Consider the following 72,089-nt stretch of genomic DNA (forward strand, 5'->3'; position numbering starts at 1 on the left):
ATGGCCCGCTTGTCCAACTATGAGTTTACAATCAAATACCGGGCAGGACGCTCCAATACCAACGCGGACGCCCTGTCCAGGATGCCAAACCTACCGGACGAGGGTGAGGATTCAGAAGATTTGGAAGAGGTCGAACTCCCTGCATTCCACCGTCATGGGACTATCCAGTATTCCAACCGTGTAAGGGGTAAGCAAGCCGCTACGTTCAACCCCTTACCTCACTACAACTGGGCGGAAACGCAAGACAGTGACCCTGCCGTCCGGCTGGTGAAGGAGATGCTGACTCAGCCAGAAGCTCGCCTTGACCCAGACGCTCCGGAGGAGGCCAAGCAACTGTGGGCAGAGAAGAGTCGACTGTTCCTTTACAAGGGGAAGTTGTGCCGCAGAATGGTTAACTCCCGGACGCATGAACTGATCTGGCAAGTAGTGGTGCCAAGAAGGGACGCAGCTATGGTGATGGAGGCATACCACGACGGGGCTGGGCACTTCGGATGGAAGAAGCTGGAGTTCCTGCTGCGCGGGCGGTTCCATTGGGTAGGCATGAGAGGAACCATCGAGAGGTGGTGCAGAGACTGTGGCCCATGCAACCTAAGAAGGAAGGACCGTGTCAGCCAGAAGACCCCCCTTCAGTCCATCGTCACCCGGCAGCCGTTGGAACTGGTAGCCTTGGATCATGTAAAACTGACCCCAAGCCGAAGTGGCTACGTCTACGCATTAACCATCGTGGATCACTACTCCCGGTTCTTGGTTGTCGTCCCCGTCAAGGACTTAACGGCTCAAACAGCAGCTAGAGCCTTCCAGCAGCACTTCTGCCGTCCACACGGCTACCCAGAGCAGGTGCTGACGGACCAGGGACCTGCCTTTGAAGCGGAGGTCTTCCAAGAGTTCTGTACTCTGTATGGCTGCCGGAAGATCAGGACGACACCCTATCATCCGCAAACTAATGGACTTTGTGAGAAAATGAACCAGGTGGTGATAGATCTTCTAAAAACATTGCCCCTGGAAGAACGCAGTCTGTGGCCTGAGAAGCTGCCCGACCTGGTGGACCTATACAACTACATCCCTGTAGGTTCCACCAACTGTACCCCGGCTTACCTAATGAGGGCAAGACCCGGTAAGCTACCTGTTGACCTGGAGATGGGAGTCCTGACACCCGAGGACACTTCACCAGAAGCAGACTGGGACACAGAGAGGCAGCAGCAGTACCGGAAAGTACAGGAGAGCGTGGAGCGAAGTCTCTGTCTAGCTAGGGAAAGACAAGAGAAAACTTACAACCAGTATGCTCCCGCTGTTCCCTTGGTACCCGGAGAGCAGGTCTTGAAGAGGAAAAGACGGCTCCACAAGTTGGACGACCAGTGGGAGAAGGACCCGTACATCGTACTGCCCTCAAGCCACGACAACCCGAAGGTCTGTACCATCAGTAAAGACGGAGGGGAAACCACAACCATTGTATCCCGGGATCACCTGAAGAAGTGTCCCGAACAGCTACGGACTCCTGAAGAGGAACAAGAAGACCCTCGACCCGTAGAGGAAAGGGAAGATGTGGTTAGTACTGTGCTCGGAGACTTCCCTCGGTCCTGGACTCAAGTCAATGGTGCAGTTGTGGTACCCGTCCTCACGTTCCTCCAACCAGCATCCCAAGTACTCACGGAGCAACCGGTAGAGCTGGAAGAACAGCCGGTCCAGGAGGCAGAAGACTCCACACAAGCAGATCAGGAGGATCAACCCTCTGCTTATAGTGAGCCTGCCATACCCCTAGTGAGCCAAAGAGCCTGTAGACAGCTGCCCAGTTTACCCTTGACAGCTCCTACACCCTGTAGTTCAGGGCCAGACAGTCAGCTCCGTAGGTCCACTAGGGCCACTAAAGGCCAGCTACCCGCACCTTGGAGAATTTGAAGTGTTTAAATTGTTTTATTTGTGGTCACCTGTCTGTTACTTGTAAATAATTATGTGTTTCTAGTTATTTTTAGGAGTCCTTGGTGGATTTACCGGGAATCCTTGTACAATTGGTTGGAGCGTAACTTAGGAATGGACTAAAGACTGTTAAGGACTAGGGGCAGGACAGACCCCTACCTGGTTACGTCTCCCTGTTTTGGTGAAATGGACACCTTGCTTTTCTTCAAAAACTGCACCCGGTTGCGGACACGCCGTGACCATTCTAATATGTTTTTTTTTCTATTGTACCGTTTCTGTTTGTATTGGTTATGTTTTTCTAAAATATGTTTAGTCCCGGAGTACTAAATTTCACTAGGGGGGAATGTGGCACCCCAGGGGTCTGGTTTCCACAGTAACAGCAGTGTTATGTCTGAGAGCAGGTGGGAGGTCTCTTGGTCAGGAATCCTATGCATGCCACACCTCCTGCCCGGTCCTGGGAGGGGAAGAACTTCCCCTATATAAACCTGGGGCTGAGGCAGGGTTAGAGAAGAAGAGTAGAGAGAAGAAGAGAAGCAGTGATAGGAAAGAAAGATCAGGAGCTCTGTGGGACTCGTGCTAAGAGGAGATCAGGGCTGGAAGCTGTAGAGCTCGCCCTGATTGAAGATTTCTTACCGGACCCGGAGTCCGAGGCTGTGAGGACTAACTCCTACCCAGCAGCAGAAACCGACCGGCAGGGGATTTCAGGTCCTCTGGCCCAGAAACCCGAAGACTCGGTCACACGTTTGGGACCAGCACCGCCGTCGTGGAGCGAAAGCTACTAGAAGGCCCCGAGTCACCGGCCATACGGGTGAGCACCACACGGTACACTCAGGGACGTGGGCTACCTTTACCCGCCTCTAGCAAGGTAGCCAGAAGAGTACAATTAGTTGGGGAGGCCTACAACTCCGCCTGGCCAAGGGGGATCCCATCTGCTCAAGGACTGACCAGGCCCCGACCGCTAGCCAGTACTCCGGGAGGGTCTATCTTTGTCACCAGTAAAGACCCTGAACTACACCGTATCGTCTCTGAGTGATTCCTGCTACCCCCATCATCCACGTCGGCTGCCCTGAGGCCATACCCCTCCCGTTGGGGGTTATACCATCCACGCTGCACCATCCTCCCACCGGCCTCAGCGGTTTGCCCTGCAGCGGCAGCTCCATAGCTGCATTCAACGGGTGGCGTAGTCGTTCTACATCTACTGCTAATATACCGCCACTTAGTCTGACTCCCTGGGCACGGACCGGGTCACCGCCACGAGACTACTACCCCTATCAGATCCGGCTCCGGGTAGTCCCTGCGTGCGCAACGCTACATCACATAGGCCCAGGGCGCGTCATTTACATCATACATTTCCCCGGAGATTCGAAAGAAAAAAGGTGTATTTTTTTTGTGGGTAAAAGGGACATTAAATCTTGGTAGTCTGGAGATGGATAAGCAAGGGGTGCATTTGTTGCCAACCCGCAGTTCCAGGTTTGTCCTGACAGCAGAGGTGGTGCTAGAGAGCAAAACCAAGAAAAATTTCTGTGTTTGTTGACAGAGGAACCGGAGTCAGCATGGTTGATGCTGAGTTTGTGAAAACTCATGGTCTTACTTGCTGTACTTTAGCTAAACCTATTTCCATCTTCGCCATTGACTCGGCGCCACATGCACAGAAAACATTTACTCAGATTGTACATAATGCAAAAATGAGGGTGTGGGTCGGTTCATTGTGAAATAATCCCTTGCTAGTCCTGGACAGTCTTCCCACCCAAATCGTTTTGGGTCTCCCCTGACTGGTGAAACAAACGCTGGTGGATTGGCAAGCCATGGAAATCATTGAATGGGGAGATTACTGCCATGAGAACTGTTTAGATATTTCCCTTGCTACTGTCTCTACTGAAATATTACCTGCTTTTCTGTCTGGTTTTGAGAACGTTTTTTTCTGAGAGGGGGGTGTCAGGAATTACCTCCTCATCGTGCATATGACTGTCCTATTAACCTGATCCCTGGAGCTAAACTACCGATGTCCAGACTGTATAATCTTTCTGGCCCTGAGAGACAAGCCATGAAGGATTTCATTGCAGAAAGTCTGGAGAAGGGACACATTAGGCCCTCATCTTCACCTGTGGCGGCAGGGTTCTTCTTTGTGAAGAAAAAAAGATGGCGGTCTACATCCCTGTTTAGATTTCCGGGAATTAAATCAAATTACCATCCAAGATCCATACCCTCTTCCTCTGATTCCTCATTTGTTCAGCCAGGTTGTAGGAGCTAAGGTATTCTCCAAGTTGGATTTAAGGCAAGCCTACAATCTGGTTAGAATCAGAGAAGGGGATGAATGGAAAACAGTGTTCAATACCCCTGAAGGGCATTTCGAGAGTCTGGTTATGCCTTTCGGTTTGACCAACGCACTTGTGGTATTCCAGCATTTCCTAAATTATATTTTCCATCATTTGGTGGGGAGATTTGCGGTGGTCTATCTGGATGATATTTTGGTTTACTCACCTGATTTTTGACACACATCGGGGGTATGTTAAACAGGTGCTCCAGATACTAAAGGGATAACAAACTCTATGCCAAACTGAAAAAATGTGTTTTCGCTGTTCAGGAAGTGCAGTTTTTGGGGTACTTGTCATTTTCGGATGGATCCGGAGAAGATCCATGCAGTCCTTGATTGGGACAGTCCCGAGAACCTGAAGGCTCTACAACGTTTTTTTGGGCTTTACTAATTATTACCCGAAATTCATCCAAAATTACTCAGTCATCGTGAAACCCCTTACGGACATGACTAAGAAGGGGTCTTTTTCCAAATGGCCGGAGGCCTCCCTCCAGGCTTTTTCTTCCTTAAAGAATTATTTTGCCACTGCACCTATACTCAGTCAACCCAATGTTTCCCAGACCTTTATTGTGGAAGTTGATGTATCGGATGTGGGGGTTGGGACTGTGTCTCAGGGTCTGTCCCCTGGTAAATGGTGTCCATGCGCCTTCTTTTCTAAAAAATGGTCTTTGGCTGAGAAAAATTATGACGTGGGTAATAGGGAACTCTTGGCGATCAAATTGGTGTTCGAGGAATGGCGACACTGGTTGGAGGGGGCTGTCCATCCTATTACTGTTATTACTGACCATAAGAAGCTGTTATATCTCCAGTCAGCTAAACGTCTCAACCCTAGGCAAGCCAGGTAGTCCCTGTTTTTTTTTACTAGGTTCAATTTTGGTGTGACTTTTCATCCAGGGGTCAAAAATGTCAAGGCTGATGCTTTGTCCTGGAGCTTCCCTGGTGGCAGTGACCATGAGAACCCCGAACCGATATTAGATAAGGGGGTAGTCATTTCGGCATTATATCCAGGGACGCCCCTGACTCATGTCCTCCAGGAAGGTTATTTGTACCATCCAATCTGCGCCGTAAGGTTATTAAAGAACATCATAACTCGGAGCTTGCTGGTCATCCAGGTGGAAAGGCAACCGCGGACCTCCTCTTTCGTCGTTTTTGGTGGCCGAGGTTGCATCGGGATGTGCTTAAACACATATCTGCTTGTAGTTCCTCCTGAGGAGGAACGGTTTGCTTCGTCGCTCTCCTCGGTATGTCAGGGTGTTCTAAGTAATGTAAAGATCATGGGAGACAGGTATAAAACATATGGCTGACAGAAAACGCTTGCCAGGTCTGGACCTGAATGTGAATGACTTTGTGAGGTTGTCTACCAGGAATAAAAGATTGAAAGTTCCTTCTTGGAAGCTGGGACCTAGGTTTATTAGTCCCTATAAAATAGCCGCTGTCATTAACCCAACAGCGTTTTGTCTTGAACTTCCTCAGGCCCTTAAGGGCTGACGTGTTCCAAAGATCCTTACTCAAGAAGTATGTGGAACGTCTTGAGCCCTCGCCTCTACCACCGCCCCCAGTAATGGTTGATGGTAATCTGGAGTTCCAGATTTCGAGGACTGTAAATTCTTGTTTCCAACATCGTTCTCTACAGTGCACTGGAAGCGTTATGGTCCAGAGGAGAGAATGTGGGTTTCAGCATCAGAGGTGAACGCTCCCAGGTTGGTTCGTTCATTCCACACCTCTTATCCTGAGAAACCCAGTCCTGAGTGTCTGGAGGCCACTTGCAGAGGGGGGGGGGGGGGGGGGCGGGACATTACAGACACCTTCTTAGAAGCTGTCTCTCTAGGACCCAGTGGCTACCTTCCTCTTGCTAATTAACACCCTGGCCTAGATGTATAAATACCTGCTGTTTGCTAGAAGGAGGTGCCGGCGATACTCACATTACCCCTTGTGAAGGCTTGTAGCTAGTGCAGTACTTCTTCCTCTATGGTGCTAAGAGGACGTGTGTTCATCTCCCTGAAGTCGACTAAAGCTAAGCTAAGCTAAGCTAAGCTAAGCTATCTTCCCTTGTTTGTTCCCCATTGTTGTCTTTAGTTGTCAGTGGGGATCGACTAGTGCTCATCCCCTCCCTTCCCTAGCCAGGGCCAAACGCCAGGGATAGACAGGGCAAGGTTCCTGTGCGGCGATTGGTGAGGAACCAATAGAGGGACGTTAGGGGAAACCTGGTGACATAGGTCAGCCTAGGAGGTCTCCACTACCCTATTTCCCTAGAGTCTGGGCCCCCTTTTCCCCCTTCTCTTCGTGTTGCACTTAGTCTTCCATACACCTTGTGTGACAATATGCCATAACAGGGTGTATGAAAATGGATTTATGAAATCGGAAAACCTCATTAAATAAACTGCTCTTGTTTTGTAATATTTGATAACAGATTGCTATCCAGAATATTACACCATTCATATGCAGCTGTTTCATGGTCTATAACAGAGGTCTCAAACTCAGCCAGGTAAATGGGCCGTACATTTAAAAAATTTGAATATGATGGGCCGCGTTCTTTGCGGGATAAGATGATGTTTTCAGTGATACCATTATTTTTCTATATGACTTTTTGATCATCTTTTTATGGCGTGTTTTTTATTCTTCTTAATGGTGTTTATCACATATGGGTTATGGTACAGGTCTTCTCTTTTACTTCCATTTTTACATAAAACAACATTTTTAGTGGCCAATTATTATTCCATTCTTTATTTTACTTTTTTCCTTATGTTTGACCCCCAATCTGCCCCATACAGTAATATAGTTTTACAATTAGCCCCATATATTAATTCTGGTCCCCATCCTGTAATAATGTCCCCAATCATCTAATAATATCCCCAAGCCTGTAATAATATCCCATTTTGTAATACTCTCCCTCACCCTGTAATAATGTCCCCAATCCTATAATAATCTCCCACAGCCTATAATGTTAATCGTGTAGTAATGTCCCCATCCTGGTCCCATTTTATAGTAATCTTCCCATCTTATGATAATGTCCCCATCCTTGTCCCCTTCTTGTAACAATGTCCCACATTTTATCGCTCTTTACATACACATAAAACAAAAATTACTCTCATCAGTTGAAAAGAAGTGCGAACGTCGTCGGTCCCTGGCTCGCTGGACGCGATTGTCTCAGGGGCCCTCGGGCCGCACAGCGGTGCCTCAGGGTCTGCATGCGGCCCTCTGGCCGAATGGAGACCTCTGGTCTATAAGCACAGTGGCAATGTTAGGCTACATGCAAACTGCCATGTCCAAAGGATTACCTGCAGTAGAACGCAGTACTAGCTAGGTACATTCGATTCTATAATGGAAGGTCTAAGTGTCCAGCTATTCCCCTTTACACATCTAGCTTTTATCCCTGTCATCCTGGACTTTCCTTGTCACTATCTCCCATCTTGGCTTTTTATCGTGCTCCTGATGCCCCTGACTGTGGGGCAGATATCAGCAAATTGCATTTTTATAGCATCCTAAAAAGATATGCAACAAAAATGTAAGTTTTTCAAAATTTAAGGTATGATTTTTACCAAAGTCCACCACACCACTGTTTCGTCCGGGACTTTATGAGTTACCAGCTCTCTTCTTACAAAAACCACAACACATTCACAAATGTAGATGAGGCGCAAGCGACATACAAAACATGACCATATAAAGTAAGAGACAGATTTACTAACAGAATATTTCTGTGGTTAAAAGAAAAAAAAAATACAAAACATGTGGAAGCGCCAAAGCTCTAAAAATAAAAGTATAGAAAGAATAAAAAACTGAGCGGAGAGGGCAATACTAGAAAAGGGTGAGAAGAGGTTTGCGCTCTGCAGATGCCTCAATGGCATCACATCCAGGGGCAGATATGCCCTTAGTGCAACCTGAGCAGCCGTACAGGGGCCCAAAAGATAAAGGGGCCACATCCACCTCCACAGGAGAAAGCAGCTTCTGTCAGACAATAAGGGGGGCTGCCAAACTCTTCCACTTCTACTTATTGCCCCAATGATCCGGCTGTGGATCACCTGTCCCGATTCCAGTGCCAAGTGCTGCCTCGCTTCTCTTATTCAGCTGAACCCGTCTTCTGTCCTGTGCATCAAGCTGCCGCCATAACCGGATATAAACTTATGACATTATCCACCCAGGACATTTAGACCTGGCTTGAGTGGAAAGACTATTCAGGTAGTAGACATCCTGCCACTACTTAGTTCCTCAGCTGTACATCTCTGCTATTCCATGCTTCCAACACTGCAGCTTCATGCCCTCTGCAGAACTTTGCTATTCTGTGGTTCAGACAAGACTTGGTAACAATTCTGCCACACTGGCTATTGCTGATCTCTACTGCACGGGTCTGGCATCCCCTTTGCACCTGCAACACCTTTTTAAGCTGCTCTTTTGGATTGGAGACTTAAAGAGGTGGTCCGGTCTAAAACTACAAGTCTACAGTCACTATGACTTCAGACTTGTGAATCCTCACAACACACGCACTGTGCGCTTTGAAGATTCTCCAGTGACAACTCCGGGAACGGCGGTCATGTGACTACAAGTAGGCAATATGCTTACTCCAGGTCACAATCCGACTAGACTGTTTCCGGCCTTGCTCAATACACTTGTACAGAGCGAGGGCGCACCCATCCAGTCGGAATGTGGCACCAACGCCAAAAAAAATCCTCACAGCACACAGTGCACTCGATGTGAGAATTCACTGATATCCTACTCCTCTACACTCCATAACGCAACAACAAATTTCAAAAAGAAGTGGAAGAGTTCGAAAAGTCAAGCTTCCAGCACTACTTGTTGCTTTTCTGTCCAATCACAGTGACTGCAGACTTATGGTTTTGGACTGGACAAACCAACTTGCTGAGACAACACTGGCATTGGCATTGTCCAGTTTCAAAGATTATATTCAGAAGCTCAGGGGACCAGTGTTGCCTCTCGCTGCTGCACTGAAGATTGTGTAGTTACAGTGGTGATATCACGCCAAGAGCACTGCAGCCAATCATTGAGATCAGTAGTTCTTCTGATATAGACAGCACAAGCTGCTGGGCTCAGTGATTGACTGCAGTGCTGCTGATGAGATATCACCGCTGCAGCCTGTACATAATCACCAGAGCAGTGTTCTAAAGCAGTGCTGGACTCCAGGAGAGTACCAGCTCAGTTTACTTTTTTGCCTTACTTTTCACCACTTTTTATTCCAGTTTATAAGGAAATGAACAAAAACACCATTTAATTTTTTACACATTTTATTGTAAGGGTTAATGATTTTTTGTAATCTTATAGATCAGACTATTACAGGTCTGGTGATACCAGATCTATTTTTTTCATTTGATTTTTGGATTGCAAAATGAGGAGATTGAGACTTTTAGATTTTTTACATTTCGTAAACTGTATATTTTGTCTTTCACTTATTTTTTAGTCCCCCTTGAACCTTCAATTGTACTATACACAGTCATGGCCGAAGATGTTAGCACCCTTGACGTTGTTTCAGAAAATGAAGTATTTCTCCCAGAAAATTATTGCAATTACACATGTTTTGTTATACACATATTTATTCCCTTTGTGAACAAAAAACAAAAAGAAAAAAAAAGGCAAAATGACAATTTCACACAAAACCCCCAAAATGGCCTGGACAAAATTGTTTGCACCTTTCCAAAATTGTGAGTAAACAACTTTGTTTAAAGTATGTGATGCTTATTCAAAGTCACCTGTGGCAAGTAATAGGTGTGGGAAATATGAAAATCACACCTGAAACCAGATAAAAAGGGGAGAAGTTGACTCTTTGCATTGTGTGCACCACACTAAGCATAGAGAACAGAAAGAGGATAAGAGAACAGTCTGAGGACCAAAATTGTTGAACAATATCAAGAATCTCAAGGTTATAAGTCCATCTCCAGAGATTTTGATGTTCCTTTGTCCATGGTGAGCAACATAAATCAAGAAGTTTACAATCCATGGCACTGTAGCTAATCCCCCTGGATGTGGACAGGAGAGAAAAATTGATGAAAGGTAGCAACACGGGATAGTCCGGATGGTGTATAAGCAGCCCCAATCAAGTTTCAAAGAAATTCAAGCTGTTCTGCAGGGTCAGGGTACATCAGTGTCAGCGCGATCTATCCGTCAACATTTGAATGAAAGGAAACACTATGGCAGGACACCCAGGAGGACCTCACTACTGACAGACATAAAAAAGCCAGATTGCAGTTTGCCAAAATGTATGTGAGTAAGCCAAAATCCTTCTGGGAAAGTGTTCTGTGGACAGATGAAACCAAGATACAGCTTTTTGGTAAAGCACATCATTCTACTGTTTACCGAAAATGGAATGAGGCCTACAAAGAACACAGTACCTACAGTCAAATATGGTGGAGGTTCAAAGATGGTTTGGGGTTGTTTTCCGCCTCTGGCACTGGGTACCTTGACTGTGTGCAAGGCATCATGAAATCTGAAGATTACCAAAGGATTTTGCGTCACAATGTAGTGCCCAATGTCAGAAAGCTGGGTTAGCAACCTAGGTCATGGGTCTTCCAGCAGGACAATGACCACAAACATATCAAAAAGCACCCAGAAATGGATGGAAACATTGAGGTAAAATAGGAAGTCATCATGGTTGTAGTGCAGGTACAGGAGCGGTGTCTGTGCCATCTGCAGCGCCAGCAGGATGTCATATACTCAGGCCCCTGCTGCCATCAGAGATGACGCCGATCCCGGTTATTTAACCCCTTAGATGTAGGTGCAGATTTTAGGAGGCAGAAAAAAAAAAAAAAAAAAAAGTAAAAAAAAAACACACCACCACCAATGTCATGTCCTTAGGGAGTTAAGCAGGATTTCTGGACCATCAGAAGCCGAACTAAAGAATTACTTCATATAAGGGCGGACCTTCTGCGTCATTACATGAAGAATTTCGTTAAGGTGCCATTTCTGGCTGCATATAGGATCCCCCACAGTGTAAGTCCCCCCCCATGCCTCTCGGTGCACAGATGATAAACCATAGACAAGGCATTGTCTGCCCGCTGTGGCACGTCGTGTCGTTATACGTCTGGGTGCATGATGACTAACCCCTGACTCACCAGCGCCTTACCTGCCCAGGTGAAACTATGACGTAATCCCAGGGTTGGGTCACATAAAATTCAGTTAGGCGGCTCCAAGGTTCTCATAGGCTCAACTTGATTTAAATGACATGAGTGCTATCCAATCGTATTCCACGCTGGGAACTTGTAACCAATAACAAGCCGACAAAGAAAAAGAGCGTACGGTTTAGCCAATCAAATGCTGAATGGGCGGGAAGAGCAAGAAAGGTGGAGGAATGACTGATGGATGTGTTGTCCAATGAGGTAGCAAGGAGGTGCAATTGGTGGGTGGGGATAGGATAGGGGCGGCTCCCCATTGGCTGGGAGGTGGTTGTCGCTGTCAGCTAGCCCAGTGCTCGGGTTAGTTGTTGGAGCGCAGAGGTCTGGGTGAGTCTGGAGTAGAGAGCGAGGATAGCGGCGCTTCTTCCAGCGGCTTTCACCGCAGGGTAATGGCCGGAGCCGTTTGTCTATGTGTTCTGTGGCCTGTTCCTTTGTGTGTCGGCAGCGGAGGGGGAGGTGACTCTCCGGGCACAGTACCTGTGTGTCTGACCTGGGGAGGGAGCAGCGGGAAAGCCACCTGGACTGGATGCACTGTCACTTGGGAGGGAGGCTCCAGCTAGTGTAGAACCAAAACTCCCAGCGAGCCCTGGAAGCTTGTGAGATGCTTGGCATGCTGGCTGGGAGTTGTGGTGCCACTACAGCTGCAGTTACAGGTTGCTCTGAGCATGGTCACTTCATGTGTGTGTAATATATAATGTGTGTGTGTATATAAAATGTATATCTGTATGTATTATAATATATATATGGATTGTGTATTGCTATTCTTTTATTCTGATTTATCTATATATATATTATTGGGTGTGGTTAGATCCCCCACATCCATCCTATAGATTCTGCATCTTTGTGCCTAAATCATGGTGTAAATCTACATTATCTGGTGTCATGGGGTGCGGTGACTTTGGGGGGCGCACGCCACATGGCCAGAGTAATCACTGTAACCCATTCTCCACCTATGCGTAGTGTACACAGATGCAGCAGAGCGGAGTTTGTCCTGTGAGCTCACACTACATCCCTGGCCTCCTGGCTCTGCTACCTCTCGCTCGCTTTCCCTTTTGCACTTTACCTCTGCCCTTTGCTCTCCCTTATAAACTGCACAACCTTGGAGGCAAATATCTAGGAGTGCTGAATTAGTCCTAGAACCATGCGCTGACAATCCCTATGTGCGGTAGGATAAATGGCAGTCCTATGTAAAACCCCAGCGCAGCTTTGCAGCATCTGACAAACTGGTCTCTGCTCCCGGTAGTCTCCTTCCTTGATGACCTCATTGTGGGCTGTCATGGCTTCCTTTGTGACGCTCCATACCTGTGTATACCCTGGTCTTTCTGTTGTGTCTAGGAGATGACAGGCAGCAGTTGTATTATTTCCAGCGCTCTCTTGGCTGTCACAATATTGATTTCCCGGGTTATGTCAATATCGGGTGTAGACTGTGTCCCCCCTCCGCTGCCAGGAACGCAGCGCATCCCCTTTTTGTGCTGTGAACTTTGCACAATGTGTTTGGGTAGGGCATCCGCCCACATACCCGCTGCCACTAATGGGAATATTCTGTAAAGTAACCAGCTTTTATTTGCTGATCCAGCAGGACAATGGCTGCTTTTGTGGGGGGAAATTCTGCCTTTGTCATCAGTGGGAGCAGGATTTAGGTTGCTGGATGGCCCCGGGCGGTGTTTTTTTTTGTGTGTGATGGGTATATGTGTAAGCATACAAGGGCAGGCATCACTTAGTCCTAACACTGCAGAGGTGGGGGGGGTCTGTGAAGTGACTACTGGGAATTTTATTAGGGTCCTGAATGGGATTGCATGTAATAAACGTTATGGATCCCCTCTCCACTATATTCAGAATATTTAATTACTCTGAAGATCCCCCGGGAAGATGTAGACACACATTTCCTTCCAAACTAGGATATATGGCCTCCATTCTGTGTACTATATGGCGGCATCAAGACTTACAGAGGGCAAGTATTATTGTATATGCCCAGCCTCTTTAAATATGTATGACATTTTATTATTGTCTTGTTGTTTATACAATAGGTTATCCAACGGTAACCTCCCATTTTTAGCAGGCGTTTCCCTTTAAGTGATACCTGGGTGTTAACTTCAATATAACAGCCAACAACCACCAGGGTAAGGCGTAGGGAGTGATTATGGGATATTGCCGTAGGTAGCCTGTAGTCTGCTGACGGATGGGAGTGGGGCATTAATAACATGATGTGGGTGTTGTTACTACGACAATGATTAGACAGCCATATGCCCTTCTGGGGTACGTGTACTTCATAAAGGGTGGTTGTGATCAGTACCCCCATGTAAGAACCACTGAAGCTGTTCCCACTCTGTAGGACCGGATCTGGCCATATTATACTATGTATGTGGCTGTACACTGCTCCCTCTGGGTCATAGGACGTCTGACGATCAAATGATTGCCAAGCCGCCTTAAATTTAAAATGTGTCATGGTGACCGTCCCTTTAAGAAATCTGTATGTTTTGGGGGATCCTACTCCTTTAGGAATCTGCCTGATCTCCTGTAGGTACAGATGCTCCTCCGGTATCGGGGGTGCTGCAGAAACATATTGCAGAACAGAAACGCGTGTTGTTGCCTACAAATTGGGAACAAATGTGGAGCTTGGTTAATGAGGTCATTAGATTTTTTTTTTTTTTTAATTTTCCAACCCCTTATAGTCTCAAATGTGGAACTGATTGTCACCACAATGATGAGACCATAGAAACCAGTTTGGATTTCCTGTCGCCGTGCCTGGTTGGTTTTAGGCCATGCCATCGGTGTAGGGGTTAACACGGCTGAGCTTTCCATATCTCATCCATGTGAGAAATTTCAGGGTGACTCCCTGGTTTAGTCATGGGAAGGTTTCTCACTACAAAGAGTAATCAGACAAGGGCAGGGCCTGGGGTGAGGCCGAGACGCTGCCAGGTTATAGCAGCGCTATAGGAAGCTGCAGGCAGCTGGGCGTTGCTGGCTTGTCCTGGTGACTAGCACCTAATCTCACTCGCTTACCTGCAAGGAGAAGCCAACTCAACACTTTGACAAGAGTTTCTGTTGACACATCGGCCTTACCTGCGGGGGTCCGCCTCGCCTCTCCATGGGTGGAAGCAACTCGTTTTTAGCTTTCTCCTGAAATCTGGGAAAACCCTAAATTGTTGTAAAAAATATAATATTTAAAGGGGTTGTCCAGTTTTAAGGAACAAAAATGATATAACTTGCTAATAGCCTTCAGGTTTCCAAACTTCTATTATTTCCAGTGTTCTTTTGGCTGTGACAATAAGAATTCTCCCGTGCTGGGTGAAATTAGGCTGTAGATCAGGGATGTCAAACTTAAGCAAACAGAGGGCCAAAATGAAAAACTTGGAAAAAGTCGCAGGCCAACCAGTATGCAGAATAATGGGTCCCCCTCATAGTCCTCCGTACAGAATAATGGGTCCCCCTCATAGTCCTCCGTGCAGAATAATGGGTCCCCCTCATAGTCCTCCGTGCAGAATAATGGGTCCCCCTCATAGTCCTCCGTGCAGAATAATGGGTCCCCCTCATAGTCCTCCGTGCAGAATAATGGGTCCCCCTCATAGTCCTCCGTGCAGAATAATGGGTCCCCCTCATAGTCCTCCGTGCAGAATAATGGGTCCCCCTCATAGTCCTCCGTACAGAATAATGGACCCCCCCCCATAGTCCTCCGTACAGAATAATGGACCCCCCCCATAGTCCTCCGTACAGAATAATGGACCCCCCCATAGTCCTCCGTACAGAATAATGGACCCCCCCCCATAGTCCTCCGTACAGAATAATGGACCCCCCCCATAGTCCTCCGTACAGAATAATGGACCCCCCCCCATAGTCCTCCGTACAGAATAATGGACCCCCCCCCCCGTAGTCCTCCGTACAGAATAATGGACCCCCCCCCCGTAGTCCTCCGTACAGAATAATGGACCCCCCCCCGTAGTCCTCCGTACAGAATAATGGACCCCCCCCCATAGTCCTCCGTACAGAATAATGGACCCCCCCAATAGTCCTCCGTACAGAATACTGCCCCCCCCCCCATAGTCCTCTGTACAGAATAATGGACCCCCCCCCCTCCCATAGTCCTCTGTACAGAATAATGCCTCCACCATAGGGGTGGCAGTTCTGGTGCCGCGTGCCAAATATAACCACCCTGCAGGCCAGATTTGGCCCACGGGCCGGAGTTTCACACGTATGATGTAGAGTGTATGCTCCCCCTCTGCTGTCAGGAACATGGCGTATCCCCTTTGTGGTACTGTAAACTTTAGATACCTGCTCAGTTTCCGGCAGTTCCACTTCCAGCTCCTTGTGCCTGACACAGGATAGTTTTCTACATCGCATGACCATCTGGGCTGGCTGACTAGCTCACTATAATGGCTAGGCTAGTCCCCTTTATGGTCTCTGTATAGAAAAGGCAGCTGGCTTAGCTATAGAAATGAGCCAGCTAGCCCCCTTCACAGACAGCACAGATAATGTGATGACACCGGAAACGCCCACAACCAGATCAGGGCACTATGGATAAGTGAAGTATGTTTGAAACTTGTAAAATTTACAATTTTTTGCACATACTATATGCCCATGAGGCTGTCGAGTTCGTGTCAGGAGACCCAACGGCCAGTGGTGTACTGGGACCATGAAATACGGATGTGTAAAACCAGTGCTCTAACGCCCGGTGAGCTTGTGTATACATAGCAGCCAATCAGAGGAGGGCGAGGATTTACCGATAAGACAGGGGGTGTGTCTCAGACTACCTATAGACTGTTTGTAAACTGTAGTCACAGATCACAGCTCAGCCCTAATGGAGATGAGTTAAAAAAAAGAGGAAAGATCTGAGGAAAATAGCAGGTAATGTTCACCTTCCGGTAATGACTTATAAGACACATCTTCAACCTGATGACTGGAAAGTTGTTTGTTCATTCTCATGAAGTTGTAATTACCATGACTCACAAGTCATCTCAAAGGGGAGTTGCGTGATAGGTGCAAGAAGTGCAACATTTAGTAGGAAACGGCGCTTACTCGGTGGGGGGGGGGGGGGGGGGGTATATCTAATTTAAGAAGAGGTTGTTGAAGTAGTGGACTGCCCCTTTATTGATGCCGTATTCAGGGCAATGCCCGACTGTCCATGGGTCTCCTGACCTGAACTTGCTGCCTCATGTGTATGAGGTTGTGATTTAGGTTTGGGATACTCTGTCCATATACGGATCGTAAATACACCTGTGTTAACCCAACCTCAAAGTTGTAGGCCCCGATTCATTCCGACTGGCGTTGTTTTGTACAACAGTCTTAATTATGGGCGTGCAGGAGCAAGACATGCCTAATTCATTAAAGGGGTTGTCCACTACTAGGCCATCCCCTTCTCGTACTCCATGCTTTGCCCCGATAAAATAAAAAAGCCCACACTCTCCTCCCATGCCGGCGCCGTTCTATCGGTTCTGGGACTCTTGTGCGGTTGTTGTGACACGTGAGCCAGGCGCCCAAGCGTGGGGTATGAGAAGGGGTTGTCCAAGTAGTGGACAACTTCTTTAAGAGATGCACACCACTTAATGAATTTGGCACATCTTATAAGTGGTGTGCACCTTGTCAGAAATGTTACTCCGGTTGGGGACTGGCATTACATTTCTGGTGTAATGTGTGTCACCATTTTTAAAAAAAAATGTGGGCGATTTTTGTCACTTTCCAGCTCCACCCACTCTGGCGGAGTTGGACGAAAGGGGCGAGAAACTGTCAACAGTCGTAATTTTTTATTTTTTTGCGAATTTTCAAGCTGTAGGTCAGAAATCTGGTGTAAACGCTTTCATGAATGGGGGCCACAGGTTTTTTTTTTTTATTGAAGCTCAGACTTTAAATCTTTTTCTTTAGAGCTGAGGTGTGATACCAGGCACGGCCAATTAACAAGTGGGGCCACTTATTCCAGAAGTGAATAACTGGATTAGCCCATGAAACAAGATTGTCCTCTGGACACAGGTCTGTGCCCGTAACCACTGCTCCATTAGTGCAGTATAGAGGAGCGTGCGGTGCGGCACACCCAGCCTAGTGGTCATACACGTACCACCTTGAATGTTTTCATGGGATATCCCTTTTAATAGGTGTTAAAAAAAAATTGTCACCAAACTTTAAAAAGAAAAAAAAGAAAGTGTCTGAATTCTCTTCGTCCTGGTTGTGTCGGACGCTGGAAAAGTTGGGTGACAACCAATATGGCCGCCAAGACTTGGATGGCAGACCTCTAGCCTTCTGACTTCCGTATATCCACGTAATTGCACTTACTGATGAACTCTCGGAAAGTTGGCTGACCCCCTTATGTAATGGCGGCCATACTGGTTTCTTCCCGGCGTTCCTATTTCAGATGTCGGAGCAGAAACTGTTGCTGTAGTGTCGGAGTGCCGCGTGCTGTAAACCATATTGCCCCCCTATTGTTTTGCTGTTATTAGCCGTCCCGTCCGTTTACTCACAACCTCCAGTTTTGGCAGCCGTGGCCTCCCCCGGCGCTCGAGTACATTTGCGCTGGCTATTTTTGGCACGGTCGTCCTGCCAGTTGGAATCTTTTTGTTTTGCTTTTCAAACAAATGGAAATTCTTTTCCTGGCAGCTTCTGCTGCTCTGAAATCTGATTTCATTGTGTTTGGTGTGATGAACTTCCTCATTCTTAACCCTTTCCATGCTCCGGCTCGGATTATGCCATATTTACGTGCAAAGTTATCACCTTGGCGTCTTGCCTGCATTCATGGTGGTTATTAAGCGCTTTGCCGAGGAACCAAGATGGGCATGTGATCTTTGCCCTCCTCCCCCATCTTCTGTTTATCTTGAGATTTATGGTAGCCAGGTTAAAAGGCAAGAATGCTTTTGCTGAGCTTCTGTCAGCAGGCCGACACAATGGCCACAAGAAGTTGCCAGCGGATATTACCGTGACCCTGCGTGGAAAAACTTCCCTTCTGCGTAGTCCATTTTGTGCTAACCCTCAAAGGCGTTCCTGTATGATGGCCTCTCTGGACGGAGATCTCCATTATTGGGACCCTGTGACTACGGTGTCAGCGTTATTTTTAGCGCTTGGCACCTCTCTTCCCTCAGTGTAGGGACAACACCAATCATTCTGGTATGTCAACAGCAGATGTACCTGTGTAGGAGGCCACATGTAGACCTTCTCCACGGCTCGTCAAATCCAGAATTCCAGGTGGCCAGTGATCCCAGATATTTGCCTTTTGCTGCCTAATTTTGTCATGTCTATGCCTGGACTGTGACCTTAAAGGGGTTTTCCAGTGAAGAGAGGCTATCGCCTATCTGCAGAATAGGTGATAACTCATAGATCAGTGGGGGTCCGACCTGCTAGAACGGAGCTGCTGTGCGTATGCCTGACACTGATCCTACCTACACAAGGGGTCTTTCTAGTGCTCTGCCTGAATTTTTATGCAATTTTACAAAGGGTAAACTGAGATGGTGTTGGGCGTGTGTGGAGTGACAGTGGCAAACGTGCACCCTGTTTTGCAGATTATTTTCGGTGCCAGCGGTCAGACTCCCCATTGCCCTATTATCACCTGTTCCATGGATAGGTGATAACGTATCTTCACTGGACATTCAGACTTGCCAACATTTAGACTACCAGATTTGGAACATTTAAGCTGCCCCAGAATCATCATAGACTATTTTGGACATCGTTTTGCCAAACTCCACCACTTTGCCAACAGTCCCTGGAACTGGACTGCAAATCATGATGATTTGTTTTGGGTGTGAGTAGAGCGCTTGGCTCTTGTGTCATGCTGAGAGTTGTGGAGGGTCACAGGATAGAGATCTAGGGGTTCAGTTTTGTTTTGGAGGGTGCCACCCTGTAGTTATTTATGCAGGATGATCATGATTTTGTTGGCATTTGGACAGGGTAAGGCTGGTTTGTCTTGTAAATTATTTTAGGAACTGATCAAATATTGTGGCTCGCAGGTGTGTTTGTACAGAGCAGGTGGGGTGGCAGTGGATGTTGTCCCTGGTAATCTGCTCCTGCCCTGGATCCTTACCTGCCTGATCTGCTGCTGTTCTCTTTGCTCCCTGTAACTCTGATTTTAACACCAAGCCCGCCTATGGCAATCTAATGTCTGAGGGCCTCTACTGTCCTGTGACCTATAATGTTGGGGAACATAAAGATCCCCAAGTGGTTGGAAATTAATTGGCCAATGTTTTTGTCCGGCAGGGAGAATAGCCGCTATCGGACAAACGTTAGTGCGCACCTTTAGTCATGTGGCAAGACTTGTTAAAGGGTCAGACATTGACCTTAAGGTAGCCATCTCCAATAGTTGGCACTAGAGACCTTTTACCCTTCTGGGGGACAGCCAATTTGAATATCTTAGTCACGTGACATGTTCCCAATGGTCTCAACCTCAAACCACTAGAGTAAAAGGGATTGCCGAAGACTAAAGAAACCAGAATCGGAGCATCAGCCAAGAATTCTTGAGGTTAAACGATTAAATTATTTTTAATGGAGTGTTGCATTAACAGAAAATTCTGAATGATTGGGCAGTAGTGGGGGGTGCTCAAAAAAGGGCCAAATCCGTTATTACTGTATGGTTTCCTGTGAGTTCCAGATGGCATTGGAGGTGCTGAATTTTACTGCCTTTATGTGGGTGTATCACTCAGATTTCCCTAGAACCACTAATTCTGCTGATCTGAAGTCAGTCAGTCGGGTCAGTGGCCCGCACCCCTTTCTGTAGGTCCTGGGCTGCTGTTACCTTGAATATATTTTTCGTCCTACTTTAGGAGATATGTGGATGGTTTTGCTGCTTGTGGCCCCTGCGGCTTTACAGAGGCTGCACCCATTGCTCGCATTGTTTTGGTTCCTGGAGGAGGGGGAGGCAGAAGGCCCCCACATCAACCTGTTTTCAGGCTACATTCACATTCCTTGCATTCTATCAGCAGGGGCCCGGCCTCCCTTTACCATCGAGTGTCAACAAGCCAAACTGCCCGGCCCAGAGCTTGCATTGCCACGCTGATCTGGGTACAAGGCAGAGGGCATGTAACTGGTACTGACAGATGCCACTATGGACCTAACAAATACCTTACAGATTATCTGCAACTGTCGAATCGACTCCACAGCTCTTCCTCACCCACTTTAGGATCTCTTCTTGCTGGAAGTGAGCTGAAACATTCCTGGTTAGGTTTAACATTGAGATACCGGTGTTGGCTACTGACCTGAAAAAAGCCTTTTTGGAGCCGAAACGTCTTTTTGCATTTATGCTGTGTATTTTATGCAGATAGGCAGTCAGATACATTATAATGAGCTCTGCCCCTCTGTTAGTTGGACATCTCTTCAGCCCCGTTTCCATTCACTGACTGCAAGCTTATATCTTGCAAACGGTGATTATTTTATACAAAAACCCAAAGCTATTATACGATTAAAGGGGTTGTCTTATCGATCCTGGGTGCCGGAGCGATCACCAGATCATCCCATGCCCTGCTCACGGTACGCCTGGCAGGCAGCTGATTTACAGGGGGACTTTAATATTTGGTGATCATTCAGATCAATGGCTGTCCTACTGAGAGCAGCTTGAGATCACCAGAACGGGAAATGCTCCAATTTTGTGCAGGCATTTCCCTTTTTGCTCTAATGGGGTATGTGGACTCTAGTTGTTTTGAAAAGGCAAATGCCACTAAACCACCACAGTCACTTATATGGGCAGTACTGTGGCCAGTACATCATGTCATTACGCTGCCAGTGTGAACAAGACCCTTCCAGAAATGGCACCATTCATGTCCACAGGCCATATGTGGTACTGCAGCTTTGTCCCATATACTGCATAGTCCTGATATTGGAATGAATGGTTGTTTTATACAATTTAACCCAGTCTTTATGCCTTACTATACTTTTTCTATTTGAGGCCTGCACTCACTGTGACTTATACCAGTGATGATAGTGATGCCGCTGCCATCTTGTGCCTCTGTGAGATGACCCCGCACCAGGCTGTACGGCACACTTCTGCTTTAATGCTATCAGTGCGTCTGTGACTGACAAATTGTCTTTTAAATTGCCCGTATTGACCTCTAGATGTAACAGCCGTCAATACCCGCCACTCAGGCTCATATGAATATATGGATTTTTGAATTCTGCCTTCTCCGCCTACTTTGTATTTTTAAGCCTCTGAGACAGCAATTAATAGATGTTTGGGAGGTGGCCGCTTTGTGGCGTAAATGATTGGAAACTGCACATTCATCACAATGCCTGTCTGAAAACGCGTCTAACCAGAGAGGTCACATTTTCAGACTTGTTACTTCACGCAAATATCAGGATGGCGGCAAGTCAGCGTATATAACCGATATATAATTGCCACTGGGCTTATGCATAATACATATTCAAGCTCCTTGGTGTATTGTTACGTAATAAGGCTCCCATATGTTGTTCTGTACCTATAGGTGAACTTATACAGAAGCTTCTAAGGGAGAATATGGTCCTATGCTACAGCACACTGAGTACTGTAGCTACCCTATTCACTATTTTACTGTGAGTTCCTTTGATTTGGGAAAAGGGGGTTTCTATAACATTATCAATGACCTCAACATGACTTTGACTTAGTAAAGTTTCCGACAACCTCAGTCATGAATACCCTCCTTGCAAATATTATCACCCTGTGATAACTTATGTATAGTTGACCTATTGGGGCCCTTGACCTGGATAGTAGGCAGCCATCATTGCCGCTGCCCTCTGTTTACCGTAGGCGCGTTTCGCATTACATAATGCATTTACTAGTTGTATATGAGCAGTTGTTGTCAGATGCATTGTGTGCTAATGGATTGGGAATGGGATAAAGGTCTAGCGGGGGCTCTCCATCTCTACGAGAGCGGAAAGCAAAACACCAGTGTCCAATTAAATAGCCCTCCTATGCTGAAGTCTGTAATTCTTCTGCAGATCTGAGAGGCCATTATCCAGATTTATGTGCATTTCTCACTCCGTTCTTTGCTGCTGGGGGGGAGTTGTTCTAGCGTGTCTATGTTGAATACTTGCTTGATGTTTTAGTGCTGAGCTAGTGCATGTTTGCACAGTCCACATTTTTCTCCCTGACATAGTCCAGACTGACAGTGAGATAGTATCACCTTGTATTGAAACCTTCTTGTATAGTGGTGTTGCCTGTTGGATGTTGGGGTCCTTTAAGAGTGGAGGTCCAGCCCATTTGGCACTATTTCTGGTTCGGAATCCCCACTCACAGATCAGCCGACTGTATGGGGGTTGTGATCAAAAGGAGAATGAGGCATGTTGATTTTCAATATAACTTATTCTTTGTGCTCAAGCACTAACTAGAGATGCACAGCTCGAATCGTGCCTCCCTGGGCCGGTAGCCAGTCTTCATTTCTTTACTAGCATCCTGGGGGGCATCTGGTGCCTTCTAGGGTCTACAACGTCATGATGATGAGGTCTATCAAGCGCTATGGAATTAATGGCGATATATATATAAGCAAATAAATTAAAAAAATTAATGTCTGTTGCACCCCGTCTTTACGGAGTAGCACTTTCTAGTAAATGCAAGAGGGGCAGAGGTGAAAACCCGCTGCCATAAAGGTCTGGACCAGAGGCAGGACCAACATAGCGTAAATCAAATTGATAATCTACAGCACTAACATACCATAATCGCTTTGTATGCAGTTTCTCCCTTTTCCCCACTAACACACTCCTGTGTAGGCCAATCATGTATTTGGGATATTTAAGGAATATGGCCACCTTAAGACCTGAAAAAGAAGCCATCACCAGAAAATGACCTATCGTTTAAATTTAGTTTCTGGTTTTTTTTATGCATTTTTTTTTAGAAAAATGTACTTTTCAAATATATATATCTCTATCTATCTATATATATCTATCTATCTATCTTGCAGTTCTCACACCGGCCACTGGTTTTTTTTTTTTTTGTTTTTTTTTACACTCCTATTTCCTTCAGAAAGAGCTTTCAGCAGGTTCCTTATCAGAGGTAGGATTCAGTGGCAGGTAACACCTCTATATACAGCTGATAATACAGGATAGGTGATGCCACAGATGACCCTCCCTTCATCATAACCTTCGCACATGTTCATGCTTCAATACAAAAGAGGATCTGTCTATTGCTGCTAATGTACGGGTGTTGGTTGCTTTTTGGGAAATTAAAAAAAAAAAAAGTCTGCCCCGTGGGTAAAATTGCAGGATTTTGTTTTTGTATTTTTTAAATAGTTTGATATTGAACAAAAAATATTGCCAAAAATTAAATAAAAAAATACATTTATCGCTATCTTTATTTAAACATTGTATAATTTTCTGATGGTTCTCCCGTTAAGTCCTCCTGTACTTGGATGGTAGTTTTGGTGTCCTGGGATTTTACCGGTTTCCTTTAAGTGGAAGGGTTCAGATGGACCCCCATAATGTACTAATCTGACATCTCTCCATTTTGTGCACTGAAGGTTCAGGAATGTCCTAGGGTGCCAAAGCCCTTGGGCTTCAGGTTTGGGTCAGGAATGCTGACCTAGTGGTCGTTTTGCTTGGTCGAGTGTCTTTTCGAACAGCTTAGTTGTCAGACTGGTAACCACTTCAAATAACTTTTTTGGGGTCACACTTGCCTATTTGCTCGTCTGTACTAGATACAGGCAGTAGCTATGGTGTAAGAGGACTTTACAAGTTCTTCAAATTGAGAAGTATTTCACTGGCAATGGAGACGTGGTTCGCTCATAGTCTTGGTACTTTCTGTAGTAACCATATGAATGTGAAACCTGGATGATAAAGAAACAAGATGGAAGAATGGACGTCTTCGAAATATGGTGCTCGAGAAGGATGTTATCCATATCGTGGGATGGCAAGTAGAAAAAACAAATCAAGTCTGACCTGTCACTCGAAGCAAGTATCACTAAGCTACGACTTGCTTACTTTGGACACTATACGAAGAGAGCAATCACTGGAGAAGGACATCATGTTCGTAACAGAAGAAACAAGGCGAAGAGGAAGACCAGTAACCTGATGGCTTTATACAATCAAAATCACGGCAGAGAAGTCTCTGGTGGACCTATCTAGGCTTGCAGAAGATCGTCCTTCCTACAGATTAGTCATTGATCAAGTTTGCATGGCTCGAGATTGAGCCAAAGGCTATTGAGTAATAATATGGCTTTGTGTCCAGGCCTTCAAGATGCCATCAACCTTTTATAAGCTTGATCAACTTTTTTTTGAAAATGAAAGCGCATGGATGGCATTGGTAAACCTCTTCCTTGCCTCTTGTCGCCCTGGGTTAAATATGGTTGGTAAGGTATCGATATTCTTAGCAGCAATTTTGTCACATGTGATCAGAGTCCTCAACCCAATGCTGGATTAAGAAATATCAGTTTTTTCAGCAGTCTAGTTGTGCTAGTCAGCCATAGCACACGTCCAGGATATGGCAACATTTTTACACTCTTGTTATATATAGTCTTGTTTTATTTTTTTACCTGCAGCGTTTTTTATATATTTATACACGGGTTTCTCCAGACCAGAAAGCTCCAACATCATTTTGCTTGTCCCAGGGACACATTAGAGCATGGCACAATTCATTAACCCTTTCCATCCCACCGGGTCCATTAACAGATTGTACCCATCACTCTAATTAAAATATCTTGCAACCGCATGGGCACAATTTAGACTTGCTCTTGCTTTATACCCAAACATCTGTAGCTTGGCATCTGTTTTAGCCGCACTCCGCTGCCTTAATCTCTTGCAGCAGGGAAGGTGGTGATTGCACCGTAATTGCTGTTCAGCGGGATGGAAGAATGGCTCGTGTGACCTTATGAGACCTGAATGTATGCGCAACTTCATACGAAAGCACAATCGCCCCCCCTACAGAGGCAGATGGAGGTTCATGTGATCAAATGGTATCTGTGACAGTTAATGCAAAGTAGAAAGAGGGCGCTGACTGCCTGTAGGGAACACCACAGTCTTGAACTCGTTTTTTTTTTTTTTTTATTATTATTTTATAGGTTTTCTATATAAAAGTTGCCAGATTAAAACAAATAATTAAAAAAAAAAAATCTTATGGCGGCACCAAAATGTTGCCAACAGTAATCCAGTCCTAATGGGATAGGGCATATGGAAATAATCTCTTAAACAGTACCTGTCACTTGCCGTAAATATACTTTTTTTTTGTTTGTTTTTTAAATCCAGTGACATTTTTCTGTTCTCCTGAATCTGGTGTGGTTTATCTTTTGTTCTCCACTCCTGAGTTATGGCCCCCTATTCCCTGTATATAATTGTAGTCCTTTTAGCTAACTGGGTGTGGTCCTAAAGAAGACTCCCAGAGAGGAGAGTTAAAGACTATGCCCACTTAGTTAAAAAAAGACTAAATTAACATACAGGGAAATGGAAAGGCCGAGGAACAAAATACAATAACCCCAGATTCAGGCGAACAGCTGCATTTACACCAGGTAAAAAATAAAAATTGCATGTCTATGGCAAATGACAGGTCCTCTTTAAAGGGGCTTCCAGGACCAGAAAAATGTTTTCCCTGAAAACATGTCACCCTTGTCCATGATTGATTTGAATATGGAAGAATTGCAATACCATTAATTGCCTATAGAACAGTGTGGTGCTATTTCTAATTTGAGTGGGTAGAAGACCTTTTCCCAGCCCTACACAATTCCTGAGCTGATCATAGACTAGTAGATAGAGATATAATTTACTAATCCATTATCCAGTACATGACACAAGTGGCTGTTTCTCTTCCGGCTGCTTTTGAATCTCTTGGCCGCCAGTTACTGGATCAGCTACTGTCCTCTATCTGCTCCATTGGTGAGAAATGGTTGGATTCTGTCCAGTCTTATTAGGGACTCTGATGGAATTCCCCTATAATATTTTTTTTATCGGCTGTTTTAGAACACCAGCAGTGGATTAGGTTGTGTACACAGAGCTTCGAGTCATCTGCATTTTATATCGGTGTCCGTTTCAGGTGGCACCCAATTTTTACTTCGCCACAGGTCATCTTTAATTTCCAGTGACATTTTTCTATAAGTCCCGGTGTTTGATCTGCATTTTATTCACGGCTTTTCTGCCTTGAAATGAAACCTATCGAAGAAGTAGATTCCTAAAAGCCTAGAGGCAGCGAGCCGCCCCAATTCTGCCGAATTCACACCGCGCTCCACAATGCATCCGTACAGTCAGTTCTCGGCTTCATACAATGCCTTATCTGAAGGATACAGGGAATTCAGTGCATATTCTGAGTCATCTTGTTCTTGCTTCTCTTTCCTTATTGTCTTAGGACAAAAAGCCCTAGAGCTTGCTCAGCCACATATACAATGGTAGCCCTGCACGTTGACCCATGCCGTCCCCGCTGCTTTTTATAGCCAGCTAATTGCCATAAAATCTCAATGCTGACTCTGAACGGTAACGGGAGCTCTAGTGCGTAGGATCTCATGTAAAGATTGCTCTAATGGACACGTTTTATGAGCGTCTGAGGCTATGGTTCCTCTACTGCTTTTCATCTCCTACAGTTAAGTATCTGGATTTGATTACACATAGCGTTCATCCCTGCGAAATGTTCAAAACTGAACACGAGGGTCTTTGATTAACATTTTGATCAGACTGTAGAAGTCCACTTCCATGTAACGACGATCCCCCTCAGTGGGCCCCAAATCTGGTTGGTGCTGCACTGTGACCGCCGTAAGACTGCACTAACAGAGGGAGTGACCCAGGGGCCCCACAGCACCCATGCCATTAGGCAAAACTCGCAGCTCTGGGCCACAGCAACAATGGCTGACACACACCAACCAAAAAGTGGACAGATCTAAAAACTGCCATACTGCTGGGATACGATCAAAAATGGCAAAGGTTCTTAGGGCGGCTTTGCTGAGCGCCCTTTTTGGGGCTGGTGCCTTGCCGTTGTATAGTGAACTAGGCACCTTCTGGATGCATTTACCTGGCACCTGACATCCGCAACGAAATTTAATGGATCCACTTAATTTGAAAACTACATTTTGGTCTGCCTCCAGGAACCTTGTCTTGGCTCCTATTTTCCTAGGTTTTCAGCTAGATATATTCTTTCTTAGAAGTAATCTCTTGTTTTTGGTGCAGTTAATGCCAGCTGACTATAGTGTATGGACAGCAGGGTCTAGTGACCTAACCAGAACTGGGGTGGAGACGTCACGAATGTGAGACACTTTGCCAATCTACAGAGTCACTAGGGCAGAAGGTCAACCTCTCTACTGGCAAGGGTCCACCAGTAGACCATATGCCTGCACTCTTGCCTGAGCGCTATGCCTGCTCCCTCCAGTATCGTTCACTGTTCTTCAATAGTTAATTACTTTACCCTTAACTTGGAATCCCTTCTATACTGTAATTCTGAAGAGGCAATTTACATACTGTAGTTCAGGCACTAACAATATGCTTCAGACTTCTGGAGCCAGACTAGATACAGACATGATTCTCTGATGACAAGAAAGAGCTCAGTGTAAGAGCCAGGTACCCGACAATTAAAGGGATCTAAGAAATGTATGGTCCTGGGTTTTTGATTATGGGTGAGTTTTCTGGAGCAAGTTCAATGATTAACTACGACTTGCTGCGACTGCCTATGGCATAATAAGTGAACCCATGTGCCAGAATTATGCCATCTGAGGACATGCAAGCTAGGTCAATATTTGCTCATGTTCTATGGCCTTTGATGTTTTAAGACTTTTGATGGCACAAATGGTAGATAATTATATGTGTATACACTGACATCGTCTACATGCTCCTCATAATGATGTGTACCAGTTTGTTTGCTTCAGTAGGAACGGTTGCAAATGATGGCAAGTGTCTAAAAGAAGACCTTTCACTGTATTTTTTTTTTTTAATCTAAACTGAAACCTTTTAATAGCTCCACTGATTCTGGAAGTTTTTCTTTTTTTCTTCCGTGCTCCTCTGTTTCAAAGTTGTCTCCTCCCCCTCCTCACATCGCCCCCACAATAACAAAGATGCAAATTTTATCTTCAACCAACTGGGCGTATACCACAGAGTATCTCTGGACGTTTGCTTTTTCTCCTCTGATGCTAGCCAATCAAAACATGGCCTCCCCAAAGAGAAGCTCTGTGGTATACACCCAATTGGTTGAAGGGAAAATTTGCACCATTATTAATTGGGCGCATAACTTTGAAACGGAGAGGCAGTTCCAGAATCGGTAGAGCAGCACCAATGAGAAGGGTTATTCTGTTTAAATACAAAAAAAATCCACTGTAAGGTGATCTTTAAGAGGCCCTAGCAGAGCCATGCATTACATACACAGCCTATTGATTTCAATGAGCCAGGTAGTACTTCAATTCTCCTGCAGGGGCACTGCAGGCAAATTAGGAACATGATTCCACCATAGATTACACCTATTCAATTTTAATATTTTTTTTTTAATAACTTGTTTTGGATATAACTGAAACTTGTGCGAATAGACTTTTTGTTCATAAAAATTCTACCAGCTTGCGTGTAGACCCAAAATAACAAAATACCTCCCTCCTGAGAGCTAAATGAGAAGTTGTTGGCACAGCACAAAAATAGTAGAAACTTAAAATTCCTTTCCGGTCTACTCCGTCGTCCATATTGGTATACAAGATCTGTCCGGTTTCTGTCTGCACAATGGAAAGGTAACACCACTATTCAGCTTTGGCTTACCTCTAGTTGACATTCCTCCATGAGTGTGATCATTTGTAAGTGACCCCTTACAGGAGATTAGTTCCTCACACAAAGCCCATCAATGTGCTTTTTTTTGCCCCTCAGAAGTTCTGAAATCTGTTACCGACAGTGATATCAGACATGTTATGTTCATAGCAATGGCAGCCATTTTGTATGACGAGAATCTGACCTTTTAAGTTTTATGATGAAAAATGTTGTTTGTCTTTACTTCTCCTTTCAACACGATGGATGTCATCTGAGAACATGTAACGGAGAACCAAAAAACGCAGGACGTCCTGTAGAAACTCTCCTTGTAGTAATCGTATGGTCACTCGGCATAGCAAATATTGTATTTGATCGCCTAAATGGAAAAGGTGAAGTTTTTAGAAGGAGGATTATCCTCATCCATCTGATAGCCGTCCTGAGCTTCAGCATCTCTGGGTACATTGATATTTTAAGTGAAAATCTTTGGACTTCAAAACCCCATGAAGAGAGTGGCCGCAGTGGATTTTACATTTTATTGTGCTCGAGACTGTGTGCTGCTAAACAATGTCGCTTCCTCAGGAAGGATCATTCTCATTTCCATCTGTCTCTCCGCAGGAATGATATCCTATTTTAGGTTAACTCCAACCATCCCATAAACCTACTCATGACCCACCAAGAATAATACATGTGCTGTGTAATAGAGCGTAAATACCATCGAGGCAGGTCATTGGGCTGCTATGAAGAAGGGGCCCAGTTCTGGTGGGCTCCATCCCCTTTTGGAGGAACTGCATTATTGGCAAGTGAGGGAGTGGTGAAGGGTAACAAGGGTTAAAATTTTTGTCTCTAATATTGATGGCTATGACTCTGGTGCCTCCTCTCCACTGTGACCTCATGTTACATATACCAGGCCGATATCTTTGTTTTGTTATATATTCTTGGGTTTGACGATTGACCTTCAAACTTTGGTTTGAAACCACTGTAGATATTAACCAAGTAGAGAATATAGCGACACCAGTCATGTGTATCTCTAGATACCATCATATCACGTAGTTGTAAATGCCACTCCTAAGAACATATATTCCCTATTGCTTTTAGTACATCCTTGTTCTTTCCATGTGACCATTTGAAGGGATTGTCTACTGTTAGGAAAACATGGCTGCTTCCCTTCCCCACCTGATAAACAACAGCGCTACAACTGTCCTTGGGTTGTCTGGTAATGCAGCTCACAATCTTTGAATCTTTGGAATCAAGCTGAGCTTCAATAATTTACCCTTTCAACAGGTATGGGGACTGTTTTTGTCATAATGGAGCCATGCTTTTCTAGTCCCTAGAACATTTCAATCACGCGTTCTTTTTCTTGGTGTTTCAAGATGAAACCCACCTAACTCCTTGACACGGTCGGGTGCATGCTATGCCTTTTTGGGTGCCAGATGTTTACTTTTACTTTGGTGTGGATTCCTGCTGGTGCTCGCCATTTGTTTTCTTTTTTCTTAGTGTGCATATACAGAGTACCTGTAGCTGCATCCCCTCCTCCCTGCTTTCGACTCATTTGTAGACTAGGTAGCTGCAGACTGTTAAGATGGTTGTAAAACTATTGAATGACTACAACGGATTGTATAGTCAGATTTTCATCTATAGAGCCCCAAATGTGGACCCATTTTGACTAGATTGACTGAATTGTTGACTTTGTCAGCACTCTTCTACCTTGGAAGGTAAGAAACGTAGACCACTTGCTCCATATTGCCTATGTAGAGCTCTGCTAATTTACAGGCTTGACACTTCTACGTTTCCGAAAGATTCTCTAGATTTTTTATACATTTACTCATTTCTGTGCCTTTTTTCCAAAAGACCTTTTTGGAGGTTGTTAAAGAACATGTCCTGGATAACGGAGTCTCTTCTTCTCCCGCCATGCCCTGCAGAAAGGCTCATTCTGTTCCCATTAAGTAGATAATTGTAACAAGCAGCAGTGAGTAGAGGCAGTCAGGGCCTGTTAATCAGAATTAGCTTGACATCTTTGGGGTTTTCAGAATCGCAGCTCATGCCTGGCCTGTCACACATCCACACAGTTACCGGAGCTGTCAGCGGTGCTGGGGGACTCGCTTCTTTGCAGAGCTGGTAACTCATCAACTGCTCAAGTTGAGAAGACCAATTTGTCTTGTGGCGGAGTGGGGGGAGGGCAGCACAGACAAACCCGAGAATCAAATCAGGAATTTTAGTGAAAATGTACATATACTGTATCAACCAATTGAGGCATAAAGTGTTTTTTAAACTACTTAAGCCAAAACATCATTTTTTTTTTATATATAGTTGAACTTTTCATTAACTAGACTAGTTTATGGTCTGTATATGAATCAAGGGGCCTGAAAAGAATATAGGAGCAACACCTCTCTAGGTGGTGGTAGTGGGGCACCACTTGTATGTATGGATGTCCTAACCCGTAATGAATATCACTGAAGCTGAAAGCCCGGTAATATCTAACCTTTGTGCGGTCATTAGTCTACCTGTGCTTGCCCTCATTGAAAGTTGGCGTTCTTGTACATGGGCAAATACTTGCTCCTAATGAGTGCTGATCAATTTAGCAAGTCGATCGATGCTCATTTACTAGTGTTTGCAAATGGTGTAGGATTTCGTACAAATGTTAATTTGTGCCATGGTTCCCACTGACACCCATTTACCGCTATACAGTTTACATTGTCTGCAACACATCCCTGTTTACATGAGGGATGCGCTACCTTCGAGCAAGGATTTTTATGTCTACGTAAAAGATGTGATCAACGACCAAAGAGCAAATGTATAGTTTCCTTTAATCACCGGTCACCTTTTACACTTGGGAATAACGCTTTCAGACACAATTACTCAGACGAGCTTAGCTTTTTTGTTTTTTCTTGCGATGCCTATAATACAATTCCAGTTATCTGGTGTGCGATCATCCAAAAAAGTCTGATCGTTCGACACTCCTTTCCAGGACCGCTTTGTAGTGGGACATGAGGCGAGGGAAAGGCAACCAAATAGGAAACAGAAGCAGATTTTGTATTGACATGTTGGCCTTTTTCTTCTAGGTTCTCTTCTCCTTTTAAGTGCGTTGTATAAAAGGATTTATTGCTGTAATAATCCAGAATATTTGATGATCCAGATGGCTGAAATTGAACACATGTGCACAGGGCCTGTATGACAGCAAAAAGTTCATACTGCTCTTCCATATGGGAACGTATTCCACCACGTACCAACACAATAAAGCATGTTATAGAGCAGCACACTCCCCCAGTCGTACCCCTCAGATATCGTATATGGTTTTATATGAATTTGGAGAGACCGGGAAATATCCTATAATTCCATATTAATGCAACTCTCCACACTGGCACTGAAAAGTGACTATACATTGCTCAAATATATTCACCCTACCTCGTGCTCTCCATTGTCTTCAGGATATGGGGTGCCTGCACTCCCCATGCCACCCAGAGCGGAGGAGGCAAACAGAAGGCACCGTCGGGTAGGGTGATTGTGTATGAGACGCGTTAAGTGACTCTTCAGTCCTAGGGTAGATGGTCACTTTAATGCCTTTTCGTGCTTCTATAAAATGATCCTGTGCATAAGCAGCTAAGAAATGTCAAGGCGCCCGTGCACGTTCGGTCTAGATGTGCCAACAAATGATAGTTTGTTCAGTGTTGGCCTCAAACCCGTCACAAAATACATTGGGCAAAATTGGCTCTTTTCCCCAGCCAATTGGGCACATCAGACAAAAATCCAAAATTCCCAACTTTTTTTTTTTTTTAGAACTATTACATTTTTTGGGGGGTTGGTCGAAACGAACAATCGTTTCTTTTACCAAACTACACGGCCATTGGTCGTTATGGTCGAAATTGGCAATTTTATAAGACTTTGATCTAATGTGTGTGGGCTTCTTTCCTGTAAGTGTTTAGCATAGATCCCTCAAGAACAAATGCTTTGCTGAAACCGTAGAATTTTTCTCTGTATTCTTGTTTTGACGATAGAAATTGAAGTGTGTGCCCCATCTAATGAAATTAAAAAAAATGCTAAAACTATCAAAAGAATCAATCTAAGGTCTAAAATGGATTGTAGGAAGGAGGTTCCCGATCTTCTTGCACCACCGAACAGCACCGTTGTCTGATCCTTAAGTTGTACCTGTTTACAGCAGAAGTCTTCCTTAATTTCATTTCCAGTCGCCATTATTGCCTTTGTTTCTTGTAATGGCCAGGCATCAGCTGCGTCTCTCTCACTTGGTTCCAGCAGAGATCAATCTGACGTGTCCCCTCCAGGGAGTAGCACCTCGTCTTCTATGTGGCAACTTTCACTCACAGCTATAATGAACAGAAAATGGAAGTTTTCAGTCCAGAGCGTCAGTATGCTGGAAACGTATCATTAATTCAGAATGGAGCTGTTTGCAAGGATTTTTTGCTTGGTCTATCCATCCATGTAGAAAAAAGGGCATTGCCAAAGCCATATTACCGGTGCTGAACGTTTTTGGGTTAAATCCCCCTTAAAATGAGATGGAGCCATAGACCGTAATGACAGGAATGGTGTGAAAGTGACCTTAATTTTTTTTTTTTTTTTCATAGACTGGCACAGAAACCTAGCAGACCAAGTTTCTTGGCCTATATGAAGTTATATACTTTAAGAAAAAAACATGAAAGGGTTCTCTTGAACTCTATTTTTGTCATTGCACTCTATGGCCCTCTCTGCGTCATGCCTTAATAGTAAGATGGTTATAGACCTTTACTTATGGTCTTAGAGGTATTCAGCAAAAATCCTACCCCAAGTATGTGTCAGACCAGCTTCAGCTGACCATGCCTCCTACGGTGTCCTACTACAAAGAGTCTATCCAAATTATGACGGAAAATTACATCCTGAAGGTGCACATGCTCAAAACTCATGTGATGTTCACCATGGCCTGCGATCCAATGAGAAGCCATAATTCACCTTAGCGGATTGTTAGATAGGTATGGCTCGGTAACAATATAACGTTCCCATCCATGCCCCACTGGATTCCAGAAGCATGGCCATACACATTCGATGAGTCCAATAACTGTGCCTGGGTGGTCTCCCATCTCTTATTTGATGGAAAATGTTTAAAGGGTATGTCCAGGACTACAATATTGAAGATCTAACCTTTTTAGGTAGGCCATTATTATATCATAAATGTCTGACACCCGTAAAAAATCACAGCTTGCTGCGATTTCACTCCGAAATCATATGGGTGTGAGAGGAAAAAAATCAGATTCCATACGGATAGTGATGAGCGCAAGTGTTCGTTACTTGAGTAGGGTGCTTCGGTATGCAACAAGTATCGCGGGTGCTCGAGTGACATTTTCGGGTCCCCACGGTCGCATGTTTCGTGGGCACATAGGCTATTTTTCTGCAGACTATTGCCAGACTCAGATCCAGCTACATCTGCCGGGTGACTCTTATGCAGATGCTACTAAATTGAACTTGATCTGCAGATAAATATCATGTCTATGGCTAGTTTTACAGTGAGGCATGGGGCATTGCGATTCATTGCTGAATTACGAATTGTATATCTGACCTGACAGATGTCACTGTGGTTTGGCTTCATGATGTCACCCCTTCTCCTCCCCCAGGAACGTTCCCGTCAGCCCTGGATAGTTTCCAGTGCGGTAACACATGTATTAAATGCACATGCAATGTGGACACTGGCCACTAAATTATTAATGCCGCCATTTGTTGTTTTTAATTTGTAGGAATCGCTGTACTTTAGCATTAAGTCAGCCGGATCCCCTCTGCCAGTCTGGTCTCCTGCCTCAGATGGGAAGTGAATGTGTCACTCAGTGCATTATTTAGCAGAGTGGCAGACATGCCCGGCAGTGCAGGATAATGTGCTTGACAGGCAGCTCCAGGTTTTTCAGGCTTGGGAGAGGCATCAGAGCCGGGCATGTTAAAATAGCACTGGGCACACCATTTCCAGAAGAATCTTCTGCATGGTGCACAGTGCCAGTCTCAGAAGATCATGGTGTACAGGGCAAGTGCTTGCAGCCGCAGCGATGTGTGAATATGTAGCTTGTGCTTAGTTTCCTCCTTGCTGTTTTCTATAAAGGAATTTGATTAATATGAGATCTGTACGAACTTGTTGTTGATGGCCCCCACCAGTTCTGATATCGGCGCATTCCTGGTTTGTGTCCTAGTTACATGGCGGAGGAGGGTCGGCAAATGGAGAATTAGGAGAGGCAGAACTAAATACTTCTACGTAACCATAAATAACTGCCATTTAGGGTGGTCCCGGACCTACTGGAGTTTCTTGTTCCAAATCCAAAATCTCGTATAAGCGGCTGACCTCTCACGTGCCATTTATGATATTAGTGCCTCCTTATGTGGCCTAGGAGCACTTTGCACCCGGTAACGCTCTGCCTCTTCCACTAGAGCAGGGTTCCCCAACTCCAGTCCTCAAGGCCCACCAACAGGTCATGTTTTCAGAATTTCCTTAGTATTGCACAGGTGATGTAACTATTGCCTGTGCTGATGATGGAATTATCACCTGTGCAATACTAAGGAAATCCTGAAAACATGACCTGTTGGTGGGCCTTGAGGACTGGAGTTGGGGAACCCTGCACTAGAGCACAGCTTGGCACCATATTTCCATCTTTACTCGATCCTGGTGTTACCCGCTGGGACACTCTGTCCCTTGTTCTGCCAGCTGTAATTGTCTGTTACAGCCAGGTGGTTCTCACAATTGCAGCACAGATAAGTGCCCTCAAATCCTGGCATCAAGCTTGCCCTTTTTGTTTCCCGTATACTGGGAGCATGTCTGCATTTTCCAGGCTAACAAAACCTTTGCAGCGGCTCATTGAAGTAACATTGTGTTGACACACTCTTCACATTGTGCTTGTGATCAGCGCATTGAGTGGCCCTTTGTCCGCCAGTCCCATGGGGCGGCTGAGAGATGAGCCTGTGCCTGGAGAAAGCCCTGCAACCAAATCTCCATCAGGTCCCTGCCTCTCGTTTTCTAGGTAAACCAGCTTGGCTGCTTCTCCCCCACCCTGTAACTCCGGAGGAAGCCCTGAGCAGGGACTCTGTGACAGGCTGACATTCCAGATCAGGGTGTGCCGCCCTCTGACGAGCAGCTGGCTTTGTCTCTGCTTGTTTGTTGTCTTGCTTATTTTTCTTTTTTCCGCACCCCCATTTGGCACATTATTCTCTAACAAGGCGTCTTCTCGTCCCCCCCCTCTCCCTCCACTCCCTGTCGTCTTTCTTCTCTTTTAAAGAATCATTTTGCTTTCTCGCTGTAAGTTTTCATGTTGAGTGACCTTATTTTGTCTAAAGACCTTCAGTAGATGGTCTTCTAACATTTCTGCTTCACAGTCTTGTCTGTATGGGTCTTTCCTTCACCAGTGTCCCACATTGGACTACAAACTTTGACCAAAAATAACTTTTATATTGTCTGATCAACTTTGATACCATTCAATGTGAAATTGCAGGTTTGCTCCAGGTGGGTGGAAGTGCCCAAGGGGTCATCAAGGACTCTTACATATTACTGCTTGTGGTCAAACTAAAAGGTGCAAACTCTACCGTGTTGGCTGAAACGTTAAATGAATAATTTCACTTTAACTGGTCAATCCCTAGATCACCTCTCTGCAGGATAGGTGATAACTTGCTGACCTCTGGGAACTGCACTTAAGGACCAAAACGGGAATTTTTTTATCCCGGTTACAAAATTGAGTGGTCCATTGATTCTCTATAGGGTAACCAGAAAAAGCCGGGCGCTGCGCTCAACAGCCCCTTAGGGAATGAATGGAGAGCAGTCGAGCATGCCCACTGCGCCACATACTGACAGGGATAAAGCTGCCCATTCTGCCAATCAGTGATGGTCCCAGTGGTCGGACACCCCACACATCAACAAGTTATCACCTATCACTGGACAACTCCCTTAATAGTTTTATTTGTTTTACATGGTCCTGTAGCGCATTCAAACATGGCAGTGATATAATACAGTAGTAACAAGCTGATCAGTTTACTTGTAGTATGGCTGTAGCACTGATTGATGCGCTTAGAATAAGGCGTATTTGCCATCTTTCAGGGAAGACCTTGCGGAAGAGTTGGCGAATCTCCCAAGCCTCACCAAACTTGCACAAAACTCTCCAGAAACTAGGTTTTCATTTCCAAAGAGATCCTACTCCTGGATGCTTGATTTCAAAGTATGTAATCAGGCCATTTGGCTTCCATTCAAACTGACTTTCTCAAAATGTTTTTTCAAAGTTGGCTACTGTGTCTCCTTGCTTAGTAAGACTTTTATGCCAGGTTACACTCCCTGAGAAGGCAAATTAGCTTTCCTCGAAGAGGGGGAAAAAAACTAGAGCTCTGGTGCCACCTATAGATGGAGTCCGCCCCATCAACAAACCTCATCACATGACTACTTTACACAAACCAGTCTTCTCTGAAATGAAACTCCTAAACAGAGATTGTTTTAAAGATGACTAAGGGCCTGTTCACACATTGCATTTTTCAAGGGAAAAAAACACAGCATTTTACAGTACCAGTAAAGTGAATGAATAAGATTTCTGAAATCTCATGCACACATTGCTTATTTTTTCCTTTGTGATTAGATCCAGCAAAACATTTTTTCCAATTTTTGCAGCGTTTTTTTTTTTTTTTTTCTTAATACAAATAAAGGAAAAAAAAACATTAAAACACACATTAAAACATTTGTCAATGTGCGTATTTTACACAAGTTTTCCTGCCATCACTCTGGGTTTTGGTGCTGAAAAAATCTTCTGCAAATACTCATGTGTGCATATATATTAAGCAAGGTTGAGATATCGTGCCAAGATGTGCTGCCATTGAGGTATTTTCCAGTCTTCTGACATGGAGATGCTTCCCTTCCTCATTATTGGCAGAACTAGGTTTGAACACTTTACTATGACAAGTGACTGATGAGTTGAACGCTCTGGAGGATCTGGAGAGGTTCTGATGTATGGCCAAAAAATGAGACCATGTATGGCCAATGTTCAAAAGAAACTATACATCACTTCTCGCCTGTTAACCACTGGCATGAAATATCACTTGACAGCTGAAGGAGATTTTGGTGGAACTGCAAACGATCTAAGGTCTATGGCCAAGTAAAGTTGGCTGGATCTGACCACGGATATATATTGTCGGAGTAACTTTGATATTGCATGTCCTAACTTGGCTTAATTGGCCAACTCATGTTCTTTTATCTTGATGTAGTAATGTCAGTTTGCTCTGAAGACTCATCTTCTGCCATGAAAGCTCACTGATGATTATTTCCTCCACGGTGAAGAGGATCAGGGGTGTGATAATGGGATTTTTGGCTTGCCAATTCCTTTAGAGCCATGGGACTGCTCAGCGTCTATCCCAATTCCAAAACTATATTTAAAAATGCATTTTGCAGAGCATCTGCTGACATCAAACTGGGAATATTGTCTTCCAGCATCTGTTCTTCCCAGGCCCCTCTCGTAAGTTGTAGCTACCCAACTGTGTATCCAGCCATTAATAGCATTACTTAATGAGCGTATTGCTATTAACATGGTGATGGTGAACATAGTATAGCATGTCGTCTGTATTACTCGAACTTTGTTGTAGTATAGTATATCTGTACGTTTGTCGGAGACCCACAGACCTTTGTGCCACCCAATGCATTGCCTGTGCTCCGAGAATGGCTGCCGCTTTTTTCTCATCCCATTACTACACGCCTGCTGTCTCCTGCATAAAACATTTTCACCAAGCACACCAGCTGTAAATGCCTTGTGAGGTTTTAGTTTTTTCCTCTCTGGAGCAGCTGAATATCTCCCAAACACCAGAATTCTTCCTAAAAGGGGCAGAACATATCCCTTTAGTTTCTATTACCTGCATACTTGTCATCTGCACATTTAGGCGGCATTGACTGTACGGTTTCCTTCATACGTCAACTATGGATTTAGTGTTGTCTCGTGCTTATGTTTAGCTACCAGTTCTCTTAGCAAACAGATGGCTTCATGTGGACGCGGTGCGCTGTGTATTGCGGGTAAATGAGCTGAGCAGATGTAACTGATCCTCACTGTTTTCTTCTCCACAGAAGTAGAATGGAGTTAATCGAGGTAGCGGAGCGGCCCATTAAGGTCACGGAGTGGCAGAAAACTTACACCTACGATTCCGGCATCAACTCTGGAATTAACACCTCGGCACCATCGCTGAATGGCAAGACCGTGCTGATGGACGATGACGACTTGGGCTACTCTCAACAGTACACCACCGTGAAGACCACCACATACTCACAGCAACAGCAGCAAGGACCAGGTATTTTCTTTAGGAGTGAATGGCACTTTTCCAAATTTAAAGGGGTTGTTCACTACCTAGGAAACCCCTTTTGTAAATTAAGTCCCTTTTGTAAATTAAGTCCCCCTTGTAAAATAAAAACACCATACCTCCCACTTTGGCACCGCTTCAGCAATGGCAGCAATGGGGATTGCGTGAAATTGTTATGCTACATTCTTTCACCCGATAGGCTTCCACTGCTTACAAAGTAACAAACTGAACTTTACTCACCGATCCCCTTCCCCGCTTCAGTGCCAGCCTTATGCCGCTGCCCCCAGTCTTTGTTGCATGCTGCAGGTATGACGCCATGACCAACATCACACCTGAAAACTGCAGCCAATCGCTGGGTCCAAATCACTGAGCCGAGTGATTGGCTGCAGCAGTCATATATACTGTAGTCGTGATATTGCCGCTTTAGCATGTCATTATAGACTATGGACAGTCAGGAGAGAGCTATTGGATGAACCCTAGCTCACCCATCAGCCATCTCTCCCGAGTCTTCCCATACCCATGAACATTTGCTTTGGAGATGGGAGAAATTATATTCCAGATAGATGTGGGGGCGACTTATCTTCCTTGAGAACTAAAGGATCTGGCATTATAGATAACGGCCCAACCCTTCTCTTCCATGATGCCATCTGTCAGTGAGCCCCCAAAAATATCATGTGATTGGCTGCTCCCGCCATAAATAAGTTTTGACCCACTGTAATGTAATTTGTATGAGGGCCTTAATATGATAGCTTGTAGACACTGGTATTGGCTATTCTAGTTGTAGTAATAGTATATTTGCTTGTCGTTGTAGTGCTGCTTGACCTATCTGATTATATTGACCTTCAGGCGCCAACTTTATACAGAGATGTCCCCAGTACAGTGGCAGTCTTTCTCGTTTGTGTCCCACTCCTTTGTCAGCCCGGAGGGGTGTCCATAGATAGCGCGTACCATACAAGGTTATTGTTTGCCTGTGCTCCTCGCAGCATGTCTCTTCCGTGTGAATTTCCAGGGGAAACTGTAACATTTCCTTTTATTGCAGCTGGCACCAGCGCCTTAGCGTGGCAGCGATTCCGACCTTGGGCAGCGGCATAAAGGCTTCATTGTTACCCTGCATTTGTCTGCAGCATATTTAAGCAAGCTCTTTAGAAGCTGTTTGGGTCCTTATGGCGATTCCTATACTGCCAGCCTAGGCTGCAGCCCTGATCTGGGTACAGCTGCAGTACCGTACACCCGTCCTGGGCTTTGGAACTGCGTTTGCAACTTCTATTAAGAACTATTGATTTTCATGGACATATCCGTGTTACCTTGACGTACGTTTTCTCCCCTTTTTATTTAACCAGCCCATACTGTTCACGCTACGCAGTCACTGCTTTGCAAGGAGAATTTTAATGGACTGTAATGCATTGTATGTTTGCCAAGTGCGTCTTGTTAGCCATTTTCTTTGTTGCTTTTAATTAACTCCATGATTCTCCCGACTAACAGTTTTGGGTAATTAGCCAACTACACTGTAAATAGGTTGTGAGGATGGGGGTAGGAATAGCCGCTTGAGAAGACTTTGCTCCGTTTGCCCGTATCTAATGTGGCTAGCAGGGAGCTCCGTAAATCTTCCTTTATATTGTGGTTGGCTATTGGGATCTATGGCATCTGAGTGAAAAAAAGGTAATAAGTCCTCATTTTCTTGGAACTTCCCTTTAAAGGGGGATTCCTTTCAAAGATATATATTGCTCCTGAGGATCCGCATTAAGAAATGGAGGCATGCTATAGGTTCCTGCACTATGGATGGCGGACATCACTGTGCAGGAATAAATGGCCAAGTGGTGACAGTGCCATACTCATCCTGCACCCAGTTTATTCCCAGAGGTCAGTGATCATAAAGTGAGAGCATATTCCGTAATATTCCTTCACATTATAAAATGGAAAGAACCCTTAAAGGGTTTGTTCCAAGTTTAGAAGTTATCCTTTATCTTCTGTATAGGGATTCAGTTCCCTATCGCTGGGGGTCTAACTGCTGTGACCCCTACTAATCCCTTGAGCTTTGTGTGAATGGAGTGGAGGTTGAGTGCTTGGCCCTCTGCTTCACTCATTCTCTGTGACTACTGGAGATGGCCGGGTTTGATATACTGTTCCAGCTAGAGGGCGCTTTTTTGCATTTTTTGGGGCATTTTCATACATTGAACCTTAATTCAGACCGTTCTATATACTATTTAGTTGCTGAGAAATTTCAAGAACTTTTAATTTGGGGTTTTCATCTTCTTTTCCTTCATCTCGTAGACATGGAGTCCCAGCTTGCCATGACACGAGCCCAGCGTGTTCGTGCAGCTATGTATCCAGAAACTGTGGAAGACTCATCTTACCTATTGACAACACAAATTGACGGGCAACAGACCAATGTGCAGAAGCTTGCCGAACCTTCACAGATGCTGAAATCTGCCATTGTCCACCTCATCAACTACCAAGATGATGCTGAACTGGCCACCCGTGCCATCCCTGAACTGACCAAACTCCTGAACGATGAGGATCCGGTAAGGTCATAACAAATCTAGAGAAGTGCGGTTAGGGGAAATGTTTGAGGGATAAAAAGGTAAAGTTCAGGAACATGAAGGATCTAAGTGACACGAGTGTCCTCATTTTATTCCCTCAGGTGGTGGTGAGCAAGGCCTCCATGATCGTTAACCAGCTCTCTAAAAAGGAAGCATCCCGCAGAGCACTGATGCAGTCCCCACAGATCGTTGCAGCCGTTGTACGTACCATGCAGAACACAAGCGACATGGAAACTGCCCGTTGTACCACCAGCATTTTGCACAACTTGTCCCACCATCGAGAAGGGCTGTTGTCCATTTTCAAGTCTGGAGGAATTCCTGCTCTCGTTCGAATGCTTAGGTAACCTTCTCACCAAGCTTAGACCATTAAAACCGATAGTTTTTTTTTCTATACAGGTATCACAATTGAATCTTTTATATTTATGTTCTAGCTCTCCTGTGGAGTCTGTGCTATTTTATGCCATTACGACTCTGCACAATCTCCTGCTCTACCAGGAAGGTGCCAAGATGGCCGTACGTTTGGCCGATGGATTGCAGAAAATGGTCCCACTACTCAACAAGAATAACCCCAAATTTTTAGCTATCACAACAGATTGTCTGCAACTCTTAGCATATGGAAATCAGGAGAGCAAGGTGAGCCGACATGACGTAGTGAAAACTGAGACTATCGCTGCCGAAGTTGAGCATGGATTTAGACTAGCCAATCCACCACATTAAATGAGCGGTGATTTGGCCTCATAAAAGCCAATCGGCAGTCATTTACCAGCTTTTTTATTTTTATTTTTTTTTTTAAGATTCGCCGACCGTACTTCCATACACACTGATTGTTAATATAATCATTCTGTGTGCATAGCCATTGTTCTCAGCAGCACAGGTCCTATTTACACAGGATTATGTGCTGCCGAGAATGGTGATAATTGCACAGGTGTAAAATAATTTCACCCAACGAGTTAGCATTTTGCTTCAGGTGATTGGCAGCCTGTTGACACTGGTTGAGTATCGGGAAATGCTCATTCGCTCACTCGCTTATAGGGCGGATACTTTGGGTACACCAGAATTAAAAAAGGGTTTGCTGCAGTATGATGCACCAAATTCATAGAGGTGCACACCAGCTAATGAATTTGGCGCATGTTCTCTGTGGCATGTGCCTCCATTGAGCCTTACCAGCAATGCTAATTCAGAAATGCTTTTATTTATTATGCATTACTTATATAGCGCTATCATTATCACTGTCCCCATTGGGACTCACAATCTAGATTGCCTATCAGTCTGTTTTTTGGAGTGTGGGAGGAAATTGGAGAACCCGGAGGAAACAAAGGCAAACACAGAAAGAGCATGCAGACTCCTTGCAGATGTTCTCCTTGGTGGGATTTGAACCCTGGACCCCAGCACTGCAAAGCAACAGTGCTGACCACTGAGCCACCGTGCTGCCACTTTGCAAAACGCTGACACTTTTGCAATATGTGACAGGTTGGTGTAGCCACTCCTAGCTAAACCCAAATTGGTGGAGCAGCTTCAAACTGGCATGAAAACACAAAATGTTGCAAGAACGTTTGCACAATGATGCGCTGCACAAATATTTTGCAACTTTTTAAAACCTTTAATGACAAATTTTCTGGTGTAAAAGCTATGATGAATCGGTCTCTTACTGTCACTTCTTATTGAGACCTGGCATGATGGAACAGACTTGATCTTGGGCTTCTGGCCCTTCATTTTAACCTCTGAGACCTCCACTGAGCAGAACTTCTGACAAAAATGAAATCCTTTAAGGGACATTTCTCAGGGTAAACTGGCCATCAAAAATGGGAAAACACATTTGTATGGATGACTTTATGCATTCATAGCATCATTGGGTTTAAAAAGTGGACTCCGCAGAATGATGACCTTGTCCCATAGTGCTAAACACAATTTATAGGAAACATCTATTGCAATATTTCTTTGCTCCCTCAGTTAGAAGTCAGATACCGGTCTACGGATGTAATTTCTGTGTGCTCGCTTTGTCCTTGATTGTAATAAACAGATGCGTACTGCACCCGCGCCTATTGTAACAAGCTGCCGTCCAAACCACATAATAAAGCATGAAGGCTTTGAAATCTGTGTTTCAGGAAGATCTGCAATGTCAAATGAATAACTGTGGAAAGAAGGCACATTACCACCACCTTCTGCCCCCCACCCCCACCCCAAAAAAAGATCCTATCTAAATAAAGAGCAAGGTGGTGAGGGCAATTTTGAACAGCTCTTGGATCAATTATCTATAAATATCTACTTAGACCTAATCCTGTATGTATCTAGATAATGATATCCCCAGTGTATACGTACTAATCAGTGCCTTCCGCATTCCCGGTTTGGCCTTGCCATTTATAATCTGCAGTAAGATACTTGATCTTGCAGTAAACATGACTTCATCGCCAACTTTATGTACAGACAATGTGTGGTTTTACAGATCCTCTCCATTCACTTCAAAGGAGCTGTGCTCCACCACCGGACACAACCCATGGACCGGGAAGGCACTATATCTTGAAGAAAGCAGACATTATTTTTTTCCTAATTACGGAGATCCCTTTTTAACCTAGTAACACCAGATTTTGTAAAGTTTTGAAGTGAAAAATAAAATCCAGAAACTGCAATTGTTTTGGCCATGGCTGGGTCTTGCATTTTATCCTTTGGCCTATTCAAGTGAATATAATATCACCCACAACCCATGGACATTTCTTGGTCAAAAATAGTCCATTTGCTGAGAATTCAGCACCTTTTACATCTGTGAGAAGATTCCAAGCTCCCGACAATAGAGGTCTTCATTTTCTGATCGGCCTCCGACTCTACCTTACAAATGGGTATTACTAAAGAGTAGAGTATCTGAGAAGCAAGCGCAGAAATTAATGGCAATGTTTTTTATTTAAAGTGTTGTAGTAGCATTGAATAAGGGTCTACTAAACTAACTCGTACCTCTGCATCTCCACAGCTCATCATCCTGGCCAACGGAGGACCTCAAGGTCTGGTGCAGATCATGAGGACATACAACTACGAGAAGCTTTTGTGGACGACCAGCAGAGTGCTAAAAGTCTTGTCCGTATGCCCAAGCAACAAGCCCGCCATAGTTGAAGCTGGTAAGGACTTTGTGGTGACCCATTTGGCACTAAAGACTTTTGAGTGGTAGAAGAACATATGTTTCCTCCCTTCCCTTTTCCCTGTCTGTGTTTTTAGCCACAAAGTGGTGAGGAAAGTAGAAGATCCCAGAGGAATACTTTGTAGATACAGCTGTAGATACAGCTGTGGATGTTATGTACCATAGCTTCTCAGTTGTGGCCACAACATTTCCTTTTTGCTTTTTTTTTGGTTTGCCCAGTCTATAAGGTCACAATTTGAATTTGGTTGTTCCACTTTTTTTACTTCGCTATGTGAAGATGCCCATGACCACTCGGAACGACATACCATGGGTGTTCATGTAAGGTCATGATTTGATACTGTTTATGGAGGGAAACTACTATGTTTTTCTAATCCTGTAGTACCCCTTTAAGACTAAGATCATACGGTGACCTCTTAGTGGGAGTGGGGCTTTCTCAGTTTCTGGTGATGTATGACTGAAACTTCTGCATTCTTGCAGAGGAGGAGGACAATTTTCCTTTAATCTGTTGTTGTGATTTTTTTTTTTTTTCCGTAATCCTTCTCCACTAATTCCGCTGCTTTCCACTCAGTCAGCTGCTAGTCCGTCTGTTCTGAGCCGTCAGACATCCCTTTGTGATGTGTTCTGGCATGGCTGGAAGGCACCAAGCATACAAAAGCTACTCCATAACCGGTCACACATGTCTGCGTGCAGTGCTGGCTCACACGGGAAGCATAGCCATGTAGTCCTATCCTCAGGAGTGGAGATCCTAGAAGTCATGTGTTATGGTGTGGAAGTGATTGCCCTCCTTAGGTGTGCTGCTTAAGTGCAGGTCACCAGAGTTCGACTTTCCACATCTTCATCCATTTTTATGTTTGGACAAGCAGTCTTCAAGGTTGAGGTGCTGTGATCCTTCTGCTCATGGTCTATAGATCTAATTCGCTTTTACCTTTGTCTATAGTATAGAAACATTAATGGATGTGTCGACCTTGTGTAGCCAAGGGCTAAGTTTCTACCCCCACAAGAGTGATATCTCTTCATGAGCCAAGATAAAAGTGAAAATTACCACTTAGGAATGTTAATAGCATAATCTTTAGTTTTGGCCTGAAGGATCATGTCGCGTTTCAGGCTGTTGTAAACACTAGGACCAGGTACATGTCACGGCGTGCTTTTTGTGGTTACCTTGGGTCTCGTCAGCCTTTTTATCGTTTCTAATCATCCTTTGGTAGCTCTTTAATTGTAGTCTTTGCTTCTAGGGGGAATGCAGGCTCTGGGAAAACATCTCACCAGCTCCAGCCCTAGGCTTGTACAGAACTGCTTGTGGACTCTGAGAAATCTGTCTGATGTGGCCACTAAACAGGTGAGGAACGCGACCATTGGAAAAATATTGATGCTGATCATTAAGTGCGGCCGGTAGATGATTGATGGGTACCACTGGTGTACGGTTGGTGATCTACAGGCATGACTCGGTGCTGTAGTCCATGGTTACTCTTCACACAAATCTACATTATTAGATCTTGTAAGCTGATGGAGCCATACTGTATATTAAAGCCTCCAAATTATGTCCATTTACATATAAGGAAATACTCATGTTAAAGTCCAAAAATATCTGTACAGGAACCATATGATGGTTTTTATAGAAAGACATGAGGTCTTCGGAGAAATGTCTGGTTTCCCTATCTGACAAAAGGGAAGTGTTTGTCATAGAGAGTCTAAATTACTAAATGAAGCAATATTGTTTATAAGGAAGCCAATGATTACACCATACGCCATGTACTAGCTATCGGCACTATGACCTCTTTCATGAAATGACATGAGACATACGGACCTTGTGTCATGGGGCGTTGGAATCAGCAGATTCCTAATGCGTCCAAACAATTTTCAGTGATTTTTTTTTTTTTTTTCTTCTGTCCCAAAAATGAGTAGTGTCCGGAAAAGCGCTGCGTACAATACATACATATATATATCTCTATATCATTTTTTACTTGTGTTTTCCACCCATACATTTGAAGGGGTAAAAAACAGTAATTGACATGCTGCATCTTGGCCAAAAAGCAGAAGGGCTCAAAGTACATGCAGAAAACAAAACGGTGTGTATTAGATTTCATAGATCTGACGTGTGAACATACCTTTACGGTGAGAGTTGAACATTAATTGCTGAGAGATTCCACTCTCTCATTTAAAACAAGTGTGCTCAGCTAAGGCGATGCTGCATGTGCATAAGGACAAAGGGAGGTCTCCTGTAGTGGTGATGGGACAGGGGAATGTCGAAAGCAAACATGGTGGTTAATCTTCTTTTCTTAGAGAAGAGTTCAGATACCATAATGCCCATTTACATAGTGCGCTTGAGAGGTGAAGGATAGTGGTTCAACGCTCCTCTATGTATGGGTACACAAAAAGAAATGGATCCATTCTGAGACTCTTGTGTGATCCTGGAAAGTTCCCACCATTGGTGGAATGGATGGAAGTCTTCTCTAGCTCTGGTTTCACCACTCCTGACGCTCTCCATACCCATTTCTCATGTGATCGTTGTGTCAGGGCGTAGGTTCAGGCTGTGGGCAGAACTGTTTTGTACACGTTCCCACCTGGACTTTTACAGGGTGGCCATATATACTGTCTGCAGTACAGTCTTGATTCAGCGATGACGGCTGGTGTAAATGATCCCATAAAGTGCAGGAGTTTGAGTCGCCCTCATTTCGCTCCTGTGACGAGCTGCAGAACAATATTACAGGCAGCAATTATACCAAACATGGGTGTGTACGCGGCTGAGATACAGCACACACCTTACATGTAAGTCTGCCGAGGTTTGTGGTTTATAAGCCGACCACACCTCAGCTTGTGTTGGAACACTCGGCCCTTGTATCCTCTCCCATTTATCACCACTTACTCCTTTATTTGTAGCTGCTTAATCCGGAAGAGCGGATAATATTATGCAGCTTTGACCTCATCTGTCATTAAAAATGAGAGATTCCTTAACACCTTTACCCTTCAATAGTTCTTTTTTTGTATATAGTAGCTGTATCATAGTCATTCCTTCATGTTTTACTCCGTGCAAGAAAAAAAGTTTATTGGGAAACCATCATCAAGTAGCTGTTGACAGATCTCATCCATATTCTCTTCTGTTTAGTACAGATTTTAATAAAACTGAAAAAAAATTGTGTGAATTCTTAATTACCTGCAAGTGTTTATGGGCATGGATGCTGGTGGTATTTGGGTGTTACACTGGCCATATACATTACATGCTTGTCAGCCATATATTTGGCTGATCTCCCCCCAATTTCCCCATACACAGGCTCAGCCTGACTGATTTCCCCACTGAACAAATGGAGATGGCGATTAAATGTAATCACCCTCTCCTTATGTCCCCTGACATCAGTAGAGGCTCCCATACATGTTAGATGATCAGCACAAATTGACAGGTTTGGCCAACTTATCTAATGTGCATGGGGACCTTCAGGGTGTTATGTCACCATATGGCATATTGGTAAATTATTTTCCAAGGTTCGTCATAGCTGTCACGGGGCAGAGTTCAGTTTGTCTTCAATGATTATTGCTTTTATTTGCAGGAGGGCCTGGATAATGTGCTGAAGATCCTGGTGAACCAGCTGAGCTCAGACGACGTCAATGTCCTGACCTGCGCAACTGGTACTCTGTCCAACCTGACCTGCAACAATAGCCGCAACAAAACTCTGGTGACCCAAAGCAACGGGGTGGAATCTCTGATCCACACAATCCTCCGAGCAAGTGACAAGGACGACATTGCCGAGCCTGCAGTCTGCGCTCTACGACATCTCACTAGCCGTCACTCTGATGCAGAGGTGGCTCAGAACTCAGTGAGACTTCATTATGGCATCCCAGCCATTGTCAAACTGATCGGCCAACCCTTCCAGTGGCCGCTGGTCAAGGTAAGATGGTCCTAGTGTACACTGCCTACCGCCATTACCTTGTACAGCTCCCATTGAGCACAATAATTAATAATTCGTTGTGCTGCCTGTAGTGGCGGCTGCTGGTTACAGTTACTGCATCACTTGACTCTGATAGTAGCGATCAATATTTCAGTCTGTTTTTTCTCCTGTATGCTTTAATTATCATCTGTCAAATTTGCAGGCAACCATTGGCTTGATCAGAAACCTGGCGCTGTGTCCTGCCAATCACGCCCCACTTCATGATGCCGGAGTCATCCCCCGTCTGGTGCAGCTGCTGGTTAAAGCTCACCAGGATGCACAGAGACACGCAGCTTCAGGAACCCAGCAGCCGTATACTGTGAGTCCAGGGGGGCATCATCTTGAGGTACCATGTGTTGCGTGCCTGACATACAGTGCCCTGGCTTTTAGAGGGGCTGTCGGCTGTGATCTGTCCATGGGCCATAGCAGATTAGGCCAGTCCCTCTGTAGACCTCACTTTCTGAAGAATGTGGCTGCTGGATATAAATGTTCTTATTCAATATGGTTTGACGGATATGACATCTACCCATTCCAGTATGGGGGGGAAACACTGTGGCTTTCCAGATTGTATATGGAGGGGGGGGTTACCTAAATACTGGTGCATTGTTGGCGAGACCTTAAGGGGATTGTACATGATCAGAAAAACATGATGGCCGATGTTGAGAAAGAAGAATCGAGCATGTTGGACTTTAGCATGTCTCATCCTTTGTTCCTGTGGAAGATGAGACACTTCTGGCTGCAGCTTACTCACCCCATCGCCAATGAAAAAAAGCCTGAACCCCATGAACTGGAGAAGAAAAACATGACTTAATCCCTGCTAACTTCAGTGGAGCTGAAGTGCAATGTCACATACAACCTGGTGTGGCGGCATTTATGGGAGAAAGTCAATGTTTCTGTGTAAGTTTACCAACCCCCTTTGTGGTGAGTTCTCTGAGCCTGAGTTTTGGGAGAGTGAAGGGCCCATATATTGGGCTTAGAGGGCCCTTTGATGAAGGAGTCTGTAGGGCAAAAATGTAATTTTGCCTTTCCTTCGAACAATCTTGCATTGGCACCTTTAAGTTCTGTGGACTTTGGAGATCCGTGGCATGTCTTTGCTGCTAGGATTACAGTTATGCTGCTCATCTTATTTGAGTCTAAATGTTTTATTCAGGGGAGAGCCGAAGTCTCGATCACATCCCCAAGTATAGACATCCTGAATGTTGTCACAGTCCCTCACATCTGACAACATGAATTTTTCATGTCCAGCCATTCTCTTGATTCGGGCTGCTCTGTATTTTGATTCATGGTGCTAAGTAGAGTGGAAAACGTTCCGGTTAGTCATCATCATCTGTCATATACTATTTCCCCAGGATGGTGTCAGAATGGAGGAGATTGTGGAAGGCTGCACCGGAGCCCTGCACATCTTGGCCCGCGAGCCCATGAATCGCATGGAAATCTACAGACTCAACACCATTCCCTTGTTTGTACAGGTAAGGATTCACTTGTGATGGGGCTGATGAGTCGTATGGTGGGTGCACAGGTTGGGGTTCACATAGTTACAGGGCTTTTTCATGTTTTCCGTATGCCCTATGGAGGTGTGTACATATGTCATACAAAGTGGAATCTCAAGTTTGGAACCCCACTTTTAGAGCTAAGGTCAGCATTTAAAGGGGGCAACCTATGCTCTTGTAAAAAATAACCAAAAGGGACTTTCCTGTCATTGATCGTGAGCGATCAATCAAGCTAAGACGGCTTGTGCAAGCCAGAGAAACCACCTCTGGATGCAGAGGCTCGGGAAGTGCTCCATCACGCTCAGAGCACTTAAAGGCTCATTTGCATATGAATTACAACACTAATTTCTCAGGAACACATAGAAGATATAAAAATGTCAATGGATTTAGCTTTCAAAGATCTGCATGCGATTTTGGGGGGAATTGACCTTACTAACAGTTTTTTTCTGTAATATCCAGTTGGCCAACTTTACACCAATGGTACAGACTGTCATGAAATGGCCTTTAGTCTGCTGAGGGGTTAAAGGGCAGATTATGGGGGATTTGGCTGAGATGCTTTCACTGCAAAAAGCTTGGATACTATGGAACTGTAATTTTGTGTGATATATCCTCATGGGCTGGTCATCTCCAGTTAGGGAACATGCAAGGAGATATTAAAAAGCTACATTTTCAATATTCTCCAAAAAATTGTCGTACATGCCTTACACCACTCCCAAAAAAACGTGCTAATGGGGCGTTATGAAATTTGGAATACAGCGCCACTCTTGTCCATGGCAGTGTCTGGTATTGCGCGTTAAGTGAATAAAGCTGTAATCTCAGGCACAGCCTCTAGAATAAATTCCTTTTAATTATGTGAATATTTAACCTTGGCTATAACGTATTGCAGTAAGTTGTGTCATACGGTTTATTAAACCCAGAGGCCGCTCTCGCCCATAAAAAGCTGGTGTCCTCCGCAGGTGGTTTATTACTATAGAATAGAAATACCATCCACAGGAGCACGTTGTCCTGATTCTGAATAGTCCCGCACTACGTGCCCTTCTCCTGACCTTGGCCATTAGACCGGTGTGATGGCTGCTGGAAGCCTGGATATAGGCAATAAATGCTGACAAATGTGGCAGCCGCTCTGCAGAGGAAGTGTTGTGCGGCCGTGGTCCCTGGATATTCCGCTGCACGCTGTAATTGATTAGTATGGGAGTCCTGCGCTGGAAGAATACCGCCTCATTAATTAGTCATTTGTGCATCTAATTGCTCCATTAACTTGATCCATATTTCCGGGATGTTGTTGGGGCAGAGTTACTGTTAAAACCGAGGTTTCTTCGGTGAGACATGGAGGATCAATACGTGGTGTATGAGATCTGCTCATATAGTGTATATAACCCCTAATGCTCCACCTGCAACCAATACAGCGGGGGATGGAAGGTGGGCTAGGTGCCTATAGGAATCATTGGCTGTGATCTGATTTACTGCACTGTTGTGTGTGTGCTATAGTACATACCATACACGTATGGACATAGGGGTATTCTTATTAATGTATTGACCTACCTATATCCAAGATAGTCAATGAAGTCCATAGTGGACTGAATGCTAGGAGACCCCTCTTATTGCGCTCAAATGCATTAAATGAAAGGTGTGGGAACATTCACCTATTTAATGTGTTTAGTGGTCTCAAAACTCTTCTCTCCTCTTTCCCATTCAAAGTAACTTGAGCACCTGGCTGAATAAATAATACCGCCACACAGTGCTGACATAACACTGATCCTGCTATGAATCATCCTGCGGAGTATGATGGAGTCCACCTGATATTTGTCCCTTTTGACCCACCTAAAATCCATGCCTAGGCTAAATAAAAGTGGCAATAAATAATACTGCCACATTGGGCTCAAATAACACTGATCTGGTCCTAGTTTTACAACAGAGTAGTACATTTCTGCTTTGAATCATTTTGAGATGTGTGTTGAAGTTCACGGGTATTAGCCCCTTTTGCCCTCCTTAAATTTTAGTTTTTTCGAGACTAATCGAGCGCCTTATTACATATTGTGGGCATGTATAATCCCATATATGCGTGCAGGAAGAGGCTTTTTCTGATCACTGTCCCTACTAACACTATGGTTTCTGATCCCCATACAGCTCCTATACTCCCCAGTAGAGAACATCCAGAGAGTGGCGGCAGGAGTGCTGTGTGAGCTGGCACAGGACAAAGAGGCAGCCGAGACCATTGATGCGGAGGGAGCCTCTGCTCCACTTATGGAGCTCCTGCATTCCCGTAACGAGGGCACAGGTGAGACTCACGGAGTTTTTTCCGTGTGTCTGACTTCCAGTGGTTGCAGAGCAGTTAACATTAGTGTTTCGTTCTTACCCAGCCACCTATGCCGCTGCTGTCCTGTTCCGTATCTCTGAGGACAAGAACCCTGATTACAGGAAGAGGGTATCTGTGGAACTGACTAATGCAATATTCCGCCAGGACCCCGCAGCCTGGGATGCGGTAAGTAATCAGAGCTCCGTTAGACTGGCTATTCGTACGATTAGGGTTTCCATGCACGTTCCATCTGCAGATCATCGCGTCCGGTCTGTATGGGTTACACTGACTGTTTTCATTTTTCTCTTGCAGGCTCAAAGCATGATCCCCATTGGAGATCCTTACCCAGATGGTAAGTTGTGGAACCTATTATTTGTAGCTCCACTCCTGCTGTCAGATGGAGCAGAACCACGTTTTATAATGACATCTTTTTCCTATCGAGACTTTACCTTTAAAGAATTATTTAACGGGATAATACCCATTTTCATGTTCCGGATTAACTCCTTTAAGACTGGTTTGTTTCTGTGTGGCGAGCTGACTGTTTTATTTATGCTAATTTTAGGTTTTTTTTTATTTAATGGGGGTCAAATGGGGTGAATTTTTATATTTTAACCTTTCTGGGGGAGGGTTTTGTCTGTTTTTGAATATATATTTTTTACTTTATTTTTTTTTACCAAGATGGCCGCAATGGGGACGCTCATTGGGCCCCTCATGGGTGCCCCGCAATAAAGTCATGGTGGAGGAGATGGGAGCCTGTGTGCTCCATCACTAGTGCGCATTTCATTTAAATGTCACTGGCATAAGTTGACTGTGACATTTACGTGGTCAACAGCAGTTAGTAGAGCTGAGCTCCTCTGAATGCTGCTGTTAACCACTTTAATGCTGCAGTCAGTTTATGCCAGTGACCTTTAAATGAAATGTGCATCGGTGATATAGCACACGGGCTCCCATCGATGTGTTTAAGTGGTTAACAGCAGCTATGTATCCGTGTCCGCATCTACTGGATATGGAAAGGGCTCCACTCCTGAACCCTCTCCTTACATGAAAAAAAAAAACTGGCAGCTTGCCATAAAGATGTACCTCTCTACCTGGTGTGAATGCTGCTGTTCTGAATCTGGCATTGTTCTTTTTTTTTTTTGTTCCTGCATCTCTATACTCCTGAGATATGCACCTCCCTCCCTCCTATATAAAGCTAGTCGGCATGTTAGCCAAATGGGCATGATCCTCAATTTTTCTGTAGGCTTCTTGAGGACCTCACCCAGTTGGCTAACAAGACTATTTAATATACAGGGAAGAGAGGCCCATATTCAAGATTGGAGAAGCAAAGGAATAAAAAATAATCCAGATTCAGAACGGCATTTACACCAGGTAAGAGATTACTTATTTATGACAAGATTACATTGAAGACCTTTTGTAAAAGTGTTATGCAAACCTGAACACTAACAATATCTTTGAAGTGAAAGTGTCCCTCTGCAGTATTGGTGGCCCTCTGCAGTATTGGTGGCCCTCTGCAGTATTGGTGGCCCTCTGCAGTATTGGTGGCCCTCTGCAGTATTGGTGGCCCTCTGCAGTATTGGTGGCCCTCTGCAGTATTGGTGGCCCTCTGTAGTATTGGTGGCCCTCTGTAGTATTGGTGGCCCTCTGTAGTATTGGTGGCCCTCTGGGTGCAAATGTAAGTTTATGAAGTTAATTATTGAAATTCTGATTTCTTTTGGGCTGATGCCCTCTGCTGGTAACTTGTGGTAATGCACCCTATATATTATGTATGTTTTTCCTCTGTACAGTGAAATCATTATCTCCATTTCTGATAATTTTTTTCTTGGTCTTCTGTACATATACATTTTACATGACTATTCAATCCTTGCAGAAATGGAGAATTATCGTGCCATGTACACTGATGACATGCAACCAGACCACATGGATATGGACCCAGATTATGGCATGGATGGCTACAGTGACCATGGAAGGCTGGCATATAATGATAATAACATTATGTCCTGAATCCACACACTAAAGGTTTGTAGACGGGGGTGATGCTCTTAGGTCATGTTCGCAGGTTGCAGAATCTGCACCGCAAAGACGCATCAATTTACAGTGCACTACAAGTAAATGGGGGTTTCAAAATCCTGGGGAAAAAAAATCCACACGGAAATGAAAGACCGGTGTGGATTTCAAATCTCCAGTATGCTTGTTGTGCAGATTTTCATTGCATTTATTGCCCTACTCGAGACTGTTATGGAGTAGGAAGAAATCTGCAGCCAAATGCCAAGTAACATCTGTGCATTAGTTGTGGATTTGTGACCAAAAGTGTGAATAGGGCCTTGGGCCACAGCATGATGTCCAAAGATTCTGGTCCGTAGATTAAATTTGATATATTTGCCCTTTAAAATTAATTTTCTGTTTTTTCATGATTCATAAATCATCACCTGGTTAAGATGCCCGTATACCTTAGCTGTCAGTGTGACTCCTCTCCATTCACACGAAGCTTTTCTCAATATGCCAATTTTCTGAATAGTGAGACTAGGCACTGCGTAATCCTTCTTTCCCCTGACACATCTGAGGGGTATCTGGAGAGCCCCATACACGTCAGCCAACACTAATCTATTTGGGGCCCTTATAGTGGGGTGGGAAAAGGGGATGTGGGCTTTATAGGAGGGCCTGGCTTATAAGTAACGTGCTGAAACAGGTCACCCCGGCCTTGTGATGACAGGTGGTCAGATGATAGGAAAGGGCACCTGCCGCTCCCTCCCGCTATGATGTTAGTTCTGCGATCCTATCCTGCCAAGGAGACCTTGTCCCATATACAAGACTCGACTTTTTGAAAGTCTAATCTAAGGCCATATTCACACACAATATAAATTCTGTGTTGGTTCTTTTCTGCGCTGAAAATCTGCTGCGTTTAACTGTGCAAGCAAAGTGGATGTGATTCCAGGGAAACTCCTGCCCACTGCGCGTCTGAAGATGCTGTTAAAATAAAATAAAAAGCAAAAAAAAAAATTACAATTTTTTTTTTTTTTTTTTTACTATATACAGCCTGAAAAAAATACCACATTTCTATTTAAATGCAGAAACCTTTTTTTTTTTCTGTCCCATAAAAAATGAATTAAAAACACTGCTTCAAATATGCATCAGAAACGCATCAAATAAGGGAAAAAAGCGCAATAACCAGAAAAGATGATTATTGCATAGTTTGCGGCAGATAAAATGATATGGGGGCAGTAGTCCATAGCCGAGCTGGTCCAGTATGGCTTTTCTTATGTAATCTGATCCTGTATTCTTCTCTTTTTTTCCCCTCTAGCTCCTCGCTGTGGAAGAATACAATCCAGACAGAAGTGCCTACAAAGACCCTGTCCCTGCACCTCTTTTTAACCCAATTGCCCCCCTTTTTAAGAGAAGCTTTTATTTGATAGACTTTTTTGCATGGGGTCTTTTTTTTTTTTTTTTTATATATATTTTCTAAGCATAGGGGATTTTTCTTTTGGGAGGCGGTGTATTAACCCCTTATCTGCCGGGCCTTGAAGTTGATACACTACTCTGCTCCATGCTACTTTGAATCTTAATTTTTTTATTTTTTTTTTGCATTGGCCTCAAGTGTTTTATTTTTTAATTTTTGTTTTGTTTCTAGAGATTTATAAATATATATTCATTGGTTTCTTTCTTTTTTTTTTTTTTTTAATTTTAATCTACCAAAAGCTTCTTTGCTCAGCTTTGTTTTTGCCGCACATTTCCATTATTCAGGAGCTGTAACGCGAGGTTGTCTCATTTGCCTATTTACCCATCCGTAGTGCTTTGTCCCCCCAATAGTGACACATGTAAGACTCGGCCCCCGCTTCATTGCTGATCCTCTTGTCTACGCACAGCCATGTACAGTGTCACTACAGCGACTGAGGGTGGTTGTTTTTTTTTCTTTTAAACTTGGTAATTGGCTTTGTGTGAACATATCCCACATTTAAGACTTCATTCAAACTTTCTTGTTTCCTGCTGGTTCTTGGTTTATACAGCTCGTCCTTTAACACTGTGGAAATTTTTGAGGAGGAAAAAGTTGAGAAAAAAATTTTACATTAAAAAAAAAAAAAAAAAAAAAAACTTTTTTTCCAATGTTTGCTAATCCATTAATGTCCAGTTGTGATTGATGGGTCCATTTTTTTTTTTTGTTATAAAAACAATCATCTCAAACACATACACACCGGGTTCCTTTTTAAAGGGCTGTCTGGTAGAAATGGCGCCACCCCTGTCCGTTGGTTGTGTCTGGTATTGCAGCTCAGGTCTATTGAAGTGAATGGGACAGAGCTGTAATAACACACACAACCTGTGTACAGGTATGGCACGGTTTTTAGAACATAAAAGCCATGTTCTTTTCTATTCCTAGAAAAACCATTATAAAGTAGATTTAATATGGGAGTATATATCTAATATATATATTCTCCCATACTAATCTGCTAATATAAAAATACAATTTAATGAGGTTGGGGGTGTTGTAGGTTTTTTTTTTTTTTTTTTTATCCACACAATTATCACTTTGTATTTTATTTTTTTACTAGAATAAAAATGGTTCCTTTCATTGATGTAAGAGACACAACTGTAAAGTTTCTTTTATTTGTAAGACAGGAAGAAATATTTACTATTATTTTTTTAATTCAATCTTTTCATTAGCAAAATATTTAGGATATTGAAAAAACTGCATATAAGCAGCCCGGCCCAATTCTAGATGGTTAACTTTTTTTTTTTAATATATATATTGTGCAAGTGCTACTGCTTATATCACCATGTTGGAGACTTTAGAATAGTCAGATTATTGCTTTTTTTTTTTCTCCTTTTTTTAATCTTGATAGTAATGGAAATGTATAGTAAATAAAACTATTAACACTTAAGTGTGCAAGTAATATAAGAGTCTTCAGATTTTTAAGCTTTTTTTTTCTCAATGTCCTGTGAAGCCTAACACCCTGCACTTGGACAAAAAGTTGAATCCCAAGGTGGTTGTCTTTTGTGTGGGCAAAAGGTGCACTTTAAAGCCTATTTTCTTCTTTTTAAAGTAATACCTGGACTATCTCCGAGCATTGATGTTTGAGTTCAGATGGCGAGTGTTCAGAAATGCACATTGTTAGTAACTTGTGGAAATGTTTTTGACCATGTATATACATTCCCCTATTCAGTTTCATATGAATCTGTTTTGGCAATAAAACTAATCTGCTGCTTTGTGTTCGACTTTTTTTCCTTTTTTCCTTTTTTTCTTTTTTTACTTTTTTTTTTTTTTTTCATTCACGGTTATGGGTGAATGAAACTTGGAAAAATGCTTATCTTTATACTGTAATATTTGTAAAGACTCAAAGCAGCTAATAAAACAAATACAAAAAGTGTTGTTTTGTGTGTTTTTAACTTGATACATGACCTCCTCCATCCCTGACTGGTCCAAGAAATGGGCAAAGGCTCAAAGGTTAAGGGGAAAAAAACATTTGGATCTTACTTTATCAGTATTATGTTTTGCTTATATAGCGCTATCCTATTCCACAGCGCTTTACAGACATCATCATCTCTATCCCCATTGGGGCTCACAATCTAGATTCCCTATCAGTATGTCTTTGGAGTGTGGGAGGAAACCCAGGCAGACACGGGAGAACATACAAACTCCTTGCAGATGTCGTTCTTGGAAAGATTTGAAACCAGGACTCCAGCGCTGTTAAGTATCAGTGCTAACCACTGAGCCACCGTGCTGCCCATCAGATGATCCTTACAGCTTCAGATACTGTCAGTGATGTGTTTGTTGTTGGGGTAGACTATGTATCCAACTTTGTTGGCAGCCACTTCAGGGGGAATTTAAAGGGATTATCAAGCCATATGTATCATTTTATTATTTTTGAACGGTTATTACACATGCATAGTATGGCATCAGCAGTATATATTGAACAAAAATATAAATGCAACACTTTTCTTTTTGCTCCCATTTTTCATGAGCTGAACTCTAAGATCTAAGACTGTTTCTATGTACACAAAAAAGCCTTTTTCTCTCAAATATTGTTGACAAATTTGTCTAAATCTGTGTTAGTGAGCACTTCTCCTCTGCCGAGACAATCCATCCACCTTACATTCAAGATGCTGATTAGACAGCATGGTTATTGCAGAGGTGGGCCTTAGGCTATGTGCCAACGTAGCAGATTTGATGCAGAGCGTTTTTGCCTCTCTGGCAGAAAAAAACGCATGCACATTTACATGCGTTTTTTTCTGCCAGAGAGAAGTGTTTTTACATGCGTTTTCGCAAGCAGTTTTCCAAGCGATTTTGAGCATCACTTAGGGCTATGTGCCCACGATGCAGAAATGCTCTGGATTTTTCCTGAGCGTTTCTGCATCTCCCCTGGCAGAAAAAACGCATGCGGATTGTACATGCGTTTTCCTGCCAGGGACATGCGGAAATGGAGCGTTCTTCACATGCATTTCCGCATGTGGGTTGACAAGCGCTTTCCAAGCGATTTTAGCATCACTTGAAAAGTGCTTGACCAGTTGGTCACACAATATAAATCCATGCAACCGGCATGGATTTATAATGTGTGAACAAATGATGCTTTAAATGCAGCATCTATAGTAAAAAAAAAAAAAAATGAGAATTAAAATGTTAAAAAAACAAAACCTGTATACTCACCTCTCCGGTCTGCTCCCAGCCGCATCCTCTCTTCGGCGTCCCGCAGTGTACTGTCAAGCCCTGCGGTGACGTCATTTAGTCAGCTGATGGTTATTCGACCATCACCTGACCGCCGACGTCCGCGGTCGCGTGACCATCAGGTGACTAAATGACGTCACCGCAGGTCCTGACAGTGCACCGCGTGACGCCAAGGAGAGAGGATGTGGCCGGGAGCAGACCGGGGGCCACTGGAGAGGTGAATATACAGGTTTTGTTTATTTTTAACTTTTTAATTTCTTTTTTCCAGTACGTCCCCATGACAGCACCATAAGAGTAATCCCATATCCTATGTAGGGACAGGAAGCACAAGAGGTTAAAAGCCCTCCCATCCCCAACCTCCTCAGTGTTTTTCCTGTCCCTACACAGGACAGGGAGTGCAGGAGGAGCGCTGGTGCAGGAGCACTGAAGAAAAGGTTTTTACCTCGAGGGACCCCGGGGGAGCGGGGGGGCCGCGGCTCTCTCCTTCCCTGCGTCAAGCGGGTCCTGGGCTGACGCTCCCTGCTGGGAGTCCCTCAGCCCTCCGGTGTGCTGGAGCCTCCGGGTGCCGCTTTCCCATCGCCAGGGCTCTCTGCGTCCTGCTCTGGGCGGGTCAGGTCTCTGGCTCCAGGACTGCCCGCCGTTGAAACCGGAAGTCTGGAGATGATCACTTCCGGTGGCGGTCACGCGGGAAATTCAAAGCACGGTTAGACCAGTCGGCAGGGAGCAGGAGTAAATGACTGGATGACCAGGTAAGGTATAAGAAGGGGGGCTGGGGAGCAGCATAGGCAGGCTTACAGCTTTGGCACCCCTGGCAATACAATGGCTGACGTGTCACACCCTGATACCCACCCTGGATTGCCCCAGAGTCATGTAAGTGTACCATTACCCCTTTTATATGGCTAATGGGACTTACGCTTACCAGGCCCTCTGTATTTTTTATAGGATGTCTCTGGGCAGTTACCACCTCCTTCTGAAAAAAAGGATACGGGAAAAATCAACAGTAACCACAGTAAAATCAAAGAGGTGCCTGGATTGTAACATCAAACTTCCCGACTCATATACAAAGCGTCTATGTGCTGAATGTAGAGCCTCCATGCTAAAGGAGGAGCATGGGGCTTTATTAAATGAGATGCACAGTATAATTAAAGAAAAAGTTCAGGCTTCTATCACGTCTCTACAGCCCCCAGGTTCAGGGGTCCAGGATGTCCCGGGACCCAAAAGACCCAGAGAAGATATAGCACCATCTTCTGAGGGTGAAATAGACCCATCTGGCGACTGAGAGTGAGACCATTAGTCTACCTCAGGGCGGGGAACGGAAAAGATACATGTTCCACTCAGATGGTATGGATATTCTTCTACGAGCCGTCTGAAACACGATGCAAGTAGAGGAAACTTAGAAGAGCAGTAACATTCAGGATGAGATGCTTGGTGCTCTTAAAACCCAGAGATCCATGGTTTTTCCTGTTAATGCTCATGTAAAGGACATGATACTGGAGGAATGGGAAGATGCAGAGAAGAGACTCTATACCACGAGACTTCCACGCCCGACTATCTTTTGACCCAGAGGACACCAACGTGTGGGACACTGTTCCTAAAATTGATGTCCCAGTGGCTAAAGTGGTCAAGAAAACCTCTATCCCCTTTGAGGACTCGTCAGGACTTAAAGATCCTATGGATAGGAAGGCGGACGGACTTTTGAAAAAAGCCTGGGAATCTTCGGTGGCAATCATTAAATCTAATATCGCTGCTACATCTATTGCCAGATCCATGAGAATCTGGCTAGAAGAGTTAGAGAGTCACCTACGGGATGGCACCCCGAGGAAAACTCTCCTTCAATCATTGCCCCTGTTTAAAGATGGCAACAAATTTTTTGGCCGACGCTTCGGCGGAATTGCTCAGATTTGCGGCCTGAAATAATGAGCTTTCCAACTCAGCCCGTAGAGCTGTTTGGTTAAAAACATGGTCTGGAGATACCGCTTCTAAGAACAAGCTGTGCTCTATTCCATTTTCAGGGCTCAGAGTATTCGGACCTGTACTAGATAATATTCTAGAAAAAGCGTCCGATAGAAAGAAGGGCTTCCCTGAGGAGAAAAAGAAGTAGCGGCCCTTTCGCAAACCCTTCCCCTCCCGTAAATATAACACTCAGAAAAAAGGGGGGTCCACAAGCTGGAGTTTTAATAAGGGGAACAAAGATCGGAAATACCAGCCCAGTATTAGCTCCCGTCCAAAACGACAAGTGGGGGGGGGGGATTAAAGTTTTTTAAAAACAGTTGGCATCGGGTCACTCAAAATCCCTGGATACTAACAACTATAGCAAAGGGTTACAGGATAGAATTTTCTCAATATCACCCTCAAAAATTCCGCCTGACAAAGGGTTCCCCTACCTCTCTTTCCCGTCTACGGGCAGACCTAGAGATGCTGCTACATCAGAGGGTTATTGTGCCAGTTCTGGAACACGAACAACATCAGGGCCATTACTCCTCTCTGTTTTCAATAAAGAAACCATCAGGGGAGTTCCATACAATAATCAACTTGAAACCCCTAAACCGATTGGTCCGTTACAAAAAATTCCGCATGGAATCCGTAAGATCAGCCATTCCTCTAATAGACACATATGCGGTACTGTGCACCCTGGACCTCAAGAGATGCATACTACCACCTGCCAATACATTCCTCAAGTCAGCAATATCTGAGGTTTGCACCACCATCAGGCAGTCAGATTCTACACTACCAGTTCCGATGTCTTCCCTTTGGCCTGTCATCTGCTCCCAGAATCTTTGCGAAGATCATGACCTATATCCGACTCAGGGATATTACCATCATTCCGTACTTGGACGACTTCCTGGTGGTGGCAGGATCTCCTCTAGGTATGACGCAACATCTGGAAGTTGTCCTACAGACATTTACCAACCTGGGTTTGATTGTGAACTAAGAAAAATCCAATCTTATCCCCAGTACTTCACACATCTTCCTGGGAGTCCAGCTCGACTCCCAAAGGCGAATGTCTTATCTCCCGGAGGACAAAATGCTCTCAATTCCACAAAGGATTCGTTCTTTTTCAAGAGAGAAGAAACCTTCAATCCAAAAGGCAATGAGTATTTTGGGAATTATGATATCATGCATCACCTGCGTCAGATGGAGCCAGTTCCTTTCCAGGCCTCTACAGAAATGCATCCTGGAAGTGACAGACGGACATCAGAATTACCTAGACAGGAGGATGTCTTTGTCCAGAGTCGCCCAGGACTCTCTACACTGGTGGCTCGACCAGAAGAATCTACAGACGGGACTGCAGTGGATTCTGGAACCTTGTCTTTTAGTGACCACGGACGCAAGTCTCTCAGGATGGGGAGCTCAAGTGGGAGATTCTTATCTCCAAGGAACATGGTCCACAGAAATTTAGACCCCATCATCAAATTTTCGAGAACTACAGGCGATCTGGGAAGCCCTACAGAGAAGCCGGGCGGTCTTAAGAGACAGACATGTAAAAATCCTGTCGGACAACATCACGGCAGTCTCTTTCATCAGACATCAGGGCGGACCAAGACATCCACTTCTCCAGTCACTGACCAAAAGGATATTCTTAGGGATAAAGAAAATAGTGAGCTCCATTTCAGCAGTTCACCTTCGGGGATCCGACAATCAGGAGGCAGATTATCTCAGCAAGCGTCAGATGAAGGCTTCAGAATGTGAACTGAACGAAGAGGTGTTCCAGCAACTAACTCGCAGATGGGGTCAGCCGCACCTAGACCTTTTTGCATCCAGAACTAATGCAAAGACAACATCCTTCTTCTCTCTCGACCCAGGAGATCATCCTTTGGCAGTGGATGCTCTCTCACAATATTGGGGAGAAGGCCTAACATGCCTTCCCACCTGCCCCTCTAATTCCGAGAATGCTGCGGAAAATTCAGGAAGATCGGACGACAGTCATAGCAATTGTCCCGTTTTGGCCAAGGAGGAGTTGGTTCTCCCTTCTACGTCATCTAGCATTGGAAGACCCAATCGTTTTACCATTTAAGGAGGATCTTCTGACGCAAGGTCCACTGTTGCATCGGAATCTTCAACAACTCCAGCTCTCAGCCTGGCTTCTGAAGGGGAGATCCTGAAGAATAAGGGCTTATCCACCAGAGTGATCCAGACTATGCAGGCTAGTAGAAAACCTGTAACTCAGGCCATATATAAAAAAGTCTGGAAGACCTTTTGTCAGTTCCACAGGACGGTAGACACCTCTCAGCCAGACATCTCTGTGATCCTTGATCTTGCAGGCAGGATTTGACGCAGGTCTTAGACCAAGTACCTTGAAGGTGCAGATTGCGGCACTAGGTGCTTTCTTCGACACACCATTGTCCTCGCATCCCTGGATAATCAGGTTTGTCAAGGCAATCCAGAGGCTTAGGCCTACCCAGAGAATTTCTTCCCCTCCGTGGGATCTGAATCTTGTCCTGAGAGTCCTTTGTAAACCTGCCTTCGGCCCAGTTAAGGAATTGGGAATACAGAACTTGACTCTGAAAACAGTCTTCTTGGTGGCAATCACCACGGCTAAACGGTTGGGTGAAATCCAGGCTCTATCTATTGTCGAGCCTTGTATGCAGATTCGGGATGATTGCATCATTCTGAAGCTGGATCCAAGTTTCTTCCCGAAGGTGGTGTCATCAATGACCTTAAACCAAGAAGTGGTTCTTCCATCATTCTGCGAAAACCCTAGGAATCAGAGGGAGGAAGAGTTCCACCATCTCGATGTCCGCAGAGCAGTGTTGGCCTATTTGGAAGCCACTCGGAACTGGAGATTAGACTCTAATCTTTTTATACAGTTTGGGGGAAAAAATAGTGTCAGGAAGGCTTCAAAACCATCCTTAGCTAGATGGGTTACATCCATGATTAATCTAGCATATCTTTCAGAAGGGCAGCCTCCCCCTGAAACTATCAAAGCCCATTCCACCAGAGCAATTTCCACCTCATGGGCAACTAGAGCTGGGGCTACCATTGAACAGGTATGTACCGCAGCCACATGGTCAGGACATACTACTTTCTGCAAACACTACAAGCTAGATGTTCTCTCACAGCAGAGATCTGCGTTTGGTAGGAAGGTACTTCATGCAGTTATCCCACCCTAAGCTATGAGTTCTTGGGTATACTCCTATGGTGTCATCATGGGGACGTACTGGAAAACCGTAATTAGTCTTACCGGTAATGATGTTTCCAGGAGTCCACATGACAGCACCCTTATTTCCCTCCCTATATTGCTACTGTATGTGATTCTAACATATGTCTAAGCAAGTCTAAAAATAAAATTTTATTGTACCCAGCCAATGTGGTTCTTGGAAAATCACTGAGGAGGTTGGGGGTGGGAGGGCTTTTAACCTCTTGTGCTTCCTGTCCCTACACAGGATATGGGATTACTTCTATGGTGCTGTCATGTGGACTCCAGGAAACATCATTACCGGTAAGACTAATTCTGGTTTTTCACCACGTGGTAGCCAGGATGAGAGGAGTTGTAGTCTCCTCTTCATCCTGGGTACCACACGCACCGCGATTACGCTGCAAATTCGCGGCCATTGAATTTAATTGAAACGCAGCAAATCCACATATACCTGCGGGTTTGCTGCGTTTCAATGTTCCTCAATGGCCGCGAATTTGCAGCGTGATCGCGGTAGAAATGGTCATGCGTTTTGCAACGCAATGCGAATTCGGCGCGCAAATTAGCGCATCATGTGCACAGCATATCCGAATTCACATTGCTTTGCATGGCAGACTTTTACAAGCGTTTTCGCAGCCGTAAAAACGCCGCAAAAACGCTACGTGAGCACTTAACTGTAGGGTCACAATAAAAGAACACTAAAATGTGCAGTGTAACAGTATTTGGGAGGGTGGGGTCAGAAAACCAGTCAGTATCTGGTGTGACCACCATTTGCCAAACGCAGTGTAACACATCTCCTTTGCATAGTGTTGATCAGGTTGTTGATTGTGGCCTGGGGAATGTTGGTCCTCTCCTCTTCAATGGCTGTGTGAAGTTCCTTGCATGGCCAGCTTACTCATCGGACATGTCATCCATTGAGCATGTTTGGGATACTGTAGATTGGCGTTTACGACAGAGTGTTCAAGTTCCTGCTAATATCCGGGAACTTCGACAACCATTGAAGAGGAGTGGACAGGCAAATTTAAAATATTGCTTAATCTGCTAATCTCTATTCATGTTTACTAATGTCTACTTTTGTGACAAAATACAGCAGTAATGCACCTCCCCAATGGCGCTAATACAGTAATAGCATCCACCTTTTATGCCCCATTACATTTGTAACATGCCCACAATAGGGGACATTAGTAAATGGGACCACAATGAGAGACATTATTAATGCCCTCCTTTGTCATCCTATCCATTAAGAATATTCCTTACTGTTACCCTATATACTAAAAATGTCCACCATTGTGACTCCATAAACTAATATCCCACCTGTGGGTCCATCATACTGTGTGTGGTGGGGAGCTGTAGAGCCATCCTACTATGTGGGGAGAGCTAATGAAATGATACAAGGGCTGTATAATAGATGGCGTATGATCTTCTGCTTCTTTCTAAAAAAAATAATCATATAATTTACTGATTTTTTTTTTTAACTGCTACTGGTAAGAGGACATTTTGTAATGTATTATCATACAAGGTGGGGACAAGGTATTTTGGTGCCCTAGACAGATGAAGCCTATCCCCCACCACCCGATGAACCCTCAGCTCCCAAGAAAAGGAATGGGTCAGAGACTAAAGTAAAAGGAGCTCTAGCAGTCCCCCTCTCCCTCTGATGGGTCAGGAAACAAGCTCTGATAACTACTTCTGCTAGAATTGTTCCCTTTTTCACCAAATAATACCCTCAAACATAAAAATTAGGTGATGTACTTTAGAGGTGAGGCTCAACAGTGTGTTTTCAAAGTTAAATATAGTAATATTCATCCCTGACATACTATATTTTATATGCCAGACACGAGGACAGTTATGGAAACTAATATAACTTAACTATAATGGTGGGCAATTGGTTTCAAGGTGTCCAGCATTTGGTGGATACTCTAATGGAAACTAAACAGACCCCATTATAGATAAAGGGATACTTATGATGGTTTTTACGTTCGTCATGCGACGAATACAGTTTGCAACAAAACTGATGGTGGTTCTGGTGCCGTATTTCTGTACTGATGATGGTTATTCTGTCGTATTCATGTTCTGATGGTGGTTCTGGTGATGTATTCATGTAGTGATTGTTCTGGTGCTGTATTCATATATTACTGATGGTTCTAGTGATATATTCTTGTAGTGATAATAGTTGTGGTGCTGTATTCATCACCAGAACCATCATCAGTACATGAATACGAAACCAAAATCATCATCAGTACATTAGTATAACACCAGAGCCATCAATAGTACATAAATACAGCACCAGGATTCTAATCAATAAATGGGTCACTAGAAACAACATTATGGTTCCAGTGCTGTATTCATGGACTAATCAGTACATTAGTGAGTCACCAGAGCCTCTATCAGTACATGTTAACATCAGGAGAACCACCATCAATAAATAAATACAACACCAGTACATGTATATGACTCGCCCCCTGGGCCGTGGGGCACGCGGATCCGGGCGATAGGGGAACGATGGGGGTAGTAGTAGTGGCGGCCCGGTCCCGCGGCTCAGGGTGGTCAGGCCAATAGTAGTCTGCTACGTGCTTTAGATAATGTCCGACTACGCCACCCGTGGATTGCGGTTATTAGGAACCGCCGCTGCAAGGCAGTCCGCTGGGGCTGATGATGGGTGCAGCTGAGGTGATGTGACTCCCCACGGGAAGAGTGCAGCCCCAGGGCAGTGTAGTGGATGTTGGGAGTGATGGTAGTGAGAGTCCCAGTACCGGTAGTGCCGGAGGAGCGAAAAAGCACACAGACAACGTACTGCAGTCCAGCGTCTTTACTCACGGTTAATATCCAAGTCACTTCAGCTGGCAATGACTGCCCGAGCCAAGCTGCGTCCACCAGGTGTGGGGCTCGGTCAACTCCCAGGCAGTTCAGGAGCATGGCACAGGACCCCCTTTTATCCTTTCTCTGGCCTGCCTCACCAGTGACCCACTTTTGTCCAGCTGCCGCGGACCTGTGCGGTTAAACGTGGGCCCCGTCCTCCGCTGTCCTATATGGTGCCTTCCTAGCAGGTTTGATGAGGTGTCGCACCAATATATGATCACGACGACCGGTCTTTGGCTGAGGGTTGTTTCTCCTCCACCAACTTGGGATCCGGTACCCTTAATCTGCCTGACCCTGCACCCTGGATTCTCGTGGGTTCTTAGGGTCCCTTCCACCTTCTTGTTCCTGAGCCCTTCTGTTTCTCTGTCTCTCCTTCTTTGCAGTTCCTTTCTGCTTCTGTTCCTTTCTCTTGGAGCTGAGATGAGCTAGAATCTCAGCTCCCCTTCACCTCCTCCTCGGCCTCTTCTCTAGGCCCACTTCTCCTTCTCCTCTCAGGCCCCGGCCTCTTCCCTAGGCCTGCCTCTGGAGCAGCACTCAGCCTGAGCTGCTGATCCCTGTCAGCTCTCCTCTCCTCACAGACTGAACCTAGATCTAAGATGGTGCCCACCTTTTATACCTCCTTCTAGCCATGAGCCCAGGTGGCCAGCAACCAATGGGCTCCTTCCTACACTCAGGAACCGCCCCCTATCTGCCCCTACAGCACTGGGTGTTCCACCCCTCCCTCCCCACTCCAGCAGGGACATGGTCGGTCGTGCCTGCACTTCTGTCTAGTGGGAGCACCGTAGAGCTGTCCCTCGGAAATGGGGTGTGTGTGCTGCATGCAGCTAACTGAGCCCTGGTCCATTCTCCATCCTTACCCGGGAGTGGAATATCACACCTCTGGTCTGAGGTGCAATACCCCTGTAGCGGCCGAGCCCTCGGGGCACTACATATACATTACCAGAACCGCCATCAGTACATGAATACCTTACCAGCTCCACCATTAGTATATTAATGCATCACCAGGACCTCAGTCAGTACATGAATATATCACAAGAACCACAGTCAGTAAATAAGTACAACACCACTACCATCATCTGTACATGTATACGTCACCAGAACCACTGGTGCAATGTGTGCAAACTTGGTCAAGAACTACAGGAAACAGCTGACCTCTGTAATTGCAAACAAAAGTTTCTGTACCAAATATTAAGCTCTGTTTTTATATTATATCAAATATGTATTTCATGCAAAAAAAATCAAATTAATCATGTAAAAATCATACAATGTGTAACCCCGTGCACAACCCAGCAGCTACCACGGGGACCGCAGCGCTGAGGGGGGGGGGGGGTAATAGAAAGTACTGGACGACTTCTTTAACAATGGTAAGGAGATGCTGGGAGTTATTAGCAGTCTTTATCAGACTGCGGACCATACAGGAACCACAGTACTGATGAGACGTAGTCAGTATCAATAAGAAAACATTTACATCCAGATACCTCATAGGTGACTTCTCTGAGTAATTTCTTTCTTTTAGTCTACATCTTGTCCTGACGCCATGATGGCTTTTCACAGCCACAGCTCTTCTCCAGATTCTCTCTTCTCCAGTCTTCTGCAGGTAGCACATCCCAACACGGTGCCCTTAAAAACAAGAGTGTCATTATAATGCCCTCTGCATAAAAAAAAATAAAAAAAAAAATCTGTCCATACTATGCCCTAAATAAGTCGACAATGGTGTATGGCCTCCTGTCTGCCATATCAGCTATAACCACCCCACTATCTATCATTATCAGATATAACCGCCACACTGTCCGTCCCTATGAACCATGGCTTGTAATATCTCCCCGCCATGCTAACCTCTCTCCATACTGTGTCCCCATTTCACGCAGAGCCCTCTCCATATCCATTCTGTGATCCCTTTTCACACTATGCCCTCATACTGCCCACGACGTTGTACTCTCCAAACTGTACCCCCTCCTCACACTGTAATACACGGTATGTTGGTCACCACAGCAGCCCAAACAATATGATATCCACAACAGCCCCCTAATATACACTATGATGTCCACCACAGCCCCCCAATATTCAGTATGATGTCCACCATCGCCCCCTATACACTATGGTCACCAAAGCCTCCTTTACAGTATGATGTCTCCACAGCCTCCAGTTTAATGTCCCCCACAATCCCCTATACATTATGATGTCCCTCCACAGCATCCTATGTATTATGATGCCCCTATACAGTATGATGTCCCCCACAGCCCCTTATACAATATGATGTCCCTCACAAATCGTATATAGTATGATGCCCCCACAGCCCAGATATAATGTCTCCTACAGCTCCTCCCAGTATAATGTTCCCCAGTCTCCCATATCATATGATGTCCCCCAGAGCCATCTCCTCTTGTAATGTCCCCACAGCCAGCCTTACGTATGTCACCACAGTCCTCTCTACATATGTCCTTACAGCCAACCACTCGTATGCCCCCACAGCCAGCCCACCAAATGTATGTATCCACAACCAGCCCCACAGATGTCCCACAGACAGACCCACGTACGTCCCCACAGAAAATGTATCTCCCATAAATATCAGATGAATGCAAAACCCAATATTTATCACTGACCAGTTGCTCCAGAGTGTCTGAGATAATTATTTTGAACAGCGGAAGTTCTTGCCTTGGAAGTGTACTTCTCTGCCTCTAAGTATATGAATCCTAGACTGTGACTGGCTCTCAGCAGATCCCCTGTTATAATTACCTGTTCAAGACAGGAGGTCCTACTTAAATGGAGGTTGAAATGTCAGCTCTTTCTCACTTCCCCCAATTATAATTAGTCCCATATGTTCAATGTGAGGGTGATATGTCCCCTCTCCGGAAATAGTTTTATGAATTTTGCGATTTTTTTCTCTGACACCTCCCCCTTTTAGAGGTGGCATGGAGACTGATTTTACAGATCGGCTTCCAAGCCTACCTCACAGCACAACCTCCCTGGATCCCACAATACCCTCTCCTTCTTGGACTCGGAGATGGGCTTCTTCGTGAGGTCACTGAGCGCCTCAAGACTGCCATCTATGGGTAGTGCAGTCTGAAACTCCTAGCTAGAGGTAACTAGAAGAAATGTTAAGACCCCAACTGACCCTCTGGAACCTGCTCGGGATCAGTAACTGGTTCTGTTATCCTGCTGGATGATGAGGGTGCAGAAGGCAGCACGTTACCTGTGTTCTGGGCACAATGACTGTGGGTGACAGCGGCTACGTAGGCTGTCTCCGGGGGATAACAATACTTTCCTATCAGACCGACAGGCTGTAACTAACCCTTTCTCCTAACCCTGAAAGACTGGGGATACTACTTTTCCACCATCCTGACAGGCTGTAGGTTCTGTTTTCCCATCACCGTGACAGGCTATGGGTACCACTTTCCCATTACCCTGACAGGTTATTGGTACCATTTTCCCATCACACTAACAGGCTGTGGTAACACTTTTCCCTCACCCTGACAGGCTGTGGATAAAACTTTCCCCACCTCTCCTGACACCTCAGGAACAGTGCTAATTGTGAGCCAGTTGCCACCGGCCATGTCACAGTCCAGCGTGACACTGGTCAGCTGCACGGAACCATCCTTCTTTATTATCCCTTTGCTTGTCCCCATCCTCCCCTAATACCTCAAGAGCAGTGCTAATCATGGAGAAGCTACCACCGGCCATGTCACAGTCCGTTGTGACATTGGTCAACTGCATGGGACCACCTTCTTCATGATCATCCCATTGCCCTTAGCACTGATGTTTGCTCCTTTTAGCCAGCGTGACATGGCTGAGTTCTCCCACACAACGAAACACATTATCATCATGCATAGCATTGACATTTAAATTATCGACATTTGAATCACATGAAGTGCCAGATCTGGGAGGGTTGTCAGGAACTTATTGAGTGACCAACCGTCTCAGATCGTCCCCAATAAAACATTTGTGGGGAGGTTGTCAGACACCTCCACTTCCCTTAACCCCTCCCGGCACCCCAGACTTGCAAAACCCGGGTCATTGGTAAAGGTTGGCAACCACCCCCAATCCTGGTGACAGTCATGGTCTTTCTAGGAATAAGTTTTTCAGGGAACACAAATGTAGGGTGGATGAGCGTCCATTCTGCACCGGTGTCCTTGAGCCCCACAGTGACGGTGTCGCCCACAGTAATTAGCTGCAAGTTTTCTCGGGCCCTCACAACCGCCCCATCCATAAAAAGGACTGCTGCATTAGGCCCTCCTCTTCTGCTTCTCCAAGCAGGTGATGCTAATATGTCCAGGTCTGTCTCAGGTATAGCACTGGCGGAAGTCAAATGCAGGCCAGGTGCTGGAAGATGGGGTGAGAACCCCCGATGAGCATTTGGTGTCAGCTCAACCCCTTTCCAGCTGACTATGGCTGACTTCCACACTTCAGGTGTACGGTTGGCCTCATAGGTATCTGCGATCTGTGCAGCCTTGGCGGCCTCCTTTTTTCTCCCGGTCCATCATGAACTGTTGCACCTCCACAATACAAAAATGAAGAAATTGGTCTTTCACCATCAGGTCTTTCAATCCCTCGAAGGTGGTAACCGATAGTCCCTCGACTCACTGCTTGAAGTTAGTTCTGAGCTCGTCCACCACGTCACTGTAGCTGTCTTGAGGTCCATGTTGCAGGGTGAGGAACTTTTTCCGGTACACTTCATGAGTCAGCTGATATTTTCTTATCAGTGTCTGCTTGATGGCCTCATAGTCTTCATCTTGCTCTCGAGGGAGTGCGGCGAACACATCCAGAGCTTTGCCTCATAGCCCTGTTGTTAAGTATCGAGCCCACTAGTCATCAGGCAACTGGTACTGTCTGCAGGCCTTTTCAACCCCCCCTCAAAAATGTGTCCAGATCCACGTCCTTGGCCATGACAGGAAAATGT

General features: G+C 44.8%; 1 protein-coding gene across 2 annotated transcripts; it reads left to right on the forward strand.

Moving 5' to 3' along the window:
- Positions 1 to 11,576: 11,576 nt before the first annotated feature.
- On the forward strand, positions 11,577 to 57,748 carry JUP (junction plakoglobin). Of its 2 annotated transcripts, none has more exons than XM_073683307.1 (15): positions 11,577 to 11,673; positions 38,948 to 39,168; positions 41,449 to 41,699; positions 41,819 to 42,057; positions 42,149 to 42,350; positions 44,680 to 44,824; positions 46,077 to 46,180; positions 48,387 to 48,725; positions 48,928 to 49,083; positions 50,114 to 50,233; positions 52,382 to 52,532; positions 52,615 to 52,736; positions 52,863 to 52,902; positions 54,418 to 54,566; positions 55,849 to 57,748. In XM_073683307.1, exons 2-14 carry the CDS (start codon positions 38,955 to 38,957, stop codon positions 54,549 to 54,551), a joined length of 2,217 nt encoding a protein of 738 aa, XP_073539408.1. In that variant the 5' UTR covers positions 11,577 to 11,673; positions 38,948 to 38,954; the 3' UTR covers positions 54,552 to 54,566; positions 55,849 to 57,748. The 2 variants fall into 2 exon arrangements, with proteins under 2 accessions (XP_073539408.1, XP_073539407.1); XM_073683306.1 differs by having other exon boundaries at positions 11,583 to 11,732.
- The last annotated feature ends 14,341 nt before the right edge of the window (positions 57,749 to 72,089 follow it).

The sequence above is a fragment of the Phyllobates terribilis genome, unplaced genomic scaffold, assembly GCF_046119375.1.
Source record: "Phyllobates terribilis strain yellow unplaced genomic scaffold, ASM4611937v1 Scaffold_5__5_contigs__length_657084704, whole genome shotgun sequence".
NCBI classification, from domain to species: Eukaryota; Metazoa; Chordata; class Amphibia; order Anura; family Dendrobatidae; genus Phyllobates; species Phyllobates terribilis.

Coding starts and splice junctions, on each gene's coding strand:
- JUP (XM_073683307.1), top strand. CDS start 38,955: ATGGAGTTAATCGAGGTAGCGGAGCGGCCCATTAAGGTCACGGAGTGG. Junction 46,181..48,386: donor CTGATGTGGCCACTAAACAG/GTGAGGAACGCG, acceptor TTTTATTTGCAG/GAGGGCCTGGATAATGTGCT. Junction 52,533..52,614: donor TTCCCGTAACGAGGGCACAG/GTGAGACTCACG, acceptor GTTCTTACCCAG/CCACCTATGCCGCTGCTGTC.